The sequence below is a fragment of the Eleutherodactylus coqui genome, chromosome 1 (genome assembly GCF_035609145.1).
Source record: "Eleutherodactylus coqui strain aEleCoq1 chromosome 1, aEleCoq1.hap1, whole genome shotgun sequence".
NCBI classification, from domain to species: Eukaryota; Metazoa; Chordata; class Amphibia; order Anura; family Eleutherodactylidae; genus Eleutherodactylus; species Eleutherodactylus coqui.
Window position 1 is genome coordinate 518453865 of NC_089837.1, and position 72089 is coordinate 518525953.

The 72089-nt window shown below is 45.3% G+C and overlaps 1 protein-coding gene across 1 annotated transcript; it reads left to right on the plus strand.

Moving 5' to 3' along the window:
• Positions 1-16997: 16997 nt before the first annotated feature.
• On the plus strand, positions 16998-56622 carry CCDC90B (coiled-coil domain containing 90B). The gene is made up of 9 exons (XM_066588146.1): positions 16998-17110; positions 17489-17611; positions 43192-43295; positions 48614-48715; positions 51427-51468; positions 52431-52502; positions 53495-53548; positions 55227-55341; positions 56280-56622. The coding sequence occupies exons 1-9, from the start codon at positions 17044-17046 to the stop codon at positions 56333-56335; spliced, it is 735 nt and encodes a 244-aa protein (XP_066444243.1). The 5' UTR covers positions 16998-17043; the 3' UTR covers positions 56336-56622.
• The last annotated feature ends 15467 nt before the right edge of the window (positions 56623-72089 follow it).

The window sequence follows — 72089 nt, forward strand, 5'->3', positions numbered from 1 at the left end:
GTATTATAGTAGTTATATTCTTGTACATAGGGGCAGTATTATAGTAGTTATATTCTTGTACATAGGAGGCAGTATTATAGTAGTTATATTCTTGTACATAGGAGCAGTATTATAGTAGTTATATTCTTGTACATAGAAGGCAGTGTTATAGTAGTTATATTCTTGTACACAGGAGGCAGTATTATAGTAGTTATATTCTTGTACATAGAAGGCAGTGTTATAGTAGTTATATTCTTGTACATAGGAGACAGTATTATAGTAGTAATATTCTTGTATATAGGGGGCAGTATTATAGTAGTTATATTCTTGTACATAGGGGGCAGTATTATAGTAGTTATATTCTTGTACATAGGAGGCAATATTATAGTAGTTATATTCTTGTACATAGGGGGCAGAATTATAGTAGTTATATTCTTGTACATAGGAGCAGTATTATAGTAGTTATATTCTTGTACATAGGAGGCAGTATTATAGTAGTTATATTCTTATACATAGGGGACAGAATTATAGTAGTTATATTCTTGTACATAGAAGCAGTATTATAGTAGGTATATTCTTGTACATAGGGGGCAGTATTATAGTAGTTATATTCTTGTACATAGGGGGCAGTATTATAGTAGTTATATTCTTGTACATAGGGGGCAGTATTATAGTAGTTATATTCTTGTGCACAGGGGGCAGTATTATAGTAGTTATATTCTTATACACAGGAGCAGTATTATAGTACAGTAGTTATATTCTTGTACATAGGGGGGGCAGTATTCTAGTAGTTATATTTTTGTACATAGGGGGCAGTATTATACTAGTTATATTCTTGTACAGAAGGGGGCAGTATTATAGTAGTTATATTCTTGTACATAGGGGGCAGTATTATAGTAGTTATATTTTTGTACATAGGGGGCAGTATTATACTAGTTATATTCTTGTACATAAGGGCAGTATTATAGTAGTTATATTCTTGTACAGAGGAGCAGTATTATAGTAGTTATATTCTTGTACAGAGGAGCAGTATTATAGTAGTTATATTCTTGTACATAGGAGCAGTATTATAGTAGTTATATTCTTATACATAGGGGGCAGTATTATAGTAGTTATATTCTTGTACATAGGAGGCAGTATTATAGTAGTTATATTCTTGTACATAGGAGGCAGTATTATAGTAGTTATATTCTTGTACATAGGAGCAGTATTATAGTAGTTATATTCTTGTACATAGGGGGCAGTATTATAGTAGTTATATTCTTGTACATAGGAGGCAGTATTATAGTAGTTATATTCTTATACATAGGGGCAGTATTAAAGTAGTTATATTCTTGTACATAGGGGCAGTATTATAGTAGTTATATTCTTGTACATAGGGGCAGTATTATAGTAATTATATTCTTGTACATAGGAGGCAGTATTATAGTAGTTATATTCTTGTACATAGGAGGCAGTATTATAGTAGTTATATTCTTGTACATAGGAGGCAGTATTATAGTAGTTATATTCTTGTACATAGGAGCAGTATTATAGTAGTTATATTCTTGTACATAGGGGCAGTATTATAGTAGTTATATTCTTGTACATAGGAGGCAGTATTATAGTAGTTATATTCTTGTACATAGGAGCAGTATTATAGTAGTTATATTCTTGTACATAGAAGGCAGTGTTATAGTAGTTATATTCTTGTACATAGGAGGCAATATTATAGTAGTTATATTCTTGTACATAGGAGGCAATATTATAGTAGTTATATTCTTGTACATAGGGGGCAGAATTATAGTAGTTATATTCTTGTACATAGAAGCAGTATTATAGTAGGTATATTCTTGTACATAGGAGGCAGTATTATAGTAGTTATATTCTTGTACATAGGAGGCAATTTTTATTAGTAAAAAAACATACAAGAAATAAACAATACATTTCTTCCAGAAATATCAACACAAAGAATTATGTAACAATGTACATGCCTATAAAAAAAGGAAACGAAACGGAAAAAAAAAACCCACTTTAAACAACTTTAACTTAGTTAGAGTCCATTGCTGTTAAGGGGATAGAGAAAGAATAAATTAAATGTAGTTTCCAAACATAACACAAGGTTGCCTACATACAACTATCCCCACATTAAAAAATATGTATATTTCGCCAAAATTCAGAGTTTTTAGCGTTTTTGTAAACTTCTAAGTTTTTCACCCAAGTCAATTCGGACAGAATAAGGTTCACTGCTGACATGTGATCAAATGACTCATTATGGATGGACACTCTTGTTCTGGTGTGCCACTGGTAATATTTGATGATGGTAATAATGAGGTACATGGTCTCTTGGTTGATGCCATTTACATTTGATGGCACTCCGTAGATAATATCTGGGTATTTTAGAGACTGAAGCCTGGGTAATCTTAGCTTGCTGGATATTTTCTCCCATATTTGTTTCCCTCCCCAGCACTCAGATATAAAGTGTGCCATTGTCTCCTCCTGCAGACAACCCAAAGGACACTTCCTATCTGATACACTCAAGCATTTTAAGTTGCCTCTGACATAGAGCTTCCCATGAAATAACAGCCAAGCAATATCAAAAAACTTAGCAGGGAGTCTCACTCCATTGAGGAATCTCAAACTCTTCTGCATGGTTGCAGTCGTACAGTCTTTTAGAATTGGATGTAAGCAAAAAAAAGACCTGCATACACTGAAATATAAGTCCTTCCTGCTCTTACTCGTTATAAAGGACCTGGCTATACCCCATTTTTTCAGACACCTAAGTCCATAGCCTAGATACTGGGGAAGGTAGTCACGAGTCCATCTCCCCCTCTTGAGACTGCCGCCTTGCATCCAAGATTCTGCAAAAGGCAATATCCAATCCCTGATACTGTTTACCCACGTGGAACTATCGTTTGAGTCCAGGTTTCCAAAATTTACTTTTAAAAACATCGAGTCAAAGAACACCCTTGGATTTAACATATCCAGCCCACCCTCTCTCCGCCGTAGGTAGGTTATCCCTCTTTTTATTGGATTCAACCTGTTCCCCCAAAGGAGCTGAAAAAACAGGCTAAAGAGTCTAGCCGAGAAGGATTCTGGCAAGGGAAAAACAACCGAAATGTGCAAGAAGACAGGAACCAGGTAAGTCTTCAACATTTTAACCCTTTCTCTATAGGTCAGCTTCCAGTTTTTCCATCGCTGAACCTTTGCATTTCCGGTTTCCAACTTCTCCTCCCAATTTAGTTTGGCACTATCCTCCCTCCCAAACTTAACCCCTAAGATTTTAATATAGGTGGAGGCTTTCACAAACTGTGGCAGATCAAAATCAGGATCACTATTCAATGTCCAAAGAGCTTGACTCTTTTCAAGGTTGACCAGAGACCCTGAGGCCTCTGAGAAACTTCTGATTGCAACCGATAACATCTGTACCTCTTGAGGCCCAGATATCACCACTGTTACATCATCCGCATAGGCGACAACTCTCAGAGGCAAGCAGCGAGGGACTGGTACCCCCCGAAAATCACACCTCTGCAGTGACCTTAGGAACGGGTCGATGGCAAAAACATACAGCAGTGGACTCAAGGGACAACCTTGCCTCACCCCTGCCTCAACTCCAAAAGTGTCACCCTGCCAACCGTTGATCAGAGGAAAGCTCTCCGCCTCACGATATAAAGTTTTCAGCCAATCAACAAATTGTCCAGGAATACCATACTTTGACAAAGTGGCCCATAGGTACTCATGATCTACTCTGTCGAAGGCTTTAGCCTGGTCAAGACTCACAATGTATCTCCCACACCCAAGAGCTTTACATCTCTCAAACATTTCCCTTATGGAGATAACTGCTCCAGAGATGTTCCGCCCTTTTACTGTGCCGAACTGACAGCCTGCCAACAGTGACGGGGACAAACAGACTAATCTACAAAACATAATCTTTGCCAGAATCTTCCTGTCAACATTCAAGAGGGCAATCGGCCTCCAGTTCTTGATGTCGCTAGGCTCCTTACCTTTAGACAGCAGAATCAACGAGGAGACTCTCATGGATGGAGGCAGCAGGTGATTTTCTAGACAAGTTTTGTATACATCCACAAGGATTGGAGCCAGGAGGTCTCTAAACTTCTTGTAAAATTCTGCTGTTATACCATCAGGACCTGGTGCCTTCTTTAGATGTAACTTATTAATAGCCTCCTTAACCTCCTCCACCGTTAATTCTGCTGTCAAAGGAGAAAAGTCCAGATCATCAGTATCAGGGATTGGAGTTGCCTCCAAGAATTGAGTCATCTTCTCTTTATCCAAAACCTTCCTCTGAAACAAGTCAGCATAGTAAGATCTCACCACACCCAGGATCCCCTCCCGAGATTTCTGAAGAATGCCCTGGGAGTCAGTGAGACCTGCAACCACCTTGTTTGCCACTCGCTCCCGGCAGTTCTCAAAGGGATCAGGTGCCCCTAAGGACCCATAATCCCGTTCAAGAACTAAGGATGTATACCGGTTGTACTGATACTGCCTTATCTCAGATTTCAGTTGGTTGATCTTTTGTTGGTCATCCTCACCCGCCGAATAAAGTGACTCTAATTCTTTACGCAGCTTGAGATACTGGCTATACTTACTCTTCCCTTTCTTTACTGACAGTCTCCGTAATAGGGATCTGATCTCCTCCTTGACGTCCTCCCACCAGTCTGCCATGTTGTCATAAAAGTCCACTCTCTCTAGTTGGTTCTGAATAAGAGAGTGAACCATATTCTGAACATGAACATCATCCAATAGACTAGAATTAACTTTCCATAATCCTCGACCAACATCAGGGCGCTCAGTGACTCCTAAGCAGAAACACAAGGCTCTATGGTCTGAGTAAGGGACGGTTTTCTCACCTATCCCGCTAACTGTTTCAGTAGGATTCACAAAGGCAAAATCTATCCTACTTCTTCTGTCAGCACAGGAATATGTGAACTGTGGCCTCCGACCACCCTGTGTGAACACATCACTCAAGCCGGCCTGCAAAACTATTTTGTTTAAGACCTTGGAGTCTCTAGTCACTGTTCGCCCTGAGGATCTGTCAGCTGATGTCCTGGCAACATTAAAATCCCCAGCCATTATCACGGGTACCGAGGTAAAGAGATATTGCTTCACTTCTTCAAACAACTGAATTCTGTCTGTCACTGTCTGTGGGCCATAGATATTAATGAGCCGGAGCCTTCTACCATGGATGGTGACTTCCAGAACCAAGCATCTTCCCATAGTCACCTCCGTTAACCTATGGACAGTCACATTATTAGTGTTAAATAGTATAGCTACTCCGGCATAAGGCTCCACAGCCAGTGACCAAAAAGAAGGACCAGACCGCCATTCTCTCTCAGCCTCACGTATGAGCCCTAATGTGGTCAGATGTGTCTCCTGCAAGAAGTAGACATCTGCATCTAGATATCTGAGATGGTCATATACAGCATGTCTCGTTCTCCTTACTTTAATGCTATTCACATTGCTTGATGTGATTTTTAATGTGAAGCCCGCCATCATAATGCAACACCAAAAGAGCAGAAAAATAGATGCCATCATCACATGTCTGTATCTGAGCCATCCTGTGCACCACCGGTCTCCATATCAGACTCTACATTACAGAGTTTCCTTTTTGGTGGAGGATGGTCCTCCGTGTCCCCATCACACTCTTTGTCTATTCTTTTAAGCTCTTGCTCATAATCACCATCTGATTCTGATAGAACATCATATCTATTACATAGCACCATAACACCAGTGTCATTACTGCCCGTTTTCTTGGCCTTTTGGTCACTGTTATAGTCTCTCTCTGGCTTACGGGAGGACTTGTTTTTTTTCCTCTTGCTCTGTGTATTTTCACGTTCTTCAGATACAGATGGTGGCATAGAAGTCGCCTGTGGCTGCTGCTGGCCCTGATGGACAACCTCTACATCCTCCTGAACCCTCACTGAGGGCTGCGGTTCTGTTGCTGCATTACTCACTGAGGGCTGCGGTTCTGTTGCTGCATTACCCGACCCCTGCTGGACCTCTTGCCTTGTAAGTATTGCCCCTGACATCAGAGCCTCCTCCTCTTCTTCAGCATCTGCCCCCCCCACAAGCTCCTCCTCAGGAAGCTCCTTGCAGATGTTGTGCCAGGCGTCTGGGCAATCTCTATGAGAATGGCCGACATTTCCACACAGATTGCATCGGATATTGTGGCAGTCTGCACTTACATGGCCGACCTCACCGCATAGATTACACTTTACCACAGTGCAGATACTCGCCACATGACCCACCTTGCCACATTTAAAACACTTACGAGGCTGGCCAGGATAAAAGCAGACACCCCTCTCCCTGCCAATAAAGAAGGAGTTGGGCAAATGCAGTGTAATGTTGTTATGTTGGCGCAGTTTGACGAGAGCCTTCCACCCACCAGTCCAGATGCCATCAGAGTCCCTGTTCTTGATCAGGTCAGACACCAGGTCACAGTGCCTCCGGAGCCACACCACAATGTCTTGGGGGGGAACAGACTCATTCCAGAAGATGACATTAACGGTTACTGTATCTGGCTTGGAAATTGGAATGAATATGAATTTATTCCACCCGTCTGTGTCCCTGAACTTGGGGAAGTGGGCCCAGAACCTATCCAGGTTGGACATGAGCTTAAAGCTTATATCATATCCCTGCCGATCTGGTAGGTTAATCACTGCCAAGATGTCTGCTGGCACAAACCCCATCTGGTGGCACAGGAGTTCCCGGATCACAAACCTCCTATCTGGAAGGTCTTCTTTAGCGCCTCTGTGCTTGAACCTCACCACATTCCTCCTCTTAAATGCCTGACCTGTATAATTAGCACTAGAGGTGAAAGATGGCGCACCGCGGCTCCAGGCATTCCTGGGAGGGTCCCGCCGGGTTTCACTGCCCGGGTTTACAGGGTGAGTGACTGCTGATGGGGGAACCGTCACACCTTGTGTAGGTAGAGGGGGAAAATTCTGGACATTATTCTGCACATTATCCTCAGACCAGTCCACCTGTATGTCATCTCCTGACTGCTCTATGTCCCACACAGACTGGGAGCTCCCAGCAGGTACATCAGGATGACTATCCCCAGTTGGTTCCCCTGCAGTAGAGCTCTGCTGTGTTACCTTATCGTCCAGCTGCTCAGCCGTGCTCTCTGGGACTTGTGGTACTTCCGCTGACTCCTGAGGCCCACGCTCCTGCTCAGGGATAGCTGCAGACATATTGCCCTGCTGCTCGGCCATGCTTTCTGGGACTTGTGGTACTTCTGCTGACTCCTGAGCTCCATGTTCCTGCTGAGGGATAGCTGTAGGCTCTTGAGGCTGTTCCTGTATTTTAGCAGGCTTGTATATCTCTCCTCCTTGGAATGAGAAGCTTGCTGGGTTTAGTACGGGTCTTGTCACCTGCTGGTGATCAATTGTGGAGGTAAGTGACTGATACAGAGATTCTGAGGACTTGGATGATGGTTCACAAATGCGCCCTTGCACCATAAATCGTTCTTGGTTCCTGTATGTTTCCGCCACTGGTCCCATTCTCTGCAGGATACAGTCCATCTCTGTGACCACGGTGGCGAGGTCCAGGCCGAGTGCATGAAGGTTCTGCACATAGCCGGCCTCATCATCTGGATTTATAGTCTTCATCTTGTAGATACAATCTATCTCCAGCTGCAGTAACTGCTTTTGTTTCAGTAACTTCTCCATCTTCTTCACCAGATCTGGGATCTCCTCTGCCAGCAGCAGCTCAGGTGCCGTCTCTCTTGCTTGCTGTCTTGGCTGAGGGGGCTTCTCAGGCTGTTTGCAGTCAGCAGACCCCTTCTGTTTTCCCATTGCTGTTTTCATGGATCCTCCACCGGCTGCAGTCTGACTGTCAGGTGCTGCACTTGCATTGTACCCTCCAACCATTTTGGGAATAATGGGGGATTTTACTGCAGGCTTTGTTTGCATCACATCCACAGACTTCCCAGCACTTTTACTGCTCCCGCTGCCATACTGCGATCTTGTGCGGCCTGGGCACGCCATGCTGGTGACCACTTCATCCTAATGCAGGTTTTCCTGCAATGTTTGCCTCTCCAGGGATGTTCTACGCTGTCTGTGGGCTGGAGGGGTCAGCTGCACACCTGCTGCATGTGCTGCACTCTGCCTTCCCGCTGTGGAACCTGCTGCATGTGCTGCACTCTGCCTTTCCGCTGTGGAACCTGCTGCATGTGCTGCACTCTGCCTTCCCGCTGTGGAACCTGCTGCATGTGCTGCACTCTGCCTTCCCGCTGTGGAACCTGCTGCATGTGCTGCACTCGGCCTTCCTGCTGGGATACCTGCTGCATGTGCTGCACTCGGCCTTCCTGCTGTGGAACCTGCTGCATGTGCTGCACTTTGTTTTCCTGCTGGGGCACCTGCTGCATGTGCTGCACTCGGCCTTCCTGCTGGGACACCTTGTTCGCTCTGCTTTACACCTTTCATATTTGCAATAAAGGTAACTTTTTCTGCGTCACTTACTTGTTGCAGAAGCTGTGTGCCGCGGCCGGCAGACTGTGTAACTCCACTCTTCTTAGCTGTTCCTGATGTTTCTTTTACATTACTCACTTCCAATTTTCCATATTCCTTCTTTGTACTTATAGTACATCCATTCTCCCCTTCTCTTTGCTCAAACACCTTACTTGGGCTTGTATCCATGCTTGAAAGTAGTGTGGCATTGTCTTGCACCACCGGCCTGGAAGCCTGGGCCTTGCTTAGGGAGCTTCCCCGCCCAGGGAGGCCCCTCCCTGGGCTAGCTCCAGACATCAGGAGAACCACCAACACACAACCTCTCAGCTAGGAGGCAGTATTATAGTAGTTATATTCTTGTACATAGGGGGCAGAATTATAGTAGTTATATTCTTGTACATAGGGGGCAGTATTATAGTAGTTATATTCTTGTATATAGGGGCAGTATTATAGTAGTTATATTCTTGTACATAGAAGCAGTATTATAGTAGGTATATTCTTGTACATAGGGGGCAGTATTATAGTAGTTATATTCTTGTACATAGGGGGCAGTATTATAGTAGTTATATTCTTGTACATAGGGGGCAGTATTATAGTAGTTATATTCTTGTGCACAGGGGGCAGTATTATAGTAGTTATATTCTTATACATAGGAGCAGTATTATAGTAGTTATATTCTTATACATAGGAGCAGTATTATAGTAGTTATATTCTTGTACATAGGGGGGGCAGTATTATAGTAGTTATATTTTTGTACATAGGGGGCAGTATTATACTAGTTATATTCTTGTACAGAAGGGGGCAGTATTATAGTAGTTATATTTTTGTACATTGGGGGCAGTATTATACTAGTTATATTCTTGTACATAAGGGCAGTATTATAGTAGTTATATTCTTGTACAGAGGAGCAGTATTATAGTAGTTATATTCTTGTACATAGGGGGGGCAGTATTATAGTAGTTATATTTTTGTACATAGGGGGCATTATTATACTAGTTATATTCTTGTACATAGGGGGCAGTATTATAGTAGTTATATTCTTGTACATAAGGGCAGTATTATAGTAGTTATATTCTTGTATATAGGGGGCAGTATTATAGTAGTTATATTTTTGTACATAGGAGGCAGTATTATACTAGTTATATTCTTGTACATAGGGGGCAGTATTATAGTAGTTATATTCTTGTACATAAGGGCAGTATTATAGTAGTTATATTCTTGTATATAGGGGGCAGTATTATAGTAGTTATATTCTTGTACATAGGGGGCAGTATTATAGTAGTTATATTCTTGTACATAAGAGGCAGTATTATAGTAGTTATATTCTTGTACATAAGAGGCAGTATTATAGTAGTTATATTCTTGTACATAGGGGGCAGTATTATAGTAGTTATATTCTTGTACATAGGGGGCAGCATTATAGTAGTTATATTCTTGTATATAGGAGGCAGTATTATAGTACTTATATTCTTGTACATAGGAGCAGTATTATAGTAGTTATATTCTTGTACATAGGGGGCAGTATTATACTAGTTATATTCTTATACATAGGGGGCAGTATTATAGTAGTTATATTCTTGTACATAGGGAGCAGTATTATAGTAGTTATATTCTTGTACATAGGGGGCAGTATTATAATAGTTATATTCTTGTACATAGGGGGCAGTATTATAGTAGTTATATTCTTGTACACAAGGGGCAGTATTATAGTAGTTATATTCATGTACATAGGAGACAGTATTATAGTAGTTATATTCTTGTACATAGGGAGCAGTATTATAGCAGTTATATTCTTCTACATAGGGGGCAGTATTATACTAGTTATATTCTTATACATAGGGGGCAGTATTATAGTAGTTATATTCTTGTACATAGGAGGCAATATTATAGTAGTTATATTCTTGTACATAGGGAGCAGTATTATAGTAGTTATATTCTTGTATATAGGAGACAGTATTATAGTAGTTATATTCTTGTACATAGGAGGCAGTATTAGTTATATTCTTGTACATAGGAGGCAGTATTATAGTAGTTATATTCTTGTACATAGGAGCAGTATTATAGTAGTTATATTCTTGTACATAGGGGACAGTATTATAGTAGTTATATTCTTGTACATAGGAGGCAGTATTATAGTAGTTAAATTATTTTACATAGGGGGCAGTATTATAGTAGTTATATTCTTGTACATAGGGGGCAGTATTATAGTAGTTATATTCTTGTACATAGGGGGCAGTATTACAGTAGTTATATCCTTGTACATAGGGGGCAGCATTATAGTAGTTATATTCTTGTATATAGGAGGCAGTATTATAGTACTTATATTCCTGTACATAGGGGGCACTATTATACTAGTTATATTCTTATACATAGGGGGCAGTATTATAGTAGTTATATTCTTGTACATAGGGGACAGTATTATACTAGTTAAATTCTTGTACATAGGAGGCAGTATTATACTAGTTATATTCTTATACATAGGGGGCAGTATTATAGTAGTTATATTCTTGCACATAGGGTGCAGTATTATAGTAGTTATATTCTTGTACATAGGGGGCAGTATTATAGTAGTTATATTCTTGTACATAGGGGGCAGTATTATAGTAGTTATATTCTTGTACGTAGGGGACAGTATTATAGTAGTTATATTCTTGTACGTAGGAGCAGTATTATAGTAGTTATATACTTGTACATATGAGGTAGTATTATAGTAGTTATATTCTTGTACATAGGGGCAATATTATAGTAGTTATATTCTTGTACATAGGAGCAGTATTATAGTAGTTATATTCTTGTACATAGGGGGCAGTATTATAGTAGTTATATTCTTGTACATTGGGGGCAGTATTATAGTAGTTATATTCTTGTACATAGGGGGCAGTATTATAGTAGTTATATTCTTGTACATAGGGAGCAGTATTATAGTAGTTATATTCTTGTACATAGGGGTAGTATTATAGTAGTTATATTCTTGTACATAGGAGCAGTATTATAGCACTTATATTTTTGTACATAAGGGGTCAGTATTATAGTAATACTATCCTTGTGTATGCATTCTGATTGGTGACCCCTTTTATAACCTTGCATGCTTGCCAGTAGAACTCTTATTGAACTATACTACGTAGTGCAGTGTAAATAGCAGTGTGGTTTATGCAAGTTTTAAGGGGCATTCCCAGCAAGTGAAAGGAGTGGAGATTTAGGATTCAGATGTTGTTAAGAGTAATGATGTCTGACTCTGAAGATCCCTTTAAATGTAAAATACCATCTCGCAGGCGTTTACATTTATACATGAACAATTCTACTCCAAACACAAGAAAGAAAACAGTGAAGCGCAAGTCCTGCAGATGACAAAAAGTGAAATTACTTCATGCCTGGGGGACTGTCAAACGCTGGCATTGACTCTGGGATGATAAGCTAGCACAAGACTGAAGATCCGCTTAGTCAGCAGAGGGAGAATCTGTAAGGAATGTGTTTTGTAACATGCGGGTGGCACGGCGGGCTCAGAGGTTGGTACTGATGCCTTCATCGATGGGGTTCTTGACTGTGACTGCTCACATCTGCATGGGCTTTGTATGCTCTCCTACCCGCATGCTCCACCAAGTGGTCTCACAAGTTTATCACAACAAATCCTAGAATACTCAAGGGGGCGCTGCAGTATATGGAGGCCTCAGTGAGATCACGTATTATATGGCTGCTTGTGTATTTGTAGGTGTCCCATATAACACCATACACCAGTGTGGTCATCACTATGGGGAGCCTCTGTGATTCACACTGTTATGGGGTACCTGATAATTGTCACTATGAAGGGATCATCATTATTGTAGGGGGGCTCTGTGGTAGTGACCGATATGGGGGCACTGCGGGCATCTCTGCTATGAGGGCACTGTGACAATCATTATAAAGGGGGATTTGTTGCCATGGAGGGGCTTCATGTCATTGATATGGGGTCACTGAAGTTGTGAGTATAAATAGGGGGCACTGAGATCGTTAGTGTTATAGGGGCATAGAGGCTATTAAGATGTTAAAGTGGTACTGTGTGCTGTCACTGTTATGGGGGCTGTGTGATAATAACTTTATGGGGGGCTCTGCGGTAGTCAGTATTATGGGGGGCTCTGCAGTAGTCATTGTTATGGGGGGGCTCTATGGTAGTCATTGTTATGGGGGGCTCTGCAGTAGTCATTGTTATGAAGGCTCTGTGGTAGTCATTGTTATGGGGTGCTCTGTGGTAGTCATTGTTATGGGGGGCTCTGTGGTAGTCATTGTTATGGGGGGCTCTGTGGTAGTCATTGTTATGGGGGCTCTGTGGTAGTCACTGTTATGGGGGCTCCGTGGTAGTCATGGTTATGGGGGCTCTGTGGTAGTCTTTGTTATGGGGGGCTCTGTGGTAGTCATTGTTATGGGGGGCTCTGTGGTAGTCATTGTTATGGGGGCTCTGTGGTAGTCATTGTAATGGGGGGGCTCTGTGGTAGTCATTGTTATGGGGGGCTCTGTGGTAGTCATTGTTATGGGGGGCTCTGTGGTAGTCATTGTTATGCAGGGCTCTGTGGTAGTCATTGTTATGGGGGCTCTGTGGTAGTCATTGTTATGGGGAGCTCTGTGGTACTCATTGTTATGGGGGGCTCCATGGTAGCCATTGTTATGGGGGCTCCGTGGTAGTCATGGTTATGGGGGCTCTGTGGTAGTCATTGTTATGGGGGGCTCTGTGGTAGTCATTGTTATGGGGGGCTCTGTGGTAGTCATTGTTATGGGGGCTCTGTGGTAGTCATTGTAATGGGGGGGCTCTGTGGTAGTCATTGTTATGGGGGGCTCTGTGGTAGTCATGGTTATGCAGGGCTCTGTGGTAGTCATTGTTATGGGGGCTCTGTGGTAGTCATTGTTATGGGGTGCTCTGTGGTAGTCATGGTTATGGGGGTCTGTGGTAGTCATGGTTATGGGGGGCTCTGTGGTAGTCATGGTTATGCAGGGCTCTGTGGTAGTCATTGTTATGGGGGCTCTGTGGTAGTCACTGTTATGGGGGCTCTGCAGTAGTGACTGTTATGGGGGGGCTCTGTGGTAGTCATTGTTATGGGGGCTCTGTGGTAGTCATTGTTATGGGGGGCTCTGTGGTAGTCATGGTTATGGGGTGCTCTGTGGTAGTCATTGTTATGGGGGGCTCTGTGGTAGTCATGGTTATGGGGGCTCTGTGGTAGTCATTGTTATGGGGGGCTCTGTGGTAGTCATTGTTATGGGGGGCTCTGTGGTAGTCATTGTTATGGGGGCTCTGTGATAGTCATGGTTATGGGGGCTCTGTGGTAGTCATGGTTATGGGGTGCTCTGTGGTAGTCATTGTTATGGGGGCTCTGTGGTAGTCATGGTTATGGGGTGCTCTGTGGTAGTCATTGTTATGGGGGGCTCTGTGGTAGTCATGGTTATGGGGGCTCTGTGGTAGTCATTGTTATGGGGGGCTCTGTGGTAGTCATGGTTATGGGGGCTGTAGGGTAATCACTTTTATGGGGGGGATCTGTGGTAGTCATTGTTATGGGGGGCTCTGTGGTAGTCACTGTTATGGGGAGCTCTGCGGTAATCATTGTTATGGAGGGCTCTGTGGTAGTCACTGTTATGGGGAGCTCTGCGGTAATCATTGTTATGGGGGGGCTCTATGGTAGTCATTGTTATGGGGGGCTCTGCAGTAGTCATTGTTATGAAGGCTCTGTGGTAGTCATGGTTATGGGGGCTCTGTGGTAGTCATTGTTATGGGGGGCTCTGTGGTAGTCATTGTTATGGGGGGCTCTGTGGTAGTCATTGTTATGGGGGGCTCCATGGTAGCCATTGTTATGGGGGCTCCGTGGTAGTCATGGTTATGGGGGCTCTGTGGTAGTCATTGTTATGGGGGGCTCTGTGGTAGTCATTGTTATGGGGGGCTCTGTGGTAGTCATTGTTATGGGGGCTCTGTGGTAGTCATTGTAATGGGGGGGCTCTGTGGTAGTCATTGTTATGGGGGGCTCTGTGGTAGTCATTGTTATGGGGGGCTCTGTGGTAGTCATTGTTATGCAGGGCTCTGTGGTAGTCATTGTTATGGGGGCTCTGTGGTAGTCATTGTTATGGGGAGCTCTGTGGTACTCATTGTTATGGGGGGCTCCATGGTAGCCATTGTTATGGGGGCTCCGTGGTAGTCATGGTTATGGGGGCTCTGTGGTAGTCATTGTTATGGGGGGCTCTGTGGTAGTCATTGTTATGGGGGGCTCTGTGGTAGTCATTGTTATGGGGGCTCTGTGGTGGTCATTGTAATGGGGGGGCTCTGTGGTAGTCATTGTTATGGGGGGCTCTGTGGTAGTCATGGTTATGCAGGGCTCTGTGGTAGTCATTGTTATGGGGGCTCTGTGGTAGTCATTGTTATGGGGTGCTCTGTGGTAGTCATGGTTATGGGGGTCTGTGGTAGTCATGGTTATGGGGGGCTCTGTGGTAGTCATGGTTATGCAGGGCTCTGTGGTAGTCATTGTTATGGGGGCTCTGTGGTAGTCACTGTTATGGGGGCTCTGCGGTAGTCACTGTTATGGGGGGGCTCTGTGGTAGTCATTGTTATGGGGGCTCTGTGGTAGTCATTGTTATGGGGGGCTCTGTGGTAGTCATGGTTATGGGGTGCTCTGTGGTAGTCATTGTTATGGGGGGCTCTGTGGTAGTCATGGTTATGGGGGCTCTGTGGTAGTCATTGTTATGGGGGCTCTGTGGTAGTCATTGTTATGGGGGGCTCTGTGGTAGTCATTGTTATGGGGGGCTCTGTGATAGTCATGGTTATGGGGGCTCTGTGGTAGTCATGGTTATGGGGTGCTCTGTGGTAGTCATTGTTATGGGGGCTCTGTGGTAGTCATGGTTATGGGGTGCTCTGTGGTAGTCATTGTTATGGGGGGCTCTGTGGTAGTCATGGTTATGGGGGCTCTGTGGTAGTCATTGTTATGGGGGGCTCTGTGGTAGTCATGGTTATGGGGGCTGTAGGGTAATCACTTTTATGGGGGGGATCTGTGGTAGTCATTGTTATGGGGGGCTCTGTGGTAGTCACTGTTATGGGGAGCTCTGCGGTAATCATTGTTATGGAGGGCTCTGTGGTAGTCACTGTTATGGGGAGCTCTGCGGTAATCATTGTTATGGGGGGGCTCTATGGTAGTCATTGTTATGGGGGGCTCTGCAGTAGTCATTGTTATGAAGGCTCTGTGGTAGTCATTGTTATGGGGGCTCTGTGGTAGTCATTGTTATGGGGGGCTCTGTGGTAGTCATGGTTATGGGGTGCTCTGTGGTAGTCATGGTTATGGGGGCTCTGTGGTAGTCATTGTTATGGGGGCTCTGTGGTAGTCATGGTTATTGGGTGCTCTGTGGTAGTCATTGTTATGGGGGGCTCTGTGGTAGTCATGGTTATGGGGGCTCTGTGGTAGTCATTGTTATGGGGGGCTCTGTGGTAGTCATGGTTATGGGGGCTGTAGGGTAATCACTTTTATGGGGGGGATCTGTGGTAGTCATTGTTATGGGGGGCTCTGTGGTAGTCACTGTTATGGGGAGCTCTGCGGTAATCATTGTTATGGAGGGCTCTGTGGTAGTCATTGTTATGGGGGGCTCTGTTGTAGTCATTGTTATGAAGGCTCTGTGGTATTGATTGTTATGGGGGGCTCTGTGGTAGTCATGGTTATGGGGGGCTCTGTGGTAGTCATGGTTATGGGGGCTCTGTGGTAGTCATTGTTATGGGGGGCTCTGTGGTAGTCATGGTTATGGGGGCTCTGTGGTAGTCATTGTTATGGGGGCTCTGTGGTAGTCATTGTTATGGGGGGCTCTGTGGTAGTCATGGTTATGGGGGCTCTGTGGTAGTCATTGTTATGGGGGGCTCTGTGGTAGTCATGGTTATGGGGGCTCTGTGGTAGTCATTGTTATGGGGGCTCTGTGGTAGTCATTGTTATGGGGGGCTCTGTGGTAGTCATGGTTATGGGGGCTCTGTGGTAGTCATGGTTATGGGGGCTCTGTGATAGTCATTGTTATGGGGGCTCTGTGGTAGTCATTGTTATGGGGGCTCTGTGATAGTCATGGTTATGGGGGCTCTGTGGTAGTCATTGTTATGGGGGGCTCTGTGGTAGTCATTGTTATGGGGGGGCTCTGTGGTAGTCATGGTTATGGGAGCTCTGTGGTAGTCACTGTTATGGGGGGCTCTGTGGTAGTCACTGTTATGGGGGGCTCTGTGGTAGTCATTGTTATGGGGGCTCTGTGGTAGTCGTTGTTATGGGGGCTCTGTGGTAGTCATGGTTATGGGAGCTCTGTGGTAGTCATGGTTATGGGGGCTGTAGGGTAATCACTTTTATGGGGGGGATCTGTGGTAGTCACTGTTATGGGGGGCTCTGTGGTAGTCACTGTGCTCAGATTTCCCCAACCTTCAGCAGTATCCATTGTTACTCCCCTGGAAAGTATTTACAGGCACAGGTAATAGGCGGGTTTACAGCCTCCCGTTTATCACTTCTACCGACGATCACTCTGCTTCCAGCACTCCAGGCCGTGAGGCTGCTCCTCACCAAGCAGAAGACTACAAGCCCCACAATGCTCAGCGGCGGCCCGGAAGTGACGCATCGGGAAGACTCGCGGGAGCCGGAGAAGCTGAGAGAGGATGAGAGCGGCTGCTTATAGCTGGACGGCTCAGCTGCTTACAGCAGCACAGAGGAGCTGCCGGCGAGGTGAGCGGCGCGGAGGAAGCTTCCAGAGATGCTTTTAAACTAGCTTTATTTAAACCTTGTCATTCGCACAGTCCTATGTAGCAGTGCTGCCCCCCAAGCAATATATATGGCTACCTTAAAGGGGCTTTGGCATTTGAGGTTTAGCATTGCTGCTGGTGGGGGGTCTGACTAGGGGGATAAAGGGGAGGGGTCTGACTGGTGGGACCCCCGATGCTGCGGTGACCCGTCTCCTGTTGTCTGTGACCTCCTATGAGGGAAGAGTCTCCGCCCACCCCCTCCTGAAATACTCTGTACTGCAGTGTGAGATGCGCCTCCTGCTGGCCATGAAGTGAGAAGTAGTCACAGCCATTCATAATGTTTTCTCTGTCTCCTTTGAAGGGTTTGCGGCGTCGGCACCGGTCCGGGCGAGTTATGATGTCCGGCAGGTGGAGATCACCCCGGCCGAGCAGCGGAGGCTGACGTTCGACACGCATGCGCTGGTGCGAGAGCTGGAGACCCATGGTGAGATATATCACTGGGGGAGAACCTCATGTCTGTACACAGTGACTCCAGCAGCACAATAGTGAGGGTAGCTCTGGAGTATAATACAGGATGTAACTCCGGATCAGTACAGGATAAGTAATGTATGTACACAGTGACTCCACTAGCAGAATAGTGAGTACAGCTCTGGAGTATAATACAGGATGTAACTCCGGATCAGTACAGGATAAGTAATGTATGTATACAGTGACTCCACCAGCAGAATAGTGAGTGCAGCTCTGGAGGGTAATACAGGATGTAACTCAGGAGCAGTACAGGATAAGTAATGTATGTACACAGTGACTCCACTAGCAGAATAGTGAGTGCAGCTCTGGAGGGTAATACAGGATGTAACTCAGGAGCAGTACAGGATAAGTAACGTATGTACACAGTGACTCCACCAGCAGAAGAGTGAGTGCAGCTCTGGAGTATAATACAGCATGTAACTTAGGATCAGTACAGGATAAGTAATGTATGTACACAGTGACTCCACCAGCAGAATAGTGAGTGCAGCTCTGGAGTATAATACAGCATGTAACACAGGATCAGTACAGGATAAGTAATGTATGTACACAGTGACTCCACCAGCAGAATAGTGAGTACAGCTCTGGAGTATAATGTAGGATGTAACTCCGGATCAGTACAGGATAAGTAATGTATGTACACAGTGAGTCCAGCAGCAGAATAGTGAGTACAGCTCTGGAGTATAATACAGGATGTAACTCAGGATCAGTACAGGATAAGTAATGTATGTACACAGTGACTCCACCAGCAGAATAGTGAGTGCAGCTCTGGAGTATAATACAGGATGTAACTCAGGATCAGTACAGGATAAGTAATGTATGTACACAGTGACTCCACCAGCAGAATAGTGAGTGCAGCTCTGGAGTATAATACAGGATGTAACTCAGGATCAGTACAGGATAAGTAATGTATGTACACAGTGACTCCACCAGCAGAATAGTGAGTGCAGCTCTGGAGTATAATACAGGATGTAACTCAGGATCAGTACAGGATAAGTAATGTATGTACACAGTGACTCCACCAGCAGAATAGTAAGTGCAGCTCTGGAGTATAATACAGGATGTAACTCAGGATCAATACAGGATAAGTAATGTATGTACACAATGACTCCACCAGCAGAATAGTGAGTGCAGCTCTGCAGTATAATACAGGATGTAACTCAGGATCAGTACAGGATAAGTAATGTATGTACACAGTGACTCCACCAGCAGAATAGTAAGTGCAGCTCTGGAGTATAATACAGGATGTAACTCAGGATCAGTACAGGATAAGGAATGTATGTACACAGTGCGTCCACCAGCAGAATAGTGAGTACAGCTCTGGAGTATAATACAGGATGTAACTCAGGAGCAGTACAGGATAAGTAATGTATGTACATGGTTACTTCACCAGCAGAATAGTGAGTGCAGCTCTGGGGTATAATACAGGATGTAACTCAGGATCAGTACAGGATAAGTACTCTATGTACACAGTGACTCCACCAGCAGAATAGTGAGTACAGCTCTGGGGTATAATACAGGATGTAACTCAGGATCAGTACAGAATAAGTAATGTATGTACACAGTGACTCCACCAGCAGAATAGTGAGTGCAGCTCTGGAGTATAATACAGGATGTAACTCAGGAGCAGTACAGGATAAGGAATGTATGTACACAGTGACTCCACCAGCAGAATAGGGAGTGCAGCTCTGGAGTATAATACAGGATGGAACTCAGGATCAGTACAGGATAAGTAATGTATGTACACAGTGACTCCACCAGCTGAATAGTGAGTGTTGCTCTGGAGTATAATACAGGATGTAACTCAGGATCAGTACAGGATAAGTAATGTATGTACACAGTGACCTCACCAGCAGAATAGTGAGTGCAGCTCTGGAGTATAATACAGGATGTAACTCAGGATCAGTACAGGATAAGTAATGTATGTACACAGTGACTCCACCAGCTGAATAGTGAGTGTTGCTCTGGAGTATAATACAGGATGTAACTCAGGATCAGTACAGGATAAGTAATGTATGTACACAGTGACTCCACTAGCAGAATAGTGAGTGCATCTCTGGAGGAAGGTTGTGTGTCTGAGAGCTCTGCTGGTTCCAGGGTGTGGTCTGCTTCTAGGGTGGAGACCTTGCTGAGAGCCCAGGAACAAGTGCACGTTTCTGGGCTACATTTGCCATGGAGTGCCGTGCTTCCCCCCTCCGGCTTCGGTCGAGAGGGGGGAGGAATGAACCCCAGGAGGGGAGAGGATCCAGTCGGGGTCCACGCAGCATCACCCAGACTCCCCGGGAGGATGTGGATTATAGGAAAACCCGAAGCCAAACTAAAGCCAAGGTGAGTGCTGCAAAGGCACCTACAAGTGTCAGCTGGGGAGAGCGCAGCAAAGGTGAATCTGTTACTGCTATGGCATCTCGGATAGCTGCCAACATAAAGGAATATAAAGAGGTTGGTAGGCAGCTGCAGAAGTATCGCAGGGAACTGCAGACTGCCCTGAGCGATCTAGACAAAGCCCCACAGGGAAGAAAAAAGATCGCTGCAGCAGAAAAAGTTAAAGCCTGCAAGGAGGCTGTGGACTTCTACAAGGAGGAGAGATATAGAATACTCCAAGCCAGCGGCCCATTTAAAGAGAAGCTCCTAAATGATGAGCGATTTGCTGGAATGGCGCACGTGAGCAGCGACAGCAGCTCAGACGAGTCGGAGGATCCACAGGAGGGGATGGCGATATGCTCTGGGGAGCAGCCGTCCCTACAGCAGGGGGGAACTGCAGGGAGCAGCATTCCTGCTGAGCAGGTTAGCCTGCCCCCCACATCGGAGGAGTCCAGTGCTGAGGACGCGGACAACGACAGCAGCAGCGGTGAGGGGGCCCTCATCATGCAGCAAATCATGCTGCAGGAGTCCCCAGAAAGAATGCACAATATGTACTTTGGTGACGACATGCCTGAAACATCGGCAAGCAAAAAGAAACAGAAAAAAAAGATGAAGACCACCGTGCAGGAGAGGTTTGTGTACGTCACCAAGCACTCCGGTCCGGCTGCAAAGTCAGATCGGGGTGCTAGCCCTGGTATACCCCTAGTCCCGGGCTCTGCAGTGGGTCCGGTGCAGGGGACTGGGGAAGAGAGGGTTAATGCGGCCCAAAACTCCATTTCTGCTTGTGCCAGTAGTGGGAATGGAGGCAATAAGGAGGCAGAGAAGGTCCGTGGGAAAGATGGAATGAGGGGTCGCGGCCAATCCGGAGGTGCTGATGGTTGCCCTCCAGTGGGAGGGGGGGGCAGTCCGGCATCAGGTTCCACCAGTGGCGGCTTGGCTGTCCCTCCTGTGTCCCTAAAACGCCTGTCAGGTGTAGAGGGGGCGCAGTGGGTGGTGGCCAAGTCTGCCGATCCTCCCACCCATCATGATGGTAACGTCATAACAAATAAGCAGGTAAAAAGAACGGCAAGTCCCAGAATGGCCGGGAAAATGGACGGAGCTAGAGCTGCAGGAACAGCTCCTACAGAGCATAATGTTGGACTTAAGGCTAACTCTTTCAGTGCTGGTCTCCAGCCTCATCCAGCTGGAAAGTGTAACATTAAGAAAAAAGGTGAAGCAGGTCCTGGTCCAACAAAAGGAAAATGTATGAATGATGTGAATGGGACAACCGTTAGTGCTACCGCTGCCCCTGCTCCCGCTTCCGCTCCCGCAGAGGCTTTGGGAGCTCAGGATGCCCCCAATCCCCCGGGAGGTATGACATCGGCTGTACAGGAGGGTGGGGCTTCGGGTAGTAGTCAGGGGGTGGGTCAGGATCCAGTCGCCCCTCCAGCGGCGACAACATCTGGTAGAAGTTATGCCAGTGTCGCCGCTGGAGGGAGGGGGGATGCGTCCTCCTCGTCTTTGGGCTCTGGGGACGGCGTTTTGCAACAGCGCCTCCTGGAGGCCTTGAGGAGGGGGGAGAGCTCAATGAATGTAGGGGGCAGAGTTGTGGATTTGTCTCTCTGGGTGGAGAGACATGGTCTTGGTGCCTTCCGAGAACAAAGGGGGGGGACCGTCTGGTCCCTGCCGACAACCGGGCAGGACATTGGCCGTAGGAATGTGGCTCGTCTTCAGTGGAGAGGCAATGACGCGTGCCCATCCAGGAGTAAGGTGGTGGAGCTTCTGCTGAAGATGGGTTTCAGGGCAAATGACATCTATGCCCTGATCCATCCTTATGGCACGTCTGAGTTCGACATCAGCTTTGCTCGCCCGGAGGGCCTGGAGCTCTTCTGGGGGAATTATGAGCTGATGAAGGACGAGCCCGGCTGGCGCGGTTTCGCTGCACAAGTGGTAACCCGCCAGACTGGAGTCAAGAGAGTGACCGTTTTGACTCGTAACGAGTCCCTCTCTTGTTACGACATCATGACTTGGATAAGTCGGTATGGAGAGGTGGTGGATATGCCCAATAAGAACCGGGACGAACACGGCATCTGGTCCGGAGCCTGGACGTTTATGGTAAAACTTAAGCGTTCAGGGAATTCGGTGGCCCACATACCATCCGCGGCCTTCCTTGGCAGGGATCGTATCTTGGCCTTCTACCAGGGGCAGCCGAAGCTCTGTCACAAGTGCGGCGACCCCACACATTTGAGTGCAGCCTGTAATGTCATCAAGTGCGCTCTGTGTGGCGAGGTAGGTCATCTTGCGGCATCTTGTACAGAGATTAGGTGTCACCTGTGTGGTGACCTCGGTCACCCATTCAGTCGCTGTCCGCGCTCTTTCGCCAATGCGGTCAGGGCCCCAGTGGAGGAGAGCCGTGAGGTTGCTTCTGCAGGGGAGGGGACCAGCAGAGGCGATGGGGCCCAGGAGCCAAGGAAGAACAAACATGCTGGGGCAGCCAAGCTAAGGCGCCAAGAGAAGCGCGGAAGGGGCAGGGAGCTGGTGGAAACCCAGGTGGCAGGTGGGTCAATGCTGGCCCCTGCTCCGGACGCAAATCATGTGGCTGAGGCTCCAGGGGATAGGGAGCTGGATGAGGAGGTCAGGAGGATCCAAAGGGAGGAGGCTGCCACTTATTCAGATTCTTCCCACTATGAAAGTGTGGGTGAGGGCAAGGATGAGTGGCAAAAGAAAAAGCGTAAGCAGGGCTCCAAGAAAATGAAAAAAAGGGAAGGGAAATCTTCCCCTGTAACGGGCCAGGTGCAGGAAGGCAATCCAAACTCTCCTCTTGTTGGGCTCTCCAACAGGTACCAAGCTCTCTCGTCCTCGGAGGGAGAGGTGCCTAGGACAAGCGTGGGGTCTACAGGGGGTGCTGAGCCTTCCTCTTGTGGGGGTTTGGTGACCTCCAGGGGGAGGGCTGGCCCAGAGCCCAGTGGCAAGGAGGACGAGGTTGAGGAGCCCCTTGCCATGGACCTTTCAGTGTCCAAGAAACGTGGCAAGGGGTCATCCTCAGACCCTGATGAGAAGGGGGGTGGGAAGAAGAAAGCCATCTAACTCGTTCACCAATGATGGCGGCACCCGCTCCGTTGACGCTGGCATCCATTAATGTTGCCAGCATTAAGTCTGATATGGCTAGATTTGCGGCCTTTGATTTTCTCGGCCGCGTTGAAGCCGACATTTTGTTTTTACAAGAGACCAGGCTGCCAAATTTGGCAGCTGTGCATAAGGCAAGGAAGGAATGGAGGTCTGGTCCATCTTACTGGTCTCTTGCGGCCGAGCCATATAGCGGAGTGGCGGTACTTTTTACCGCAGCGGTTGAATGCCGACGGGTTATTGAGTTAGAAATAGGGAGGTGCCTGATCCTGGATGTTCTCATGAAGGGACAAGAGCTTCGGCTAATCAACATCTACGGTCCCCAAACCAAGCGGGACCGCAAGGATCTCTTTATGAGGATCAAGCCGTACCTTTTTTCCAGTCGGCAGGTGATCTTTGGGGGTGACTTTAACGCAGTCACGAGGACCCGTGACAGGGGAGGCTCCCTAGGCAAGCTGACTTATGATAGCGTCGCGCTTAATAGCATAGCTAGCGAAGCTCGCCTGGTGGATGTCCACATCCGGCACACCCCAGGCCACGCGGGTTTCACCTATTATAGAGGCGAGTGCAGGTCTAGAATAGACAGGTTTTATTTGAAGGAGGAAGCCATCTCTTCACCAGTTTCTGTTGTTGAGGTGGAATTCTCCGACCACTGTCTGATTTTGTTTTCCCTGAATGTTGCAGAGACCCCCCGGATGGGTAGAGGCTTATGGAGGCTGAATTCATCACTCCTGGAGGAAGCAGAGATAAGACAGTCCTTTGAGGATTTTCTGCAGAGCCAGGTACCATTACTGGATCTTTGTAGCAGTAAGTCAGAGTGGTGGGAGATGTTCAAGATCAGGGCGGCGAGATTCTTCCGCCAGCTCTCTAGCCTCAGGAGCCTGAGTAAGTACCGTCTTTATCAGGGCCTGAGGAGGAAACTCGAGCATCTCGTCTCGACTGGAGGTAGCCGCGAGGAGATCTCCAGAGTGAAGTCTTTGCTCAAAGGGTGCCAGTATAATAGGCACGCATCTTTGGTTTTTGAGAGGGACTTCGGGAAGTACCACTCGCCCGACCCTTACAGAAACTGCAAGATGTCAGTGAATCGTAAAGTTGTCACTGGACTGATCGACGATACGGGATCTCTGAACAGGTCCAGATCAGGGATTCTGGAAGTCATCAGATCCTTCTACTCGCACCTTTTGGGAAAGAGGGATCTAGATCGAGATGTGATGTCGGCTTTCCTGGCTGAAGCTGTTCCTGAGCCAGGGGATGACATCTCCCTTAATGTTTTGACAGAGGAGATCAACATAGAGGAAGTTAAACTGGCGATTGATGGGCTTGCGCTCAAAAAATCGCCAGGACCGGATGGCTTAACATCTGAGTACTATAAGACCTTTAAGGACCTCTTGAGTCCCCTCTTGACTGAGGTTTTCAATGAGTGTCTTTCCTCGGACACTCTCCCAAAGTCAATGAGGAGGTCGGCTTTGATCCTTCTGTCAAAGGGTAAAGACTCGAGCCGTATTGAGAACTGGCGTCCCATAGCGCTTCTCAATGCGGACAGGAAGGTTCTGGCAAAAGTGCTGTTTAATCGGCTGGTCAAGTTTGCACCCCGGCTCCTCTCGGGCGCCCAGCATTGCTCTGTTCCAGGCCGTAGCACCTTTAGTGCTGTTCTAGGTGTCCGGGAGGCAGTGGAGCAGGGTAGGGCTGGTCACTGGGAGGGGTACTTGCTGTCCTTGGATCAGGCCAAAGCGTTTGATCGGGTTAATCACGAGTACCTCTGGTCTGTTCTTCTGAGATATGGCCTGCCAGTGGGGTTTGTCAATTGGCTCAAGACATTGTACGCGGGGGCTGAGACTTTCCCGCTAGTGAACGGTTGGGTCGGCCACCCATTTGAGGTTGGGTCTGGCGTCCGTCAGGGTTGTCCTCTGAGCCCCTTGCTGTACGTGTTTGCCATTGATCCTTTCCTTAGGATGATTGATGGTGGGCCTATGGCGGGGGTCGGGATGGATCGGGCGGTGCCGGAAGCCTCCCTCAGGGTGGCAGCGTACGCTGATGACGTCACCGTCTTTGTGTCCTCGAGGGGGGAGGCAGAGTACGTGATGGCAGAGGTTGATCGCTACTCGGAAGCATCCGGGTCCGGCATCAACTGGGATAAGTGCGAAAGTCTCTGGTTAGGAAGGGGAGATCCTACATTTAGTCTCCCGGACACCCTTCCAGTGCCCCAGGACTCGGCTAAAGTTCTTGGCATCAAATTTGGCCGGGGAGATTACCCCATGCAAAATTGGGTGGTCAGGCTCGATGGTGCCACTCAGAAGGTGGCCCAGTGGAAGGGTTGGTCTTTGACCCTTCGGGAAAGGGTTAACCTGATCAAAACATACCTGCTCCCTTTATTCATCTACCTGGGCAGCGTATGCATTTTGCCAGAGCCTCTCTGGACTCGGGTCTACAACCTGTTCTTCCTAATGTTGTGGGGGAACAGGTTGAACCTAATTAGGAGAGATGTCACATATCGCACGAGGAGACTAGGGGGGTTATCTATGGTCAACCCCGTGGTGTTTCTCGTAAACACCTTTGTTAAGATCAATATAGGCAACCTCTGGCAAGAGAGGGCTCCTCCGTGGGTATTCTCCTGTTGGGGATGGCTTCGGCCTTTCTTCCAGGAATGGGAGACTGGAGGGCGAGTGAAGGATCTTCGCACGCCGCACGGGCATCTTCCGGCTTACGCTACCGTGGTTCTGAAGATGATACGTCGGTGGGGTCTGGGGATGTGGGAGATCAGAACTCTGTCGAGGAAACTCCTCGATAAGAGGGTTCTGTTGACCCATTTCCAGAAGCCCCTGGCGCTCAAGGACTGCCCAAGTCGGGACCTGGAGGGAGGTTTACGTTTACTGAATTCTGACAGGATCCCCTTGAAGTTTTGGGACTTGACTTGGCGCTGTTTCCACGGGAGACTGTATGTAAGGGGCAACTTGAAGAGCAGGCCACTGGTGGATAGGGGTTGCCCCCGCCAGGAGTGCAGCAACGTACTGGAAAGCATGGAGCATTTCCTGCTTCAGTGTCCCTTTAATACAGAGGTGTACAAAGGGGTGGGAGCCTCCATTGGTTGGCCCAGGTTGGCACGCCTCTCGTATGCGGAATGGGTCTATGGGGCATTCGGGGACCTTGGTGGCAGGGACCGGTGCACTTTATTCTTAGTCAGCCTAGTGGTCAGGTTTCACATTTGGAACGCACGGTGTCTAGTTTCGACGGAAGAGAAAATCCTCCCCGCGGATGAGGTGAATAGGAACATCCTGGGTGACCTGGTGAAGGTGCGTTCTCTGGATTATGAGAGGTCGGGCACGACTAAGGCCTCTCTCCTATGGAGAGGGTTTGTATTCCGTTAGGGACAGTCTTCTTATTGTTAGGGTCTTTGTAGGGACAAAATAGGGAGAGGTAGGGACAGTTTCTCTGAGGGTAAGTTTTAGGGATGGAGTAGGGACATTGTAGGGACAGATTAACTATAGGGATAGTTTTTCTCTTTTTGGTCGGTGCCCGGCTTATCATATCCAGTCCTTGTGGAGGGCTGTGTGTGCCACTAGTAGAGTTTTTGTTTTTGGTCAAAGATAAAGTATGTACGGCTGCAGGTAACTGAACCTTAGGCTTTCGGGTATTAATATGTAGTGTTGGTTTGTAGTTGTGTAGTATAAGAGATGTTATATGTTATGTTATGTTTTGTTTTGTATATAGGGTTAGGGGTTATAGATAGGTTGGGTGGGGGTTTATTGGGGGGAGGGGGGGGGATTTATGCCTTAGCCGTAGCTTGACACGTCCCGGACAATGAACACTGGGCACGGACTGTTGGTGCGGGCGTGGCCCTCAGGCTGCGGCGGGCAGGGTGTGTGTATGCGGTGCAGCTCGGCTCGTCCTGGACATAGACTTTGAGCACGGACTTGGGATGCAGGCGTGGCTCCCAGGCTGCACCGTAGGGGGTTGTTTGGGGTGTGTGGTGGTTTGGTCTGGGTATAGGGCTAGTTTAGGATTATGTAAGGTTTTATTTTTGAGGTGGTGGGCATTAAAAAATTTTTAAAAAAAATATAAAAAAAAAAAAAAAAAAAAAAAAAAAATTAAAAAAAAAAATTTGCAAAAAAAAAAAAAAATTTAAAAAAAAAAATTACAAAAAAAAAAAAAAATTAAAAAATTAGGTATTGGGTTGTTCTTATTATTGTTATTATTACTTTTGTTAATGTTTGTATTATTGTTATTATATCATTGCTTCGGTTATTAGTCAATTTTTTGGGATTTCAGGCTGGATCCTGTGAGTTAGGGATGTTTTCTCACGTGTGTATATTGTTATATGTAGTATGTAGTGTATATGTATTGGTGAGGATGAGTGAGTGTAGTTTGGAGTGCAGGTTGGTGTAGTGTGCTGTGTGTAGTGTTTGGACCAGATGGACCTTTTTGCTTTTGTTCCTTTGTCCTGAAGTAAGGCAAAGTCCAGTTAACACAAGTGATGATTTGGTTTGGTTTTATGTTTATGTCTTTTATGCCAAATGAGCGATATTTATGTTCTGTTTATTGTTATGTTTTTCACTTTTATAATAAAAAGATCTACAGGATGTAACTCAGGAGCAGTACAGGATAAGTAATGTATGTACACAGTGACTCCACTAGCAGAATAGTGAGTGCAGCTCTGGAGGGTAATACAGGATGTAACTCAGGAGCAGTACAGGATAAGTAACGTATGTACACAGTGACTCCACCAGCAGAAGAGTGAGTGCAGCTCTGGAGTATAATACAGCATGTAACTTAGGATCAGTACAGGATAAGTAATGTATGTACACAGTGACTCCACCAGCAGAATAGTGAGTGCAGCTCTGGAGTATAATACAGCATGTAACACAGGATCAGTACAGGATAAGTAATGTATGTACACAGTGACTCCACCAGCAGAATAGTGAGTACAGCTCTGGAGTATAATGTAGGATGTAACTCCGGATCAGTACAGGATAAGTAATGTATGTACACAGTGAGTCCAGCAGCAGAATAGTGAGTACAGCTCTGGAGTATAATACAGGATGTAACTCAGGATCAGTACAGGATAAGTAATGTATGTACACAGTGACTCCACCAGCAGAATAGTGAGTGCAGCTCTGGAGTATAATACAGGATGTAACTCAGGATCAGTACAGGATAAGTAATGTATGTACACAGTGACTCCACCAGCAGAATAGTGAGTGCAGCTCTGGAGTATAATACAGGATGTAACTCAGGATCAGTACAGGATAAGTAATGTATGTACACAGTGACTCCACCAGCAGAATAGTGAGTGCAGCTCTGGAGTATAATACAGGATGTAACTCAGGATCAGTACAGGATAAGTAATGTATGTACACAGTGACTCCACCAGCAGAATAGTAAGTGCAGCTCTGGAGTATAATACAGGATGTAACTCAGGATCAATACAGGATAAGTAATGTATGTACACAATGACTCCACCAGCAGAATAGTGAGTGCAGCTCTGCAGTATAATACAGGATGTAACTCAGGATCAGTACAGGATAAGTAATGTATGTACACAGTGACTCCACCAGCAGAATAGTAAGTGCAGCTCTGGAGTATAATACAGGATGTAACTCAGGATCAGTACAGGATAAGGAATGTATGTACACAGTGCGTCCACCAGCAGAATAGTGAGTACAGCTCTGGAGTATAATACAGGATGTAACTCAGGAGCAGTACAGGATAAGTAATGTATGTACATGGTTACTTCACCAGCAGAATAGTGAGTGCAGCTCTGGGGTATAATACAGGATGTAACTCAGGATCAGTACAGGATAAGTACTCTATGTACACAGTGACTCCACCAGCAGAATAGTGAGTACAGCTCTGGGGTATAATACAGGATGTAACTCAGGATCAGTACAGAATAAGTAATGTATGTACACAGTGACTCCACCAGCAGAATAGTGAGTGCAGCTCTGGAGTATAATACAGGATGTAACTCAGGAGCAGTACAGGATAAGGAATGTATGTACACAGTGACTCCACCAGCAGAATAGGGAGTGCAGCTCTGGAGTATAATACAGGATGGAACTCAGGATCAGTACAGGATAAGTAATGTATGTACACAGTGACTCCACCAGCTGAATAGTGAGTGTTGCTCTGGAGTATAATACAGGATGTAACTCAGGATCAGTACAGGATAAGTAATGTATGTACACAGTGACCTCACCAGCAGAATAGTGAGTGCAGCTCTGGAGTATAATACAGGATGTAACTCAGGATCAGTACAGGATAAGTAATGTATGTACACAGTGACTCCACCAGCTGAATAGTGAGTGTTGCTCTGGAGTATAATACAGGATGTAACTCAGGATCAGTACAGGATAAGTAATGTATGTACACAGTGACTCCACCAGCAGAATAGTGAGTGTTGCTCTGGAGTATAATACAGGATGGAACTCGGGATCAGTACAGGATAAGTAATGTATGTACACAGTGACTCCACCAGCAGAATAGTGAGTACAGCTCTGGGGTATAATACAGGATGTAACTCAGGATCAGTACAGGATAAGTAATGTATGTACACAGTGACTCCACCAGCAGAATAGTGAGTGCAGCTCTGGAGTGTAATACTGGATGTAACTCAGGATCAGTACAGGATAAGTAATGTATGTACACAGTGACTCCACCAGCAGAATAGTGAGTGCAGCTCTGGAGTATAATACAGGATGTAACTCAGGATCAGTACAGGATAAGGAATGTATGTACACAGTGCGTCCACCAGCAGAATAGTGAGTACAGCTCTGGAGTATAATACAGGATGTAACTCAGGATCAGTACAGGATAAGTAATGTATGTACACAGTGACTCCACCAGCAGAATAGTGAGTGCAGCTCTGGAGTATAATACAGGATGTAACTCAGGATCAGTACAGGATAAGTAATGTATGTACACAGTGACTCCACCAGCAGAATAGTGAGTGCGGCTCTGGAGTATAATACAGGATGGAACTCGGGATCAGTACAGGATAAGTAATGTATGTACACAGTGACCTCACCAGCAGAATAGTGAGTGCGGGTCTGGAGTATAATACAGGATGTAACTCGGGAGCAGTACAGGATAAGTAATGTATGTACACAGTGACTCCACCAGCTGAATAGTGAGTGTTGCTCTGGAGTATAATACAGGATGTAACTCAGGATCAGTACAGGATAAGTAATGTATGTACACAGTGACCTCACCAGCAGAATAGTGAGTGCAGCTCTGGAGTATAATACAGGATGTAACTCAGGATCAGTACAGGATAAGTAATGTATGTACACAGTGACTCCACCAGCTGAATAGTGAGTGTTGCTCTGGAGTATAATACAGGATGTAACTCCGGATCAGTACAGGATAAGTAATGTATGTACACAGTGACTCCACTAGCAGAATAGTGAGTACAGCTCTGGAGTATAATACAGGATGTAACTCCGGATCAGTACAGGATAAGTAATGTATGTATACAGTGACTCCACCAGCAGAATAGTGAGTGCAGCTCTGGAGGGTAATACAGGATGTAACTCAGGAGCAGTACAGGATAAGTAATGTATGTACACAGTGACTCCACTAGCAGAATAGTGAGTGCAGCTCTGGAGGGTAATACAGGATGTAACTCAGGAGCAGTACAGGATAAGTAACGTATGTACACAGTGACTCCACCAGCAGAAGAGTGAGTGCAGCTCTGGAGTATAATACAGCATGTAACTTAGGATCAGTACAGGATAAGTAATGTATGTACACAGTGACTCCACCAGCAGAATAGTGAGTGCAGCTCTGGAGTATAATACAGCATGTAACACAGGATCAGTACAGGATAAGTAATGTATGTACACAGTGACTCCACCAGCAGAATAGTGAGTACAGCTCTGGAGTATAATGTAGGATGTAACTCCGGATCAGTACAGGATAAGTAATGTATGTACACAGTGAGTCCAGCAGCAGAATAGTGAGTACAGCTCTGGAGTATAATACAGGATGTAACTCAGGATCAGTACAGGATAAGTAATGTATGTACACAGTGACTCCACCAGCAGAATAGTGAGTGCAGCTCTGGAGTATAATACAGGATGTAACTCAGGATCAGTACAGGATAAGTAATGTATGTACACAGTGACTCCACCAGCAGAATAGTGAGTGCAGCTCTGGAGTATAATACAGGATGTAACTCAGGATCAGTACAGGATAAGTAATGTATGTACACAGTGACTCCACCAGCAGAATAGTGAGTGTTGCTCTGGAGTATAATACAGGATGGAACTCGGGATCAGTACAGGATAAGTAATGTATGTACACAGTGACTCCACCAGCAGAATAGTGAGTACAGCTCTGGGGTATAATACAGGATGTAACTCAGGATCAGTACAGAATAAGTAATGTATGTACACAGTGACTCCACCAGCAGAATAGTGAGTGCAGCTCTGGAGTATAATACAGGATGTAACTCAGGAGCAGTACAGGATAAGGAATGTATGTACACAGTGACTCCACCAGCAGAATAGGGAGTGCAGCTCTGGAGTATAATACAGGATGGAACTCAGGATCAGTACAGGATAAGTAATGTATGTACACAGTGACTCCACCAGCTGAATAGTGAGTGTTGCTCTGGAGTATAATACAGGATGTAACTCAGGATCAGTACAGGATAAGTAATGTATGTACACAGTGACTCCACCAGCAGAATAGTGAGTGCAGCTCTGGAGTATAATACAGGATGTAACTCAGGATCAGTACAGGATAAGGAATGTATGTACACAGTGACTCCACCAGCTGAATAGTGAGTGTTGCTCTGGAGTATAATACAGGATGTAACTCAGGATCAGTACAGGATAAGTAATGTATGTACACAGTGACTCCACCAGCAGAATAGTGAGTGTTGCTCTGGAGTATAATACAGGATGGAACTCGGGATCAGTACAGGATAAGTAATGTATGTACACAGTGACTCCACCAGCAGAATAGTGAGTACAGCTCTGGGGTATAATACAGGATGTAACTCAGGATCAGTACAGGATAAGTAATGTATGTACACAGTGACTCCACCAGCAGAATAGTGAGTGCAGCTCTGGAGTGTAATACTGGATGTAACTCAGGATCAGTACAGGATAAGTAATGTATGTACACAGTGACTCCACCAGCAGAATAGTGAGTGCAGCTCTGGAGTATAATACAGGATGTAACTCAGGATCAGTACAGGATAAGGAATGTATGTACACAGTGCGTCCACCAGCAGAATAGTGAGTACAGCTCTGGAGTATAATACAGGATGTAACTCAGGATCAGTACAGGATAAGTAATGTATGTACACAGTGACTCCACCAGCAGAATAGTGAGTGCAGCTCTGGAGTATAATACAGGATGTAACTCAGGATCAGTACAGGATAAGTAATGTATGTACACAGTGACTCCACCAGCAGAATAGTGAGTGCGGCTCTGGAGTATAATACAGGATGGAACTCGGGATCAGTACAGGATAAGTAATGTATGTACACAGTGACCTCACCAGCAGAATAGTGAGTGCAGCTCTGGAGTATAATACAGGATGTAACTCAGGATCAGTACAGGATAAGGAATGTATGTACACAGTGACTCCACCAGCAGAATAGTGAGTGTTGCTCTGGAGTATAATACAGGATGGAACTCGGGATCAGTACAGGATAAGTAATGTATGTACACAGTGACTCCTCCAGCAGAATAGTGAGTGTTGCTCTGGAGTATAATACAGGATGTAACTCAGGATCAGTACAGGATAAGTAATGTATGTACACAGTGAGTCCAGCAGCAGAATAGTGAGTACAGCTCTGGAGTATAATACAGGATGTAACTCAGGATCAGTACAGGATAAGTAATGTATGTACACAGTGACTCCACCAGCAGAATAGTGAGTGCAGCTCTGGAGTATAATACAGGATGTAACTCAGGATCAGTACAGGATAAGTAATGTATGTACACAGTGACTCCACCAGCAGAATAGTGAGTGCAGCTCTGGAGTATAATACAGGATGTAACTCAGGATCAGTACAGGATAAGTAATGTATGTACACAGTGACTCCACCAGCAGAATAGTGAGTGCAGCTCTGGAGTATAATACAGGATGTAACTCAGGATCAGTACAGGATAAGTAATGTATGTACACAGTGACTCCACCAGCAGAATAGTAAGTGCAGCTCTGGAGTATAATACAGGATGTAACTCAGGATCAATACAGGATAAGTAATGTATGTACACAATGACTCCACCAGCAGAATAGTGAGTGCAGCTCTGCAGTATAATACAGGATGTAACTCAGGATCAGTACAGGATAAGTAATGTATGTACACAGTGACTCCACCAGCAGAATAGTAAGTGCAGCTCTGGAGTATAATACAGGATGTAACTCAGGATCAGTACAGGATAAGGAATGTATGTACACAGTGCGTCCACCAGCAGAATAGTGAGTACAGCTCTGGAGTATAATACAGGATGTAACTCAGGAGCAGTACAGGATAAGTAATGTATGTACATGGTTACTTCACCAGCAGAATAGTGAGTGCAGCTCTGGGGTATAATACAGGATGTAACTCAGGATCAGTACAGGATAAGTACTCTATGTACACAGTGACTCCACCAGCAGAATAGTGAGTACAGCTCTGGGGTATAATACAGGATGTAACTCAGGATCAGTACAGAATAAGTAATGTATGTACACAGTGACTCCACCAGCAGAATAGTGAGTGCAGCTCTGGAGTATAATACAGGATGTAACTCAGGAGCAGTACAGGATAAGGAATGTATGTACACAGTGACTCCACCAGCAGAATAGGGAGTGCAGCTCTGGAGTATAATACAGGATGGAACTCAGGATCAGTACAGGATAAGTAATGTATGTACACAGTGACTCCACCAGCTGAATAGTGAGTGTTGCTCTGGAGTATAATACAGGATGTAACTCAGGATCAGTACAGGATAAGTAATGTATGTACACAGTGACCTCACCAGCAGAATAGTGAGTGCAGCTCTGGAGTATAATACAGGATGTAACTCAGGATCAGTACAGGATAAGTAATGTATGTACACAGTGACTCCACCAGCTGAATAGTGAGTGTTGCTCTGGAGTATAATACAGGATGTAACTCAGGATCAGTACAGGATAAGTAATGTATGTACACAGTGACTCCACCAGCAGAATAGTGAGTGCAGCTCTGGAGTATAATACAGGATGTAACTCAGGATCAGTACAGGATAAGGAATGTATGTACACAGTGCGTCCACCAGCAGAATAGTGAGTACAGCTCTGGAGTATAATACAGGATGTAACTCAGGATCAGTACAGGATAAGTAATGTATGTACACAGTGACTCCACCAGCAGAATAGTGAGTGCAGCTCTGGAGTATAATACAGGATGTAACTCAGGATCAGTACAGGATAAGTAATGTATGTACACAGTGACTCCACCAGCAGAATAGTGAGTGCGGCTCTGGAGTATAATACAGGATGGAACTCGGGATCAGTACAGGATAAGTAATGTATGTACACAGTGACCTCACCAGCAGAATAGTGAGTGCGGGTCTGGAGTATAATACAGGATGTAACTCGGGAGCAGTACAGGATAAGTAATGTATGTACACAGTGACTCCACCAGCTGAATAGTGAGTGTTGCTCTGGAGTATAATACAGGATGTAACTCAGGATCAGTACAGGATAAGTAATGTATGTACACAGTGACCTCACCAGCAGAATAGTGAGTGCAGCTCTGGAGTATAATACAGGATGTAACTCAGGATCAGTACAGGATAAGTAATGTATGTACACAGTGACTCCACCAGCTGAATAGTGAGTGTTGCTCTGGAGTATAATACAGGATGTAACTCCGGATCAGTACAGGATAAGTAATGTATGTACACAGTGACTCCACTAGCAGAATAGTGAGTACAGCTCTGGAGTATAATACAGGATGTAACTCCGGATCAGTACAGGATAAGTAATGTATGTATACAGTGACTCCACCAGCAGAATAGTGAGTGCAGCTCTGGAGGGTAATACAGGATGTAACTCAGGAGCAGTACAGGATAAGTAATGTATGTACACAGTGACTCCACTAGCAGAATAGTGAGTGCAGCTCTGGAGGGTAATACAGGATGTAACTCAGGAGCAGTACAGGATAAGTAACGTATGTACACAGTGACTCCACCAGCAGAAGAGTGAGTGCAGCTCTGGAGTATAATACAGCATGTAACTTAGGATCAGTACAGGATAAGTAATGTATGTACACAGTGACTCCACCAGCAGAATAGTGAGTGCAGCTCTGGAGTATAATACAGCATGTAACACAGGATCAGTACAGGATAAGTAATGTATGTACACAGTGACTCCACCAGCAGAATAGTGAGTACAGCTCTGGAGTATAATGTAGGATGTAACTCCGGATCAGTACAGGATAAGTAATGTATGTACACAGTGAGTCCAGCAGCAGAATAGTGAGTACAGCTCTGGAGTATAATACAGGATGTAACTCAGGATCAGTACAGGATAAGTAATGTATGTACACAGTGACTCCACCAGCAGAATAGTGAGTGCAGCTCTGGAGTATAATACAGGATGTAACTCAGGATCAGTACAGGATAAGTAATGTATGTACACAGTGACTCCACCAGCAGAATAGTGAGTGCAGCTCTGGAGTATAATACAGGATGTAACTCAGGATCAGTACAGGATAAGTAATGTATGTACACAGTGACTCCACCAGCAGAATAGTGAGTGCAGCTCTGGAGTATAATACAGGATGTAACTCAGGATCAGTACAGGATAAGTAATGTATGTACACAGTGACTCCACCAGCAGAATAGTAAGTGCAGCTCTGGAGTATAATACAGGATGTAACTCAGGATCAATACAGGATAAGTAATGTATGTACACAATGACTCCACCAGCAGAATAGTGAGTGCAGCTCTGCAGTATAATACAGGATGTAACTCAGGATCAGTACAGGATAAGTAATGTATGTACACAGTGACTCCACCAGCAGAATAGTAAGTGCAGCTCTGGAGTATAATACAGGATGTAACTCAGGATCAGTACAGGATAAGGAATGTATGTACACAGTGCGTCCACCAGCAGAATAGTGAGTACAGCTCTGGAGTATAATACAGGATGTAACTCAGGAGCAGTACAGGATAAGTAATGTATGTACATGGTTACTTCACCAGCAGAATAGTGAGTGCAGCTCTGGGGTATAATACAGGATGTAACTCAGGATCAGTACAGGATAAGTACTCTATGTACACAGTGACTCCACCAGCAGAATAGTGAGTACAGCTCTGGGGTATAATACAGGATGTAACTCAGGATCAGTACAGAATAAGTAATGTATGTACACAGTGACTCCACCAGCAGAATAGTGAGTGCAGCTCTGGAGTATAATACAGGATGTAACTCAGGAGCAGTACAGGATAAGGAATGTATGTACACAGTGACTCCACCAGCAGAATAGGGAGTGCAGCTCTGGAGTATAATACAGGATGGAACTCAGGATCAGTACAGGATAAGTAATGTATGTACACAGTGACTCCACCAGCTGAATAGTGAGTGTTGCTCTGGAGTATAATACAGGATGTAACTCAGGATCAGTACAGGATAAGTAATGTATGTACACAGTGACCTCACCAGCAGAATAGTGAGTGCAGCTCTGGAGTATAATACAGGATGTAACTCAGGATCAGTACAGGATAAGTAATGTATGTACACAGTGACTCCACCAGCTGAATAGTGAGTGTTGCTCTGGAGTATAATACAGGATGTAACTCAGGATCAGTACAGGATAAGTAATGTATGTACACAGTGACTCCACCAGCAGAATAGTGAGTGTTGCTCTGGAGTATAATACAGGATGGAACTCGGGATCAGTACAGGATAAGTAATGTATGTACACAGTGACTCCACCAGCAGAATAGTGAGTACAGCTCTGGGGTATAATACAGGATGTAACTCAGGATCAGTACAGGATAAGTAATGTATGTACACAGTGACTCCACCAGCAGAATAGTGAGTGCAGCTCTGGAGTGTAATACTGGATGTAACTCAGGATCAGTACAGGATAAGTAATGTATGTACACAGTGACTCCACCAGCAGAATAGTGAGTGCAGCTCTGGAGTATAATACAGGATGTAACTCAGGATCAGTACAGGATAAGGAATGTATGTACACAGTGCGTCCACCAGCAGAATAGTGAGTACAGCTCTGGAGTATAATACAGGATGTAACTCAGGATCAGTACAGGATAAGTAATGTATGTACACAGTGACTCCACCAGCAGAATAGTGAGTGCAGCTCTGGAGTATAATACAGGATGTAACTCAGGATCAGTACAGGATAAGTAATGTATGTACACAGTGACTCCACCAGCAGAATAGTGAGTGCGGCTCTGGAGTATAATACAGGATGGAACTCGGGATCAGTACAGGATAAGTAATGTATGTACACAGTGACCTCACCAGCAGAATAGTGAGTGCGGGTCTGGAGTATAATACAGGATGTAACTCGGGAGCAGTACAGGATAAGTAATGTATGTACACAGTGACTCCACCAGCTGAATAGTGAGTGTTGCTCTGGAGTATAATACAGGATGTAACTCAGGATCAGTACAGGATAAGTAATGTATGTACACAGTGACCTCACCAGCAGAATAGTGAGTGCAGCTCTGGAGTATAATACAGGATGTAACTCAGGAGCAGTACAGGATAAGGAATGTATGTACACAGTGACTCCACCAGCAGAATAGTGAGTACAGCTCTGGGGTATAATACAGGATGTAACTCAGGATCAGTACAGGATAAGTAATGTATGTACACAGTGACTCCACCAGCAGAATAGTGAGTGTTGCTCTGGAGTATAATACAGGATGGAACTCGGGATCAGTACAGGATAAGTAATGTATGTACACAGTGACTCCACCAGCAGAATAGTGAGTACAGCTCTGGGGTATAATACAGGATGTAACTCAGGATCAGTACAGGATAAGTAATGTATGTATACAGTGACTCCACCAGCAGAATAGTGAGTGCAGCTCTGGAGTGTAATACTGGATGTAACTCAGGATCAGTACAGGATAAGTAATGTATGTACACAGTGACTCCACCAGCAGAATAGTGAGTGCAGCTCTGGAGTATAATACAGGATGTAACTCAGGAGCAGTACAGGATAAGGAATGTATGTACACAGTGACTCCACCAGCAGAATAGGGAGTGCAGCTCTGGAGTATAATACAGGATGGAACTCAGGATCAGTACAGCATAAGTAATGTATGTACACAGTGACTCCACCAGCAGAATAGTGAGTGCGGCTCTGGAATATAATACAGGATGGAACTCGGGATCAGTACAGGATAAGTAATGTATGTACACAGTGACCTCACCAGCAGAATAGTGAGTACAGCTCTGGAGTATAATACAGGATGTAACTCAGGATCAGTACAGGATAAGTAATGTATGTACACAGTGACTCCACCAGCAGAATAGTGAGTGTTGCTCTGGAGTATAATACAGGATGGAACTCGGGATCAGTACAGGATAAGTAATGTATGTACACAGTGACTCCACCAGCAGAATAGTGAGTGCAGCTCTGGAGTATAATACAGGATGTAACTCAGGATCAGTACAGGATAAGTAATGTATGTACACAGTGACTCCACCAGCTGAATAGTGAGTGTTGCTCTGGAGTATAATACAGGATGGAACTCAGGATCAGTACAGGATAAGTAATGTATGTACACAGTGACTCCAGCAGCAGAATAGTGAGTGCAGCTCTGGAGTATAATACAGGATGTAACTCAGGAGCAGTACAGGATAAGGAATGTATGTACACAGTGACTCCACCAGCAGAATAGTGAGTGCAGCTCTGGAGTATAATACAGGATGTAACTCAGGATCAGTACAGGATAAGGAATGTATGTACACAGTGACTCCACCAGCAGAATAGTGAGTGTTGCTCTGGAGTATAATACAGGATGGAACTCGGGATCAGTACAGGATAAGTAATGTATGTACACAGTGACTCCTCCAGCAGAATAGTGAGTGTTGCTCTGGAGTATAATACAGGATGTAACTCAGGATCAGTACAGGATAAGTAATGTATGTACACAGTGACTCTACTAGTAGAATAGTGAGTGCAGCTCTGGAGTATAATACAGGATGGCACTCGGGATCAGTACAGGATAAGTAATGTATGTACACAGTGACTCCACCAGCAGAATAGTGAGTGTTGCTCTGGAGTATAATACAGGATGTAACTCAGGATCAGTACAGGATAAGGAATGTATGTACACAGTGACTCCACCAGCAGAATAGTGAGTGTTGCTCTGGAGTATAATACAGGATGGAACTCGGGATCAGTACAGGATAAGTAATGTATGTACACAGTGACTCCACCAGCAGAATAGTGAGTGTTGCTCTGGAGTATAATACAGGATGGAACTCGGGATCAGTACAGGATAAGTAATGTATGTACACAGTGACTCCTCCAGCAGAATAGTGAGTGTTGCTCTGGAGTATAATACAGGATGTAACTCAGGATCAGTACAGGATAAGTAATGTATGTACACAGTGACTCTACTAGTAGAATAGTGAGTGCAGCTCTGGAGTATAATACAGGATGGAACTCGGGATCAGTACAGGATAAGTAATGTATGTACACAGTGACTCCACCAGCAGAATAGTGAGTGTTGCTCTGGAGTATAATACAGGATGTAACTCAGGATCAGTACAGGATAAGGAATGTATGTACACAGTGACTCCACCAGCAGAATAGTGAGTGTTGCTCTGGAGTATAATACAGGATGGAACTCGGGATCAGTACAGGATAAGTAATGTATGTACACAGTGACTCCACCAGCAGAATAGTGAGTGTTGCTCTGGAGTATAATACAGGATGTAACTCAGGATCAGTACAGGATAAGTAATGTATGTACACAGTGACTCTACTAGTAGAATAGTGAGTGCAGCTCTGGAGTATAATACAGGATGGAACTCGGGATCAGTACAGGATAAGTAATGTATGTACACAGTGACTCCACCAGCAGAATAGTGAGTGTTGCTCTGGAGTATAATACAGGATGTAACTCAGGATCAGTACAGGATAAGTAATGTATGTACACAGTGACTCCACCAGCAGAATAGTGAGTGCAGCTCTGGAGTATAATACAGGATGTAACTCAGGATCAGTACAGGATAAGTAATGTATGTACACAGTGACTCCACCAGCAGAATAGAATTACGCATAGAATTACATTTGCACACAGCCGGCCTTAGCCTTATGTCTCCAGCCGGTGATCTTTTGGTGCTATATCATCGGGTCTATGAAATCGCACGGTCCCTTGTAAGACCTCCTTGAGCCGTCGTCCTCCTCCCGTCACGTCGTTCAGCCTTCTCCTAGTGGCCATCTGGCCCGCTGGGCGACGTCCTTTATGGCCGCCATTACAGCTTCTGCAGCCGCAATTTTTTAAAGCTAAACAAAAAATTTCAAAAAAACGTAAAAAGTGGGAAGAAGCCAATTTAAGGACTTTTAATGCTCCATTGTGTTCCTGTTGGGGGGGGGGGGCGCTCTTTAGGATGAGTCTTTAGACTCGATATCAGAAGATCCGCTGCTTGTAAGCCGCATCGATCGGAGTAGATCAGAGCGCAGATTCGGTGGCAGCTTTATCGATCTGTCATTGTGTCTTCCTAGATGTAGGGACAAGGTCAACACAAAGGCGTGCCGATCTCCCCCTGCCCCTCCCTCCCCTCCTCCTGGCACTGACGGTGTATTATCGCTGTGATATATCTCTTGTAGGGGGTCAGCAGAAGCTTTTATCTGCTGTGACAAATCGGTGACACAGAGCGGCCGGCTTCTTTCAGTCTCTGTGACTTCGCAGTGGAATCCGCACCCTTTTAGAGTTCTGTTGAAGTCTATGGAAATCTGTGCTGCGGGGAATTAAGAATGACATCGGCATTCTCTGGAGCGGAAATGGCGCGGACTGGCTGCACACAGATGTGTCCCGTTAATCCAGGATGAATCCGCATGTAGATCTGCCGTGGATTTTCGTACGGAACTTGTCACATCCTCGTCGGAAGACCCCGACACGGATCTGACACTGCAGTAATTATGTGAACAAGGCGATTTTGGAACGGGGTCCGCGCCAAAGTCCACTTGCAATACATGGCCCATTCATTTCAGTGAGACGCCACATCGCCATCGGAAAGTCCACATGCAAAACTTGCCCAATGCCAGGGCTAAGGGCTCATTCAGACGACCGTGAGTATGGCACATAATGCGTGGCCGATGCGTGTCGGCGTGGCACACGGTGAATGGAGTCCATGAAAGTAAATGGGCTTTCATCAATCCGTTCTCATTAGGGTGTATATAGGAGCGTGATAAACATCGCAGCATGCTCTACTCCACAGCGTATCGCGCAGCGTCAGCCCTATTGTTTATGTGCAGCGCATGCAACGCTGTCCATACGTAATACTTTGTGTAGGGTGATGGTACATACGCACCCCCGCTATGAGACGGGACGAGAAATTTTAAAAAAGTATATATCACACTGCGTATTACCGTGTGCGTAAGACCCGCGGTCATCCGCAGTGCGCTCGCTGCCGTTTACCTGGCTTACACTGACCCAGCAGAACGCGGCAGACAAGTAATCAATTTCTTGCTCCGTGCCCTGTCGGCTGTCGCGTGTAGATGGGACAATTATACCCTAAATTAGTTTCTAGTGGTAATTGGGGCGAGAATTGCTCTGGTAGAGGCACCAAACGCCAAATTGACACAAACCTATTTGCGCAATGTTTTGCACGCTTGATGAATACAACCCTTTTTATCCAACGGGTTCGTTCACATAAGCGCACTCTGCACACGTATTTCGTTTGCGCAAAAAAATCTACTTTCCTGCACATTTGCGCCTGAAAATGGCAGATATCCAACTAATGAACTTCATTGGCCATCTGAATGAATGGCAGCACGGCTGCTTGTGTTTGCACACACAGTACAGTAAAGCCCCACAAATACGCATCGTGCAAATGCGTGGAATAATGCGCCTACACCTGCGTGACACTGGCAATAGGCCACACACACTACTTTTTACCGTCCCGAGCAATGCGCTAACGGCGGTCCCATTGGATTTAATGGGGCCTCTCACACCTGTGCTCGAACACATCTTTCGCGCGCTGTCCTATTTTTCAGCGTTTCTGCGTTTTTTTTAACGTGCCCTATCATAATGATGGGGTGTGTTCAAAAACACCGTACAATGCGCTCAAAAACGCCATTTGGAATTGTAGTAAAATGCAGCGATTTTTGAGCTGTGATTACTAAACGCATGTGAGAGAGGGGCCTTAGAGATGGAGCTTGTTGCAGTACAGTAATAACTTCTTTGAGCCTCCAGGTGGCGCTGTTTTAACTAAATCCAATATAATAGTACGGCCGTACCATGAAGGCTGACAGGTGGCGCTCTGACAACCTCCCTCATTTATTTGTCACCTACTGAAACATTGCACCCAACTGCGGATTCTCCTCCAGCGATCACTGGTTAAGGCAGTTCTGGGAACTTTTTATCCCTTTTAGTACAACAGCGACCCCTACAGGCAAATTGCCCCCCACTTTTCAGCCATTTACTGTTGGGTGAAAACTGTTCAGTGGGGGTCCAACCGCTGGGGCTCCCACTGATCCCGAGAACAGAAGGTCCTGTTTCCTACTTCTGCTCACCTCTGTAGTGCCGCCCCAACCTGCATCATGGCAATTGCCATGGATAGCTGGCCAAGCATGGGCACTGCCACTCCATTCCTTTATTCCTTTTAATGGGGCAGTGCCGAAAATAGCTGAGCATAGTCCATCAGCCCATTACAACGAATAGTGGCCACGCATATCGTCAGCCAAGTAGAGCAAATGAGGGTCCCAGCGCTTAGACCGCCACCGTACATAGGGAGAACGTTATTTCACTTGAATACTCCTTTTAAGGGGGTATATACTGCAGCTTTCAGATCTCTCCACGTAGTTCCCTTCTTTTCTCATTCATCATTATGGATTATTCTCATAGTTTTCTCATTACTTTATATTTTATTTTTAGGATTCAATAAAGAGCAGTCTGAGACCGTAGTAACAGCGCTGGCATCACTGACCAATGCCAGCCTGGACACTGTGTACAAGGACATGGTGACCCGAGCCCAACAGGTAACGATATTGTGTGGATCACATGGCACAATATAATGCTGCCCATCTCTTGTTTCTACACAGGATTGCATTTTCATTGCAAGTGGGCAGTGTTATAGAATGTATGTACAAAAATATAACTACTATAATACCACCCCCTATGTACAAGAATATAACTACTATAATACCGCCCCCTATGTACAAGAATAGAACTACTATAATACCGCCCCCTATGTACAAAAATATAACTACTATAATACTGCTCCCTATGTACAAGAATATAACTACTACAATACTGCCCCCGATGTACAAGAATATAACTACTATAATACTGCCTCCTATGTACAGGAATATAACTACTATAATACTGCCTCCTATGTACAAGAATATAACTACTATAATACTGCCTCCTATGTACAAGAATATAGCTACTATAATACTGCCCCTATGTACAAGAATATAACTCCTATAATACTGCCCCCTATGTACAAGAATATAACTCCTATAATACTGCCCCCTATGTACAAGAATATAACTCCTATAATACTGCCCCCTATGTACAAGAATATAACGCCTATAATACTGCCCCTATGTACAAGAATATAACTCCTATAATACTGCCTCCTATGTACAAGAATATAACTACTATAATACTGCCTCCTATGTACAAGAATATAACTACTATAATACTGCTTCCTATGTACAAGAATATAACTACTATAATACTTCTCCTATGTACAAGAATATAACTACTATAATACTGCTTCCTATGTACAAGAATATAACTACTATAATACTGCTCCTATGTACAAGAATATAACTACTATAATACTGCTCCTATGTACAAGAATATAACTACTATAATACTGCCCCTATGTACAAGAATATAACTACTATAATACTGCCCTCTATGTACAAGAATATAACTACTATAATACTGCCCTCTATGTACAAGAATATAACTACTATAATACTGCCCTCTATGTACAAGAATATAACTACTATAATACTGCCCTCTATGTACAAGAATATAACTACTATAATACTGCCCTCTATGTACAAGAATATAACTACTATAATACTGCTTCCTATGTACAAGAATATAACTACTATAATACTGCTTCCTATGTACAAGAATATAACTACTATAATACTGCTTCCTATGTACCAGAATATAACTACTATAATACTGCCCCCTATGTACCAGAATATAACTACTATAATACTGCCCTCTATGTACAAGAATATAACTACTATAATACTGCTTCCTATGTACAAGAATATAACTACTATAATACTGCCCCCTATGTACGAGAATATAACTACTATAATACTGCCCCCTATGTACGAGAATATATCTACTATAATACTGCCCCCTATGTACGAGAATATATCTACTATAATACTGCCCCCTATGTACGAGAATATATCTACTATAATACTGCCCCCTATGTACGAGAATATATCTACTATAATACTGCCCCCTATGTACGAGAATATATCTACTATAATACTGCCCCCTATGTACGAGAATATATCTACTATAATACTGCCCCCTATGTACGAGAATATATCTACTATAATACTGCCCCCTATGTACGAGAATATATCTACTATAATACTGCCCCCTATGTACGAGAATATATCTACTATAATACTGCCCCCTATGTACGAGAATATATCTACTATAATACTGCCCCCTATGTACGAGAATATATCTACTATAATACTGCCCCCTATGTACGAGAATATATCTACTATAATACTGCCCCCTATGTACGAGAATATATCTACTATAATACTGCCCTCTATGTACAAGAATATAACTACTATAATACTGCCCCCTATGTACAAGAATATAACTACTATAATACTGCCCTCTATCTACAAGAATATAACTACTACAATACTGCCCCCTATGTACAAGAATATAACTACTATAATACTGCCTCCTATGTACAAGAATATAACTACTATAATACTGCCCCCTATGTACAGGAATATAACTACTATAATACTGCTCCTATGTACAAGAATATAACTACTATAATACTGCCCCCTATGTACAAGAATATAACTACTATAATGCTGCCCCCTATGTACAAGAATATAACTGCTATAATACTGCCTCCTATGTACAACAATTGAACTGCTCTAATGCTGGACAATAATGCCGTAGTATAGTATTGAGAAGGTGTTTTTTTTTTTTTTTCTTCTTCCATGTGCCGTTTAGTCCTGAGATATCCTGCTTGTATTATAAGGCACACAGAACAGGCGCGGGTGATGTTCTGCGGTCTCCAATATCTGTCGGCGTTGCCCGCTATCCGGCTTTATTGGATGATGCTGCGTAATGACAAACTGAACGTCGCATCAAATTTATGTGACAAAATAGCTTTTTGTATTTGTCGGCTCTCCATGATTAATCCTCGCACATTCTGATATTTTATGATGGCGGCATAATGGGATCTGTCATTTTATTTGTGCGCCTGTCAGCCATTCATCACACAGCATAACATTTGCTGTGTCTGTAGGAGAGGAGACGTCCGGGCTGATTACTGTGTGGCTGCTTAAAGAGGATGGTCATGCTTACAGGAGGCAGTTATACAATATACGGTATATATTTAGTCCCTGCGGAGTCCTCATCATTAGCCGCACTTATCCTCACCAGGCTTATCATCCCTTTTGGCTCTCCGTGTAACCAGGGGAAAGCCATGACGTGAGGCTGCAGCAGTGAAGAAGTTAAGCAGCATCGGGGTTAAATATCACACTGACTGTTTACTGCCAGAACCTCAATCAATGCCCTCATCCTCTGCACAGACACCCGGCTCGCTGATCTTGTGTCGGCTATCGATCCTTGGCACTCGGCAGGAGTGACATCAGAGAAAGATCTGCGCCCGTTACGTGACACCGAGACAGAAGAACGCTTAAAACCCTCGTCCGCTGGAGAGCTGTTGGAGATGTAGCAGAGCTGAGTTTGGTGGGGGCTAGTGGCTAATAACTTGTAGTGTGATCATGACGGTCGCCATCACTTCCAAAATGCCTCCTACTGGCGGTATGGAGGAAGCGCTAGTCAAAGACTAATCCGATGCCTCCAATTGGAGACCTGTGTGGTGTAAGTTCTGGTAACATTGCGCACAAAAGGGAGAGTCTGGGATGTTTTTTCTTAATTTTGATGATCTGTCCCCAGGATAAGTCCTCAATAGGTGATTGGCAGATGTCTTCCCCCCCCCCCCCAATCAGCTGATTCCTGCCACTAGGGACAGCGCAGTAGCAGATTGGTGTTGCATTGAATTCAATGGAACTGCGCCTGCAATACCAACACAAGTCGCTGCGGTCAGTGCGATCTGTTCCTGCGCGGTGACAGAAGTGCCAGGAATCAGCTGATTGGTTGGAATGCTGGGCAAGAGACTCCCGGGGATCATCTGTGGATGACTATTCTGAGCGATGATGAACAATAGGAAAAAACCCAAAGAGTTCTGGATAACCCCTCCAAGGTGGCAGCCGGCAAGAGGACCCGTGGGTTACGTAGGTTTAGTAGACGGCCCAGGAAGGCTGGTATTGGCACCGCATTCTCCTCCGTGCACCGGGATGGGACTTTAAAGGGGTTTGCTAATTCTCTGGTTAATTTGCGGTCACGTATCTTTTATCATTCATGTGACCCTTGCAGCCAATCGCTAGCCTCAGCAGTTATGTATGCATGAGTGGTGTGCGAACCCTGACGCCTGTGATTGGCTGCCGCTGTTGTCTGCAGCATTAACGGCACATGACTGCGGCAGTAACTTCCTGTGCTGCACCATGGGGACATTCAAAAGTCGATTTGTATATTTTTTTTTGTTTTCTTGCACTTTTCTGCTTTTCCTTAAAGGGGTATTTTGGCCTTTTTTCAACTGATGATCGGACAGTGCAGCGGGCCGGACGTCATCATCAGCTTTCAGAGAAGGAAGTGGAATAGCAGCGTGGCATTTCTATTGTTTTCAATGGGAGTAAAGCCGGCACTCCCTCCTCCTGTACTGACCACTGATGTCATCCAACCCGCTACGCTGACAGCGGTCCAGACAATCAGTTGTTTGAGATCCCGAGAGGCGGACCCCCGTCCATCAGCTACTGTCAACACAGTGGAGCGCTACAGGTTTATACTTGTGTTCCAAATCGGGGTTCAGTACGAGCTGCTCGGACGATCATGTATTTGTGTGCATCGTGAATGATTCTGTTTATTTGTTAACAAGCCAAAGTCATTCTAGTCCTTTTAGACAAGTACATTGAAAATGAGGCTGGAAGACACCCGAGTTCTACATATCCGAAACGTGTTACAGCTCTCTATCATTGGTTACTAATACTTGGAAGTGACTTCTGTCTCTGGACTAAACTCTTCTCTAGTCACGCACTGTTTGCTAACTTTCTGGGTTTTGTAAATTGGGATTGTAATCTATAAGGCTGGGAATCTTGTGGCATGTCCGCAGTAGAAAGGCTGCTTCAAAATCTGCGCCATTTGGCTCTGGTTTTGAATCGGCTTTTCAGCCGGTATTCCGCTGTGAAAATCTTTCCCTATAGGGAGATTAGAGTCCGCTGTGGAAACGGCGCCAAAATTGACATGTTGTGGATTTGAGTTCTTCACCACATGTCAGTTTCCGCGCGGCTTGTTGGCAGCGTGTGAACAAGATTTTTGCTGCTTAGTCTCAGTTTTAAAAATGCATGCAGAAAATCTACATGGAAATTCCCAGCAATTCTGTCCCGTGTGAATCCAGCCGACGCATTCCTGAGCTTAGTTAAGGCTTATATACTTAAATGGAAGTATGGAAGATCAAATGAACCCTTTGATCAGTCTGCTTAGTAGATAGTAAAACGCATGATGTACAGCAGGAGTACATCGCTAAAACAAGGTCCATCTCATCAGCCGTCTTCACACTTGTCTGGGTGAAGGTCAATCGCAGCGTTCTTCTTCAGGCCCCGTAAACTTGTGATTGTCCTCTTCATGCTATAAAACTAAGTGGGGAACTCGATGGTGTCTGAACACTATGGTTTCCCTCACACTACTAATGACCTATCTAGGGGATGGGTAATCAGTTAAAGAATAGCCGGAGTACCCCTTTTAAACTTTCTGTACAAACCCTTTAAGGCCGCGGGCACGCCGGGCCGGGCAGCTTTCGTGCCCGAGGACAGTGGCAGCTGAGGTTTATAATTTGATGTGGTTGCGTAATTTTGCCAGAAACCGGTATTTCACTTGAAAAATCAAGCGGCCCTTACACTGTGGATTTGAAGGTGACCGCCACGGTACGTGGCCCCACTGTGCTATAAGTGTGGCTGTTGCTTCCTGTGACCCATGCGCTTGTTCTCTACAGGAAATCACACTCCAGCAGATCATGGCGCACCTGGACTCCATTCGCAAAGACATGGTGATTCTGGAGAAAAGTGAATTTGCCACCCTGCGGGCAGAGAATGAGGTACGGAAAACGCGCGGCAGTTACTTATTACACACGTCTCCTCAGCTAATAAATAGTAGTTGTCGGCATCGGTCTTAGCGGGCATAGATCAGATCTCCGGATCTCAGAGCTGCAGCACAACAATAGGGCCGCCCTGCCCGCCGGTCAGAAGCAACCCTCTGTGATTGTTAATCAACGCCATTCATTATCATGGTTCCAGCTTTGTGGATGCCACGTCAAAACCGCAGCAAAATCCACTAAGTGAACAAGGCGTAACAACCCAGCAGAGCGACGTGCTAGGAAGAATTGTCATGGGGAAAGCACCAAGTGGTTGTCCCACACCTCGGAGTCATCGCCTGCCCACAGGATGGGGGTGACTACCTGAGCAGTGGGGGCAAAGGCCTGGATATCTCCAAAAGTCCCAGGAAGTGAATGGAGCAATAGTAAGTATGCCTGACCTCCATTTCATTCATTTGGGGACCTGGACCCCTGTTCCAGCTGTCAGACCCCATAGATTAGATAGTTATCCTGCAGGAAGAGGATAACTTTAAGGTGTGGAATAACCCCTTTTAACTGAGCCTTCTTGGACTAAACAAGTGTTGGCCTCTCCTCTGGATAGGTCGTCTGTGTCAGATTAGTGAGGGTCCACTGCTCAGGACTCTTTCCCCCACCCCCAATCAGCTGATTGATATTGCAGCTCACTCCTATTCACTTGACCATGTGACCAATGACTGTTATTTCAGATTCCCGAGAAAGTGGTGGTGGCGCTCACACAAACGCCATGGTCTCTGCAATCAGCTGACTGGTGGGGCTCCGCCGTTTGGGATCCCCATCGATCAACTATATTAATGGGAAACCACTGGGGAACCCTGACATGGAAAACGACTTGGGGATTTTAGTTAACTGGAGCAACCAGTGTCAGGCAGCTGCTGCCAAGGCACATAGGCTCATGGGGTGCATCAGAAGAGGTCTAGGGGCACATGGCGAGAACATTGTTCTTCCTCTCTACAAGTCACTGGTTGGACCACACATGGAGTATTGTGGACAGCTTTGGGCACCGGTACTCAAGAAAGACGTATTGGAGCTTGAGCGGGTACAAAGGTGGCAGCTAAAGTAATAAATGGAAATAATGAGGATTTGCTCACCTAATCACTGCTTTACACTGTTTAACCCTGTAGATGCTGCAGTCATTGCTGTCCGCAGCATTTAAACGGTTATACAGGGAAAAAAATTCAAGAACTTTTTCTCTCTAGCCCACCCCCCTCCCCTCCCCCCCCACCCCCATGGCTTTAAATATTGAAAAGATGAAAAGAACATAAAGGTCCCACACCTAATTGGTATCGCTGCATCCATCGCCACCCGGACTATCAAATATTACATTATTAAGCACTGAAAATTCTGTTAACAAAAAAAAAATTGCCAAACTCTCCATTTTCTGATCCTCTCTCTTCCCCAAAGCACGAATAAAAATTAATAGTCATACGTAAAAATGGTAATAACTGCAGTTTGTGAACAATAAAGGCTCTGCGCCTGGAATGTGGCAAAGTCTCTTTACCAAACCAAAAAAAAAAAGGTTACATTGTGCGAAGTACTAAAACGTAATAAACCCCTATAAATGTGGTGTCATAGTGATAATGGCCTGTGGAATAAAGGGGACCCAATACACCAGAAGATCCTCAATACATTAAAGGGGTTGTCCCGCGGCAGCAAGTGGGGGTATACACTTCTGTATGGCCATATTAATGCACTTTGTAATGTACATTGTGCATTAATTATGAGCCATACAGAAGTTATTCACTTACCTGCTCCGTTGCTAGCGTCCCCGTCTCCATGGTTCCGTCTAAATTCGCTGGCAGCTTGCTTTTTTAGACACGCTTGCGCAGATGGGTCTTCTCCTTTCAGCATGAGCCGCTTCAGTGTGCTCCCCGCTACAGCTCTTCTGCGCATGCGCAGATGAGCTGTCACTGCTCGGGAGCGCACTGGCGCGGCCATTCTGTACCATCCTCTGTTAGAGGAAGGTGCAGAGCCGCACAGCTGTCCCGAGAAGCCGCCCAGCTGTCCCGCCGTCCTGCCGCCCAGGTAAGTGATGGGCCGGGGGGGGGGGGGCTGCCGCTGTGCCGGGGGGGGGGGGCTGCGCCGGTTACCTGCTGCCTGGCGGTGGGTGACTGTGTGCCATGGTCGGCCGCGTTCAATCCAGGGGTCCGGTCGGCGGCTGCGGGGCATCTGGTTGTCAGGGAGACACAGCTGGTAGCGTCTCGGGAGCGCGCACGTCGGGCTACAGCAAGCGATGGGAAAAGAGCCGGCGGCCATCTTGGGGAAACTTTTTATAAGTTGCTGAAACGCTGGAACTGTAAGTACAAACCAGCTAGAAAAGTCATTTACAGGGGGGCTTAGTAATGTATGCTTAATAAGGGGGACTGGGCAAAAAAAAAAATTCAGTGCTTCCTCGAGACAACCCCTTTAAATGCCCCCAAATTGGTTCTTCTAAAAGCTAAACTCCTCCCGCAAAATACAAGGCGTCGCACGGATACACGTATAACCGCTGGAATCGGACCGAGTTCTTGGGCGTGATCTCGCACTCGCCTGTGTAAATACGACTTCAGATGGGAAAACCCCTCATATATACGTTGTATTGTTCTGCCACCGTGCGCAGCTCTACAGGGGGGCACATACTTACAGGTGGCTGAGTGTTGGAGGGTCATTCAGAGTCTTTTTCTTTTTTTGCCTCCTAGAGAATGAAGATTGAGATCGGTCACGTCAAGCAGCATCTGCAGGTAACGGACACCCCTGGAGTGCGCTAAATACGCCCCGTACTGCCTCGTGGGGGGGTGGGGGGGGCCACCACCACCATCATCCCAGCGATAATCATTACCGCCCTATTACACAGCAACGACCATCACTAGTGAATGGAGGCGGAGCGGGTCGGGAATCCTTCCAGGCCGGCCACCCCCATTCATGTTAAGCAGGCCGTCGCTCAGAGATCAATGACTGCCTACCAATACGTTTGGTTTTCTGCATGCACAAAGCTAACTGATCTGCGGGGTTCCGGGCCGTAACGGCTGCCACAGGTATCGCTGCGGCGTAAATACTAACTTGTAGGGCGGGAAGAATTCTGCAGTGTGTAAGTTTGTGTAAATCCGTTGCGAAAATGTAATGTTTTATGACTTTTCTGGCTACTGCAGTGGATTTCCAACATGAAGCCGCTCTCACACGGGTGTCTTGTCATAGCACGTCACACGTGACGCTAATAGCCCCGTGATTTCTATTGGGTGGCTTTTTTTCATTTCTGTGCGCATATTACTCACGCCACAAAACCCCTAGCCTGCACTATCTTGGCGTGTGTCCCATGCGCATACGTGTCAGCATAGTGCGTGGGGATCGGCAGCACGCAATTGTGCACATCTGCACACAAAACTCTTGCGCACGACACACCACCTCACACGGTCGTGGGAGCCTGGCCTAATGCAGGACTCGCTCAAGTGAAGTGCTTGCAAAGTTGCTCAATTGATAGCCTGCATGCTGACGGTCTCCATGGTGGATCACAGACGGAGGGGTTTCCAGTCCTCACTGGGGTCTGTTGGCGCAATCAGTGATGATATAACTTGACCGTTTTACTAATTAGTTCAGTCACTGAGCACTTCACTATGAAGAACGCTCCCTGGACGCCGGATGACTCCTCTTGTAGCTCCGCAGTGATTGCACTGCCAACTCTTATGTTTTTCTTTCTCTCATAAAGAACGAAACTAATCAGATCCGCGCCGACACCAAGCTGGACATCAACCTGGAGAGAAGCCGCCTGACGGACATGGTGAGAACCTGGCAGCTAATGTGGAAGGGGTCTGCTGCCACCTGCTGGCCCATAGATGCAATTGACAGCTTGGGACTAGTGTGCAGTGGCATAGGGCTGCATATGTTCGGTTTTGCAGTTGGCGTCCCCCTATTTTGTCTGTGCGTTAAGCATTTCATGTCACTCATGTACGTGATGTATGCGGCTGCTTTGGGGGCCATTCACATCGTTCATAAACTGTGAAACGGAGAGCAATAAGGGTTTTTTGACGAGTTTAATGGCATTTTGTGCCACCAGAATCGCGTAGCTGTCTGTGCTGCTCCGTCATCAACCAATGTCGGAGACGAAGGCCTCCCGCACACGGGGGTTTTTGTACAGCGTTTAGTGCTGCGTTTTCAGCACAGGGCTAAACCCTGTACAACGGACCCATTCATTTCAATTGGGGCTGCTCACGGCAGACTGAAAATGCAGAGTCTTCAGCCCTGCGCTTTGACAGCGATGCATGTTTTATTTTGGGCATTTTCAGCCCTGCGTCGCTGCCCATTCATTTCATTGGGCGGTTTCAGCACTGCTGAAAACGTGGCAAAACTTGGTGCCACGTTTTTGACAGCAGTAACCGCACACTGATTTTCGGGGGGAGGGCTTGCAATATAGGCCCTACCCCGAAAATCAGTCTTAGCCACATTCGATGGAAAAAAGAAAAAAAGCAATACTCGCCTAGCAGCTGCCGTCCGGGTCCCGGACGCTGATCTCTGCCGCTGATCCGGGCTTCCCCTGCACTGACAGATGATCTGTTGCTGTAAGTGAGGTTTGAGAACCCCGCCTCCAGCAATAGATTGCTGTGATTGGTTCTCGGCTCTGGCTCAATGCCCAATCAGCCGGCAAGCTGACAGGCGAATGATGCTCTGCGGATGACACTTGGGGGACAGGAGAAAGATCCTTTTGTTATAGGACAATGACCTGCTGATACTTGGAGCGCCATGTTCCTCATTCCTGTGAATCTTCTCCTTCAGTTCACAGAGCAAGAGAAGAAGCTGATGGAGGCCGGCACGGAGTTCCATAAGAAGGCGAGTACATGAGCTGGGTATCAGTCGCACATGGCTAATCCGCTGCCAATCCTGTATAGAATGTCCTCGGGGAACATCGTTGAGGTGAAGATGGAGGATCCTTAAGGGGGTTTTCCAGGATTAGGAACTGTCCTCGGGATTGGTCGTCAGTACACAGTAAGTGGGGTCCGCCACCTGGGACCCCTGCCAATTAGCTGTTAGAAAAGGCTGCGGTGCGCAGGTAGGTGCTGCAGCGCCGCTTCAGGCAGGTGACGTCCCTTGCATTAGTCACATGGCTACACACAACTCAGCCTCTTTGAAGTAAATAGGACTGATCTGCCGCCAGTTTGTGGCGCTGTGCCTGGTAACCAGTGAAGAGCGGCCTCTTCATACCACTGATTGCTGGGGGTCCGGCGGGTGAGATGATATTTATGACCTACCTGGAGGCAAAGTTCTCAGTCCTGAAAACACCCTTTAGCCCCTTCATGACCGCCAACGGTGGGTTTACATCACATGTTCATGAAGGCTATATGTAGTGGGTTTAGGAGTCCGCTTAATACTCGGCGGCTACCATCTGTTGCTGATGGCCACTAGTAACTGCCACAATCAGAGTTGGCTTCGATCGCGGCAGTTAACTCTTTAGCTGCCACAGTCAAAGCTGACCGCACATGTAAACCGTCAGTGAGGAAGGTTGACCCCCTCTCTACGGATACCAGGCCATGGGCCGTTACACGAGGAGAGCCCGGCTACTAACCAGCCTCCATGAGAGCCCGACGCCCTGTAGTGAGACCTCTGTCAATCCAGCTGCCCAGTGTTGGGCTGTGAGCAGTCACCAGAGCCCCAGAATTGGCAGCTTCGCCATCGGCGCCCGTTCTCCTCACTGATGACAGCAGTTTCACTCTGACACATAAGACAGATGGGAAAGAGAGCAGCGACGATGGCGATCATCCAGATCCGATGTCGGGTTCAAGAGTATATACAAAAACCCATTTGTTATATTGAGTTGCGCACATCGTGTGTCCACAGCCGAAAATACTTCAATGTTAGACCGTATTTACGCGGGCGATTTTTAAATCCTCGCGTTGCGCAGAACTTATGGAAATAGAAGCCGTTAATAGCAATCGGTATCGCTGCTGCCGCCTCATTGGAAGCAATGGGATGAAGGGAAGCCACCGCAGGGATGCCAGGCTGTTTTCACTTGAAACCGCTCTGCATCTGGGGTTTCCCATGGATTGCGAGAAGTGATATCGGGATCGGGCTGTGATTCATGGCCTGATATCGCTCTCACCGGTGTGCAAGAGCCCCAAATGATGCTTCTGCTCTGATATTGTAATCCCTTATTTATATCAACTTTACAATCGCACAGAAAGTTATATTCCATCCGACAACTTCTAGGGAGGGGAGGTTACTGACAGGGTGTGTGTATATCTATATGTGTGCATACATACATACATACATACATACATACATACATACATACATACATACATACATACATACATACTCCTAGGGAAAGGATTGGTGACAATGAGTGTATTTGCATTGTATGGCCAGCAGTGGCGCTGTATAGCGGTGTTATGGCACTTATTAGAGCATTATATACTAGTAGTGTCCCACAGTGTTATTTCTGCGGGGCGGATATACTGGGAATTGTGGTCACCACATAATTTAGACTAATTATTCTAGTTCTCCTCCATAGAATGTAAGCACTGACGGCGCCATCGCAGAAATCAATAAGAAGATTGACATTGATATTGCCTCTCTGAAGACCCTTATGGAGTCACATAAGCTGGACACCATCCGCTTCTTGGCCGGTGAGTAACCTACCTGCACCTTAGTCTGTATTTCCGCAGCTCCCCAATGCTACTCGTGTGTCTTTGGAGAAGTTACAGCATTCTTCAGCTAATGAATTTGGCAGAAATCACTGACTAAAGTAAGAACTGGTGGAAGAGGTGCGGCCGTGTGCCCCGCGGGTCTCCATTGTGGGGGATGAGAATAGGAGGACGCCGGCTCTGCTGTCTCTATAGTTGTGAATACTTGCAGGTCTTGGTCCACCTTGAACGATATTACTGAAAATATAGGAACGTTTATCCGTCACTGTACAGGAGGCATCTCAGGGAAGCCGGGTGTTGTCGGCCAGGGAGGAGGTGACAGTGACCCCATGACGGAGGTCTCCATGCTGCTGGCATACAATGAATGTTCTTAGTGGAGACCCACCAACAGTAACATCCTCCTCTGACCCCTTTCGGCAATTAGTTGTTTCCATCCTCAGCATCCCCTTTTGCTGAATGTTTCTCCATGACTCAGTCACACCATTCTTGGTATACTCTTCACACCCACGTGCCTGGCAGTAAAATCCCGGCTAGTCCAGCACCGATGACTGCTCCTCGTTGGAAGTCGCTCAGATTGTTGGATTTTTCCCTTCTAATATGGATTTGCACCAAGCCTGATCCATGGAAAGCTTGTCACGTTCTGCTGCACTCCGGGGTCACGGCTCTAAGGAAGGGGTCATTCAGTTGACATGAAAATTTTATTCGGGGTTTTGAGTTTGATGCCTGCACCCCCCCATGACCTCTGTGATGTGTTCAGTCCAGCCGTGTCATGGGGTGTATACGTCACCATCTGTCAGTGTGCGGACATATATCGCATATACTGCGGCCACGTTGGATACAGATAAGGATGGTTCTCCGCTAACTCTGTATCCTGTTGTGTGTTACACATTTATCATCTTCTCCTCTTTGATCTCCTGCAGCTTCTGTCTTCACTTGTTTGGCGATCGCTCTGGGATTTTACCGACTCTGGAAGTAGTTTGGAGATATAATGAAGACTCCCGCTCGCACTTGAATGGCAGCTTCTCGCGTGGCATCCTTTCCCGCTATGCCCAGTCGCAACATGTCATTACCTCTTGGCAGTTGCCCACTGTGTAGCGGCTTCAGGACTACTTATGCTCCTCCATACTCTCCCACGCAGTTTATCATCACTTCTCATGTTGTTCCGGACCCGACTGAATGTCTCATATCTGCACCTGAAGTGCCTTTACTATGTGTTTTGTACGTTACTGGATTATTATATTATATTAAACTTATTGGACATTGCTGCTGCTTCACTGTCTGCGCTTTGTAGTGAGTCCACTGGGTGAGATCAGATTGTGTTCGTAGACCAAGGCAAGGGATCCACCGTTCAACAGGGCATGATATTAAAGGGACCCTGTCACTAGTTTATTACCTTTAAAAAAGAAGAGTTTAAGGTTTCCCACACTGTATGAAAATGCCCGGCGGGCTGGTCAGTGTGCCCGGCGGGCTGGTCAGTGTGCCCGGCGGGCTGGTCAGTGTGCCCGGCGGGCTGGGTACCACGTCTAACACCGTCCCTCTCTCCACATGGCGATGCAGTTGTCTGGAGCTCCAGGACTGGTCTGCCCACTACAGCCAGAAGCGCAGTTCTAGAGTTAAATCTCCACAATCATGACATGGAGAACGTCTCGGCTCACAGCAGGAAAGAGAGGCAACGTAAGGAGAGGTACACGGCCCACTAGAGACGGTCCAAGCAGCCCATAGCAGATGGGCCGGCCGGCTCACTGGACTGCTTGCCGGGCATTTATATATAGCAGTTAAAACATTAACCCCCTACCAGTCCGTGACCTACAGTTACGTCATAGGGGCTTGGGGTTTGTATAAAAGGGGATTGGGAGACTATCCCGCTCTATACAATACGGGTGTCGGCTGTTACTTGATTGTAGCTGTTAACCCTTTAAATGCTGCTGTCCATTGTGACAGCGGCATTTAAATACCCTGATCAGAGTTTTAAGGGTCCCAAACATCCCCCTGCGATGAGATTGCGGGGTGCTCTTCAGTTTCTCTGACAGCCAGGGGCCTTCTGAAGGAACGCAGGGCTGCCATTGCAAATTGCCTATCAAGCCATGCCTGTGCCTGTCGCCTCGTTGTATAATTTAATGCTATGATATTACGTTATAGTGCAGAGTGAATAACCCATTGCAAGGTCTTGTCCTCTATACGGCGTTTTCATAGCTGGCCGATATATGCTACCATCTGATGCATTGGATTCCAATGCACCAGATCACACAGGGGTACTCCCGCAGCATAAAAGCGCCCGGCCGGGGGCGCTCTAACGTGGGCAGGAAGGATAGTCGTGGAACTATCTTACAGGCCAGGCTCTTAAGAGAGCCAATGACAGCGGCTGCAGAAGGGAGTTTTGCAGTGTGACCGCTAAACTCCCTCCCCCTTCTATCCGCCCCTTGCCGCTTTTGCGATGGAAGGGGGTGGAGCTGAGATGCACAAATCTCGCCCGAATATGAGCCCCATTCTTTTGAATACCGTTATAGGCCTGAGCGACGTTTTCCTGCATCGCACCACTATGCGGTACAGGGGAAAAAAGCGCAGCCTGACCTATGTTTGGGCGTGCCCTCGCCTGCCCAGTGTTTTCAATGGGGCTAGTGGCACATCACACTGCAAGCTAGGTGCACCCAAGTGCGAGGTTTCCCACTGAAGCATGTCAGCTGCGACGGAGAATCGCTACTTCCCCAAAGTGATACAAAACCGCCTCGCATCCGCAGCAAAATTGCATATTGGAGAGCCCGATATGGGGCAAGTTGTGCAGCTCAATATAACTCACCCGTGTAAAGTCACCCTAAGGCTTCATTCACACGGGTGAATCTGCGCCGCGTCTTTACGCCCGACCATGTATATGCGACCATCTGAGGCATTGGTTTCCAATGTATTTGTCCACATGGGCAATTATACGGTGCATAAATACGTCGGAACCGTGAAGAATGTCCCATATGTGGGCAGAATGCGTCCGGCGTACATACGGTGACCAAAAGATCGTTCTGGAACTATATTTGGGCCAATATACGCCAGCGGCTCCCAGTGAAAAAGGAAAGGGGGAGGGATGATTCAGCGTCAAACGGTGCCTCTATATAGGTATTGGAAGACATCCTGAGGATTTTGGCAGAGCGAGGGTTTTCCAGGGTGCGGCGTATTTTTTTTTCGTTAAACGACGCTTGCAGTTGTGTGAACGAGAAAACGCTGTCCGTGAGCGCGGAAGGCTGTCCATTGAGTCGCTTACACAGAGTGGGTGAGAAAACGCAAAAACGCCTCCACTTGTGTGAAAGGGCCTTCAGGCATTACTTTCTTATGTGGGTGGCTTCAAATCCACTAAACTAGTGACCGACACCTTTAAAAATGGATCTAAAGGTACCTTTTCTATTGAAAGATGAGCGAAATCCATTCTAATGGAACGTAGTGGCTCGGTCCTTCAGCGTCTGAACATGGATTTAAAGTAAAATCCATCGGTCAAACGAAAACTGCACGATTTCCGTGTTTACACGTAACAATCATGGCTCATTTTTGGCCGTGTGGACAAATTTTCAGCAAAAATCGTTGCATGTAAAAGAGCCATAAGCAGGAGTCGGTCAACCTTTGAATTTACTCAGAGCGAAAAGTAGCTCCGTAGTCTGAAACAGAAGGACTGGTGACTAATCAGCGGCTTTGTTGCTCGGTGCCTTCTCGGGGGGGCCGTGCGTTCACAGACCGAAGGTCCCACATAATCGCGACTGAGGGCGGCACAGTAAACTCGGGCACATAGGAACTCCATTCCTGTGACTGGAGTCCTGCACATGAGCGAAGCTGCGAGGTGACAAAAATAATTGCTGCACATCCTATTTTTTTTGAGTCCCTCGGAACACATTGCCCATTGTTTTCAATGGGACCTTTTAAAGACCTCGCGTGTTGTCATGTTTCTTATTGAAAGCAATGCAAAACCTTTACCGATACACGTGGGACAGACGCCCGAGGATCGGAACTTCAGATGGGAGGCATTTTTGCATAAAAAAAAAAAAAAACTTGCATCCGCGGATAAAACACATTGAGAACCCGGCCCAATTTTGTGCTCGTCCGTGTGAAGGTAGCATAAATGTGTACCGGTAATTGGACGTACATCATCAGAGGTACGCTGTTCGGGGGGATTTGGGCTGCGTCTGCGTGTGACGTTTTTGAGGCTAAACCAGGAATGGTTTAAAAAAAAAATTAAAAAAAAGGTTGTTGCCATCTTTATTCTTCTCCATTTATGATCCTCGCCTGGTTTTGGCTTCAAATACCACACCAAAAAACCTGAACAAACTCCGCACGTGTGGACGCGTTTTTATGGCCCTTTTACACAAACCGACCTGTCAGATGCCCCACAGTCATCCCAGTGATAATCGTTTCTGCGCTTTTACACAGGAACAATCCTCACTCGTGAATGGAGGCGGAGTGGGACGAGGATTGTGCCCACCTCTATTCACAGTGAACAGGCAGTCCTTCATAGATTAACGTCTGCCTGTTTACACGAAATGATCCGTCATTTAGTTTTCTGCATGCAGAAACCGAATGAAGCAAACAAATTGTCATTCGGTCGGAGTATATACACTGAATGACAATCGCTCACCTTCCTGCTGGATTGGGGAATCTGAACGATTTATCAGCCCGTGTAAAAGGGTCCTTGGGGTCCGTTTACACCAAACAATCGGTTGAACGAGGTAATGATGCCAGAGTTCGCTCACGCAGTCTGTTTATACAGGAAGATACATCAGTGACTCACAACATCGTTGACTAATTCACATGAGAAATCTTTAATCGCTGTCATTGAAGGCAAGTGCCATTTAACCTGAACGACGAGTGAGCGCACCTGCAGTAAAACGGCGAACGAGCTGCGTTTAGTCCGAACAATTACAGAATGCAACAATTTTTTTTTTTTTTAATTTACATAACCGAGATAATTGATACGTTTCTGTAAAAGTACAACCTGCTGATTCCACTGGTAATACTGAATAGCAGCACGTCTCATTTTCAAGTTATTTAACCCCATAGTGACTCCTTTATTTATCCAGCGACATCGCTGTATGAGGGCTTGTTTTTTGTGGGACGAGTTGTATTTTTCAATGGTGCTATTTAATGTAACATATAATGTACTGAAAAACTTTTAAAAAGTTGGAGTAAAATAAAAAACAAAAAAAGGAATTCCTCTATCTTTCAGTCCGTCTTGTTTCTACGGCTTACAAACCAACAAAAAGTACATGATAACTTTATTCTATGGATCAGTACGATTACTACAATACCAAGCTTATGTAGTTTTTTTTTTTTTTTTTTACTGTACTATTTTTTTTTTCATTATTTTCTGCCGCCATCTTCTGCGCGCAATAATTTTTTATTTTTCCGATCACATAGTTGTGCGAGGGTTCATTTCTTGCGGGACGTCCTGTAGTTTGCGTTAGTACTATTTTTGAATACATACGACTTTTTGATAGTTTTTTATTGCATTTGTTGCACTTTTTTTCTTGCAGACAGAATGACCAAAAAAGCACATTTATGGCGTTCTTAATTTTTTTTTTCGGACACATTCACTGTGCGGGGTAAATAATGCATTGCTTTGATAGATCAGACTTTTACGGATGCAGCGATACCAAATATGTATTTTTGTTTTATGATTTTGATTCTTTTATTTAGTCTAACCAGTTGATTAATCTATTAAGCTATTGAATGGCAGCTGAGAGCTGCCTCTGATTGGTCACAATGCTCAGCCAATCAGAGGCAGCACTCACTCGCCCATTCATGAATGGGTAAGTGAGAGCTGCCCCTGATTGGCTGAGCATTGTGACCAATCAGAGGCGGCAGCCCATTCAGCAGGCGGGGATTTTAAATCCCTGGTTGCTGAATATATATATACAGATGCTCCCCGACTTGCGAACAGGTTCCGTTCCGGGAGCCCGTTCGCAAGTCCGTTTTGTTCGCAAGTCGAACAAATGGTAGTATGGAGGGGATCGCGGGTGGATCCCGCTCCATACAACGTCGGGTGCCGGCTGTTCTTACAGCGGGCACCCGGCGGCAGCAGTTCCGACGAGCCACGCCGCTTGTCAGAACTGTTAACACTTTAAATACCGCTCTGACAGCGGTATTTAAAGTGTTAACAGTTCTGACGAGCGGCGCGGCTCGTCGGAACTGCTGCCGCCGGGTGCCCGCTGTAAGAAACAGCCTGCACCCGACGTTCAGGGGGCCCGTACAGCGTCCCACGATGAGATCGCGGGACGCTGTGTGGTTGCTAGGCAGCCGGGGACCTCCTGAAAGGCCCCAGGGCTGCCTATGCAGAGTGCCTATCAAGCGCACGGCTTTCTAGGCGCTCTGCATAGACAGCCCTGGGGCCTTTCAGAAGGCCCCCGGCTGCCTAGCAACCGCGATCTGACCGGACAGGCTTCTATCAGGCTTGATAGAAGCCTGCCCGGTCCCTGCACAGTATGATGTAATGCCATAGCATTACATCATACTGTGCAGAACAGATAGTTCGTATCTAGCGAAATTCGTAACTCGAATGTTCGCAAGTCGGGGACTATCTGTATATATATATATATATATATATATATATATATATATATATATATATATATATAAAATTATTATTATTTTTTTTTTTTTACACTTTTTTTGGATGCTTTTCAGGGAAGGGCTTATATTTGAAGCCTTTCCCCGAAAATTAATACAGCGCTTGCCGGCAGCCCATTGCTTTCAATGGAGACAGCTGTATTGCCGGCTCCATTGAATTCAGTGGGCGAACATCGTTCTCCTCTGCCACAGCTGTGGCAGAGGATAGCGGGTAGCACCCGTGTGACCGAGCCATTTGGGCTGATAAACACTGTTAGCAGCGTATTTTTCAGCCGTGACGCTGGCTTCGGTCACACGATTTTTTGTGCGCATCGGTTTTGCTCACCAAAAAATCGCGTGAAAAAACGCCCGTGTGACTAAGCCCTTATAGTGTTCAGTCATCACGCAGTGTGTTACCGCGATTGCATAATAGTTGCACAAATACTTTTGTTTTTATTAAGCAAGGTTAATGGCAAGCCTACTGGATTAATTGTATAGGCAGATTTCCGAAAAATACAATACAACGGTAATTGGATTACATTATTCCCCATAATTAGAAAACGATGTGGCAGAAAAAACGGATGTCATATTTGAATTCAGCGCACTAAAGTTACTATGAGCCACCTATCTGCTTATCAGTTACAATAATTGTGTTACACAGTGCTGTCGTTTACTTTCACGGCCCAGAAAATCGTACTAGATGCATTTTTAGACAAACAAATCTTGCGTGGATATGAACCCCATTCTTTTTAATAGGGTCACACACATGAGTGACCTTTGCTAGCTGTATGTAGTCCTTCTGCAATTCCTAAAACAGATAGTCTTGCTCACAGTGGGAAGTTACCTTGACCAATTGGACTGGGTTGTGACAATCCCTGTACAAACCGGGTCGCAGCAATGTTGAAGGCAAGCTAAGCAGAAAACACCATGCCGCATATAACCTCCTTGGATGGATGGGTTAGCTCACGGCTCAGGTGTGACATCATGGAGTAGAGCGTGCGAGGAAGATACAGGAGTTTATCCTTCCTTCAGACCTCCTCAGTGTTTTGTTCACTCCTCCTTTTCTCCCTTTGAGACCTTTTCCTGCAATTCAAGCAATACAGAGATATACAGCATATTGATGGAACAATTGAATTTACCTAACAAATTTGTGCCCAAATTCGTGGGGCTTGGAGAAACAAGAGGACCACCTATACCTCGAACCTCCCCCCCCCCCGGATGCAGATGGGATAAGGAGCCACCTAGAACCACGGATTGACAAAAGCTGCCCAGTAAGGTAAGATTTTATCTTGCCACAATCTATCTGTGCTTCTTGGCTCCTCCTTTCCTGTCCGAGGGGTAAGAAGTCATGCCTCTTATAAATCTTCAAGCTTTTTAAGAATCCATATGGTGGGCTGAATATGCTGTGCGGGTGTTCTTTAGTTGTTATTGCTTTTATTTGTTACTTTGCGTGGTCAGTTTGCAGAATATGAAACCCTCTTGCCGATCTTTGAAAGGCATGGTATAAGTTGTACCACGGAAGCATAAGGTATTCAGGAGATAAAATCCCTGATGGGGGCCTCTTCTAGGTATAAGAGAAGTAGTAGACACGGGGGAAAATAAGCAGGGTGAGTACCAACACTTACAGACAGAGTGAGGAAGTACTGACACTTAAAAGAAGGAACTGACATGCAAATGTTTTTGTCTTTGTGTGCCTGTTTATCCATGAGTGAGTGATTGAGATGAGCTGACCTGATCTACAAAACCTGACCTCCGGGGTGCAAATATAAATCTCTGTGTCCCGTGTTAACAGGAACCCGATCAGTGAGGCTGTTAGGAGTCCCTAACAAGGCCACGATTCTGGACAGGACCCCCTGCGCTTCCATTCGTATATTTTAACGGCCAGGGGATTGTTTTATGTGTGTGAACGAATAAAAATAATAAGCCAATTGGTGTACATAAGCCACCAGCCATTGGCAATACTGCTGGTAAAGAGGATAAGGTATGGAAGACTGCAAGGGAAATAGTGAAACAAAGAGAAGGCAGGGATGCAGTAAGTAAAGAATGTGACAAATTATTAAAATACGTAGGATATGAAGGGACAGGAGTATTAGATCTCCAGCAGTGGGAAAGGTTTGCAGACAGTCATGCTGGGTGCGCAAAAGATAAGGGACTACAGGAAATGTTGAATAGTTGGAAAAAGGCAAGTCGAGATATAGAAGATGCAGGATACCAGAGAAAAGCTGGTATTCAAAGCACAGATATATTATGCTCCCCCATTGCCAGGTCAGTTCTCTCTTCCACCTCCATCCCCTCCTTCATCTCAGTTCCAACCATCTCCTCCTCCCCCACCCTATGCCACGCCATCGACTCCAAGGTCAAACATTGGACCGGAGGGATGGACCTGCTGGCATTGTGGACAACAAAACCCAGATTAGAGAGAGACCTGCACTGCTTGCGGAGCTCCTCGGCACAAACCAGTTATGCCTATACTCACTAGATCTAAGGCTAGTTAGTGGAAGCATGAGGAGGAGGAGGAGGACAAGGAGGAGACGCAGGGAGCAGAGGGTAGTACAGGAGCAGAGGGTAGTACAGGAGCAGATATAACACAGCGGGAAGGCAGAAGGAGCCAATATGATGCAACATCACAAAAAGTCAAATATAGACCATGGATGCCACAAGAGCATATGTTGCTCATACAACAATTACCAGACCCCATGACTAGACCTATAGCACAAATACAAGAAACATACTATGCAACATCAGCTGATCTGGGTCCTCCAATTATGTTGAAAACAGGGGAGGCAGTGGGAACTATAATCTTAAATTATGTGAAAGACTATTGTGGCACAGATTGGGATAAAATTAAACATAGAGAATTAAGAAGATATTTTTTGGTCTAGAACGTTGGGCAAAAGAAAAATTGAAAGAATCCTCCCTGTCTCTTTCTAATATCACACAAAGAGAAGGATGAAAGTGTAGAACAATTCTATGCCCGCCTTCAACAACGTTGGTCAGATCTGGGGTACAGGGGCATACAAGAATTGGGTGACCATGTGCTTAGCATGGCCTTTGTAGAGGGGTTGTAAGAAACCCTTGAGGTCTACATTCATGGATAACAAGTGGAGACAGTATGAAGCAGCAGGCCTGGTACAGGCAGCCAAGGGAATTGAACTAAATTTAAGAATGAAAAAAAGGTATAGCTCTGTTATGATAGCACAATACAACACTGGAGAGAACAAAACAAAAAACAGGGCACCCATCCCAAACATAACCTTAAGTGCCATTTCTGTGGTAAGCCTGGGCACTTTAAATGGGAGTGTAGAAAATTCCTCCAGCAGAAGGGTAGTGAGCAATCCACAAAAGCACGAGTCGCCAGGGGAGAAATAGAAAAGCAAGATTGGATAGCCGGCAATCCTCTGCCCTTCTTCCTCATGGGCAATGCAAAAGAGGGTGTGCTATTTTTCTAAAAGAGGAAGTACTCAATAAGGAAATTCCTTTCCTTGTTGATACAGGGGCAGCAACTTCAGTCATCCAAAGCCACCTAATTCCTTCAGAATACCAGCAAAATACAGCTCAAACTGTTGTAGGTCTTCAAGGAGTTCCTAAGAAACTTAAAAAAAACAGACCCTCTCCCCATAAAATTCAGAGGCCAGACAGTTTTAACAAAACTATTGGTGAGTGATGATATTCCACTGTCAGTTATTGGCACAGACCAAGTCCAAAACAGATATTGATCATATGAATGTGACACCCATGGTAGTCACACTCAAACCAGGATGCGTAGCCCCCCAAGTAAAACAATACCCATTGGGTAGGGCCCAAGAGGATTCTATAGGCCCACAAATTACAGACTTACTTCAAATGAGGGCATTACGGGAAATAACATCACCAGCTAATACTCCCCTCTTTCCAGTTAAAAAGAAAACACAATTTTTAATTTCTGTAGGACAACTCATTAAGAATGGTGTAGCAGTACAGAACCTCATGAAAGCCCTACTCCTACCAGACAAAGTAGCAATCCTAAAGGTGAAAGCTCATACCAAAACCGACAGTGCAGAAGCAAAAGGCAACACCCTAGCAGACTTCACAGCAAAGGCAGCGGCCCTCAAGCCGTGGAAGAAAGAAGATACTGACCGCACAAGTCAGAGACAATGATTTGGATATTGATAAACCTTTGGACATTGATGTACTAAAGACATTACAGTCACAAGCCAGCAAAGAAGAAAAAGATAAATGGACTAATATGGGAGCAGCAGAACAGGATGGCATATGGCGAACAGTCAGCAGATCTTGCCTACCACGATCCCTGTACCCCATGATGGCCCAGCTGATCCATGGAAAGATTCACCTATCGAATGCAGCTATGCTACTGACGCTTGAGAGAATGGGTGGTCCCTGGGTTCTCAGTAGCTGCTCCATCATTTGTCCAGTCTTGCATGATCTGTGCCATAAGCAAATCAGGACAGAAGGTAAGGTTGCCACAAAAACACTTGCCTAGGCCACTCTGCCCATTTTAGAGATTGCAAATTGACTACATTCAGCTCCCACATGTTGGGAAATATGAATATGTGCTTGTTGTTGCTGATGTCTTTTCAGGTCAGAGGCCTACCCTGTTACCAAGGTAACTGCAAAGAAGCTCATGAATGAGGTACCAGAGGTAATCGAGTCAGACAGGGGTACACATTTCACAGGTGAAATAATGCAACACATCATGTCTGCCCTGGGTGTCTCCCAGGCATTTCACGCCCCTTATTATCCATAAAGTAGTTGGAAGGTAGAAAGGATGAATGGTACCCTAAAGCTAAAAATACAGAAAGCAATGAAAGAAACAGGCAAACCATGGACTGCGTGCCTCCCATTGGCCCTTTTCTCAGTCAGATATGTGCCTAACAGAAAGACAGGGTTATTACCATATGAAATTTGTTTGGGTGTGCACCCTGCTTGGGTCTGTACTTTCCACAGCTGCTGCAGCCCCAGTATGGTACTCTAACTAACTATGTTATGTTCTTAAATGCACACTTAAAGGCAACACACAACCAAGTGTTTTCTTCAATTCCAGATCCAAACTCCCTTGAGGGGACGCATGACCTACAGCCCGGAGAGTGGGTGGTCGTAAAAAGACACATAAGGAGGGCTTTGGAGCCCAGGTTTGATGGTCTGTATCAGGTACTATTGACATCAAGCACTTCTGTCAAATTGGATGGCAAAACTAACTGGGTACACACCTCTCATTGTAAGAAAGTGCAAAACTCCGCAGAAAAATGAGGTGGTTAGCTTGTGTGTTATCAGGTATACTGATACTGTACATAAGAGTCTATGCGGTAACCCCTGGAGGACTGTTAAGAATAGTAAAGAGGGCAGAGGAAGATGGGCAGATGTCTTGTAGTTGGGGATGGAAGTCTCACACAAAAATACGTACACAGGATAACTTTACATGTGCAGCTATCTCCCAATGTGCGTTTGCAAATTGTACTATAAAGGGGATTAGAGCACTATATAGCCCCACAGTAGGGTTTACAGGACGATCCTACTATCAAACTGTAGAAGGGGGAAACATGAGTTTACATGTACACAGTCTGGTAAAAATAGAATGTTTTTCCCTACATCAAGAATGTATGGCTGAATTAGATCATGAATATGATTATTATACAGTAATGAAGTCACTAGAATGTAAAAGGAACATAACAGGTGCCAGTGGCATTAATTTCACCATAGACTTGATAAATATACAATACTATGTATAAATGCTACCAGCATAACAAATCGCACAGTCTGGGGACACTATCTAACCGTGTTAGATATGAGACCGAAAGTATGCAATGATAATATGGTACGAATACCACATACCTGTATGAATGTGTCCACAAAGAGCCAAAAAACTATTGTGCATTTTAATGCTTCTTTAACGGCAATGAAACCCCGCACCAGAGTAAAACGAGAATGGTATGATAACCTATTAGGGGGAATTGGTACAGGTGTAGGGGTATTGAACTCTATAGATTTAGAGGTGATGAAGAATAAAATGGCTGGAGTAGGACAGGATGTTTCTAAATTGGTAAATGTTCAGGCACAATGGATGCCTTCCTTGTTCCTTCCCCAACACCTTATGCTCGGTTACGATAAAGATGTATTAACTCTTTTTAATTTGAGCTTTGCATTACAATATAATTTATTTGCAAATGTAAGCGATTTTATGAAATACACACAATGTAATCTGCAATATATGTGTATATGCTACATGAGGGAGACAAAGCACAGTCGGACCTCATGACCAATAATGAAAGATTATGGAGAAATATATTCAAAAATATGATACCTAAGGGAGCATGGATACAGCCTGAAATAGATGGTGTAGAATGCACAACTGAGTATTGTACCGGCTCTATGATAGATTTCCAGGTAAAAAGCACCAATCTGAAGTTTATAGTTTTACCTGTGATATTTGGTCCACCACTATACTGGTTACCTAAATTTGAAGGTGTAACGGTGGATACAAATAATAAGACACATAAAATAGACACCTGTGAAAAGACCTTAGATGGTCTAGTCTGTGGTCAGGGAACAATATGAGCCATGTTTGTTACAACATTCAGTCAGTATATGCAACTGGACTGTGTTGCCAATTACTTATCACATGATGATAATAATAGGACCACAATATATTTGTATAGTAACAAATCAGAAAAACAGCACCTCCATGTACAATTGGACTGCACCCTTCTCAGGATGTTTACAGAATGTGTCCCTGTTATACTAGTTTGCAGAAGTAAATACTTTCCTCCCTGATGCTGAAATAGCGTTAAGATATGATTGGCATCCAGACATATTACCGATTGTCTAATATAACAATATCACTTCAGAAGGTAATTAACGTTATGAGAAACACCGAGCACAAGAAAAAGCATTTAGAAGTCATTAATCTTACATTGGTAGATTTGGAGAAACAGACGGTTTGGGTGGCAGATGAACTTATCAGCATAGGTACAAAGATACAGGTGGATACAGGGCACCATTGGTATGATGTATTTACAGGTTGGTCGCCCACAGCAGGAAAAGTCATGAATTTTGTATTGCATCCTTTATTAATACTTTTTACTCTGTTTGTTATTTTGAGTGTTTGCAATTTCTGGATGTTCTGCAATATGAGAAGACAAGCCAATAATTTGGAGATGCTGCCCCTACAATATAGTTAAAATAGCCATCTTAAAGAGATTTTTTGATGTTAATCCAGCAAAAAGAATTGAAGAATATAATGGATAAGTCTGGCATGGGTGGAATGGAACCCTCAAACGTACCCTCATCTTATGGACTCTTTCTCGATGGACAATTTTAAATGGGGGATTTGTAAAAGTCTCAGGCCTGAATATGATTTTGTCTTGTCTATGTGAAGGTCTCAGGCCTGAATATGATTTTGTCTTGTCTATGTGAAGGTCTCAGGCCTGAATATGATTTTGTCTTGTCTATGTGAAGGTCTCAGGCCTGAATATGATTTTGTCTTGTCTATGTGAAGGTCTCAGGCCTGAATATGATTTTGTTTTGTCTATGTGAAGGTCTCAGGCCTAAATATGATTTTGTCTTGTCTATGTGAAGGTCTCAGGCCTAAATATGATTTTGTCTTGTCTACCACTTCTTGACACAGCTAAACAGGATTTTCTGTGCAGACTGCTAGCAGTACACCTCAGCAAAATGTACTAATCGCATATCCTGTTTAGCTGGAACCAACAACGTAATGTAACATTGGAATGTGAAAACACAAATTACTGTTCAATCTAACATAACATCTCTAAGCAACAATGTATGTTTATATGAAAACAAGTTTATCAGGTATAAAGCCCGCCTTGCGTCATATTACTATATAAGTTGTGACATATGTAATAAGGTAGATTGCTTTGCACATAGACCTGTCTGTGTCACTGCTTTCTCACGGCGGCCGCCATAACCATTTGAATCCTCACAACATATTGATGGAACGATTTAATTTCCCTAACAACCCTGGTTCAGGTGAGAGACCTGAACTGGAGTCTAGGAGTGACTCTCCCCTTACCCTTCTACAGTATAATATATATATACACACACACACACACACACACACATTCCCTGAAATGGAGATACACTTTGTTGAGAAGTGGCAAAACCATTTCCTAATTTTCTTCTCTCCCCTTTCTTTACATCATCTAGCTCCACCCCTTGTGGGTTGGCTCACTGTTTGAGTGTTCCTCTCACATTTCATGTTCAGCAATCGAACAGTATGCATACCATATAACACAATATAACTTACAAATGGGCCCTTCACACTCACACACACACAAATTCACAAAAATAACAGGTCCACATGATCAGAACAGACAAATATTATATCCTGATTCTCGTGTGTAGCACTATATAACCAATTTTTAATTCACATTGTCTTTACACAGACAAGCAGGCACTCTACAGCACAGTACTCCACCCTTTGGAATTTTTTTTCTTATCTCCCATAGAACAAGGAAAACTTCTCTAGACAAATAATAGAACTGTATAACACATTTCACTGTCAGTTTTCAATATAATCATCACCTTTTTACATGGGCAAATAGTTGAGGCACATTGGGTCTATTGCATGTCTGGGTGCGTGGTGTCTGTATCTCAAAATCCACTCCCATGGTCTGTCAATCGTATGTGGCAATAGTATTATATGGAGACTTAGAGTGTAATATACTCCCCCCCCCCCCCCCCCCTTAAAAACTGCCAATCCACAACACAAACTGCAGGGACTTTTATTCATTCATACATGGATTGATAAGTTTATCATGTGAAGTAGAAATTGGGATTGTAGTTACTGTACATAGGACTGCCAACAGCGAACAAAACATAAAGGTAAGAAAACTCTTATCCACCACAGTTTGTCATGTTTTGTCTAGTATCAGTCAGATGATGATCTTTGGAACGTAACATATGCCCAATTTCCACTTACATACTTCTTATATTCACCACTTCAGTTAGCAACTATTATCCCTAAGCCATCCTCTCTGTTCACTGTTAAACTTTTTCCATCTTTCAAACATCCATTGGAACTTATACCTGCTCTCTTCAACATCGGCAGACATCCGTTTACCTTCTCTTTCCTTAACAGTCTAGCTGTTTTATGAACATCACCCTGTCCACGATTTCCCTGCAAGTTCCTCAACACTCACTACAGGTCGCTGACTGCTTGACGATAACTTTACGGTACAATCCTGTATTTAACAGCCCGTTTGATCAACCGTAAAACGGGCGACACATCTCTAAAATGTCAAGCAGTCAGTGACCTGAGCTTACGGCGCGGTCCTGTCTCCAAAATAACAGTCTGTTTTGGCCAACCGTAAGTAGGAGACACGTTTTTTTTAAGCCAGCAGTCTCATCTTTACAAATTGTGAACAATCTCATTCAAACAGCAAACGTTTTGTTTTTTAAATAGCACTATAAGCAATATACACAATTATTGTTATCTGCTTTTTGTGACAGAATCACACGAAAAATGAACAAAACAGTCCTAATACAATCACAAGGGAAATTTGTCCTTCTCAACTCTGTTTTTGTTTTGTTTGTTTTTCTATTTTCTTCCTATTGGCAGTCAGGACAGTGCAGGTTACTAACAGGGGCTACAAAATAATATGCACTTTCTGTAAAAACAATCACTCTGTTTCTTAGTCCTAAATCATTCTTTACACCAGTGTTTCCCAACTCCAGCCCTCATGGAGCCCCAACAGGTCATGTTTTTAGGATATCCTATAGTAAGAACTGCTGTAGTAATGTCTAGGCACCGACGATAATTACATCACCTGTGCAATACTGAGGAAATCCTCAGAACATGACCTTTTGGGAATCTATGAGGACTGGGGTTGGGAAACACTGCTTTACACCATCTGAACATCCATTCACTACTTCACAGACAACATAGGACACCATACATCAACATTTACACAGTCAGGACATTACTTCACAGACGACATAGAAAACCAAACAGTAAATGTTCTACTTCATCATAGTCCTTTTGCCACATACCTATAATGTTTCAACTTACACAGACGTAAGGAGGATCATTCCAGAGAGGGACAGATGGCATAGGTGAGGAATAAAACTTCTTACCTTATTGGGGCTCCTTATAATCTGCCCATCTCTGAATAGAAGTTCCCCACTCTGGAAAAGGTGAA

Bases quoted from the DNA above. Each gene is read 5' to 3' on its own strand.
- CCDC90B (XM_066588146.1), top strand. From the start codon at position 17,044: ATGAGAGCGGCTGCTTATAGCTGGACGGCTCAGCTGCTTACAGCAGCA. The intron at 17,612-43,191 runs GTGAGATATATC...TTTTATTTTTAG, and splicing joins GCGAGAGCTGGAGACCCATG to GATTCAATAAAGAGCAGTCT. The intron at 52,503-53,494 runs GTGAGAACCTGG...CTTCTCCTTCAG, and splicing joins GAAGCCGCCTGACGGACATG to TTCACAGAGCAAGAGAAGAA.